The 56,416-nt window shown below is 39.4% G+C and overlaps 4 protein-coding genes across 4 annotated transcripts; 2 read left to right on the forward strand and 2 right to left on the reverse strand.

Moving 5' to 3' along the window:
* Positions 1 to 3,076: 3,076 nt before the first annotated feature.
* Positions 3,077 to 5,236, reverse strand: LOC121244200. The gene is made up of 4 exons (XM_041142223.1): positions 5,163 to 5,236; positions 4,543 to 4,682; positions 3,494 to 4,063; positions 3,077 to 3,410 (listed from the first exon to the last, which is right to left on the reverse strand). Exons 1-4 carry the CDS (start codon positions 5,234 to 5,236, stop codon positions 3,364 to 3,366), a joined length of 831 nt encoding a protein of 276 aa, XP_040998157.1. The 3' UTR covers positions 3,077 to 3,363.
* A 17,650-nt stretch (positions 5,237 to 22,886) lies between these two features.
* On the forward strand, positions 22,887 to 23,351 carry LOC121244201. Its single transcript, XM_041142224.1, has one exon. The coding sequence runs from the start codon at positions 22,887 to 22,889 to the stop codon at positions 23,349 to 23,351; it is 465 nt and encodes a 154-aa protein (XP_040998158.1).
* Positions 23,352 to 28,160: 4,809 nt separating this feature from the next.
* LOC121244202 lies at positions 28,161 to 28,865 on the forward strand. The gene has a single exon (XM_041142225.1). It carries the CDS (start codon positions 28,161 to 28,163, stop codon positions 28,863 to 28,865), a length of 705 nt encoding a protein of 234 aa, XP_040998159.1.
* Positions 28,866 to 45,454: 16,589 nt separating this feature from the next.
* LOC121244058 (glycerophosphodiester phosphodiesterase GDPDL3-like) lies at positions 45,455 to 49,052 on the reverse strand. The gene is made up of 9 exons (XM_041142101.1): positions 48,888 to 49,052; positions 48,263 to 48,559; positions 48,004 to 48,119; positions 47,307 to 47,808; positions 47,194 to 47,232; positions 46,853 to 47,098; positions 46,422 to 46,564; positions 45,831 to 46,305; positions 45,455 to 45,576 (listed from the first exon to the last, which is right to left on the reverse strand). Exons 1-9 carry the CDS (start codon positions 49,024 to 49,026, stop codon positions 45,485 to 45,487), a joined length of 2,049 nt encoding a protein of 682 aa, XP_040998035.1. The 5' UTR covers positions 49,027 to 49,052; the 3' UTR covers positions 45,455 to 45,484.
* Positions 49,053 to 56,416: the final 7,364 nt, after the last annotated feature.

Genomic DNA, 56,416 nt, shown 5'->3' on the forward strand with positions numbered 1-56,416 from the left:
TGTTGCACGTAATGATGTCACACGAAATCCTAGACACAGGGAAGAGGAACCCATGCGTGTGACAGATGCAAACCTATCTGAAACAAGCAAAGAATCCGGTTCGTTACTTGGTACCCCATGCGTGGGAAGAGCAATCATCGCACGTGACAAATGTAGCATCCATATAACACGATTAGCATCTGTAAAGTGTCACGAGAAATTCTTAATTCTCATTGCACGTGTGCGATGGGAATTTTCGGGATACCTGAGGGGGATATTCCCCCCTAGACTGGGTTGGCGCAGCTCCTCCAAAGCCCACTTAACCCACGTGTGGCCTGCCTATTTGTGCCAAGCAAAAAGAGACCCAAGCCCAGCCCGCAGGGTGCACGTCAGAAGGGAAAGGGGTTTGTCACATCACTAACATAACCCAACCCACCCGGATGACAAAGGAGTGCACCGCCTTAAATGACCAGAGGTGGCAGCAAGCAACAAATCTCGACAAGACACTCACCTTTTCCAGGGACTCAGGTAGTGGGTGCAACTTCCCACCTGCCACGAGGGCAGGACGCATAGGGGAGTGTACTGAATTTAATGTAGCGTGATGACGTTCAAAGCAGCAAGTGGTCACCCAACTGCAGGCTTAGCACCCAGTATGACATGTGGACCTCCCATGAACAGAGTATGGGGCCACACCAACTAGCGTATAAAAGCCCACTCCCAGGTTAGAATTGAGGATCTTTTCTTCTTATTGGACAATTCCACTATCCTTTTGGGAGAAGCTGATTTAGGCAATAGAGAGGTTTCACACCACCCGAGCCCTCACCCTTACGTGTCTTGCAGGAACATCAGAGCAAGCCGAGAAAGTTGTACAAGAGTGAAACATGTCATTAACACCTTCTTTGATTATTATATAGTGGTGATGGCTATAAGTGTAAAGGTTTGTTAAGATCTTGAGAAAAGATTGGAGAAGAACTCTCAACTTAAAGTATCGAGAAGGATTTTGCATTATTTTATAATACAGGTTTTACGAAACAATATATTATAATATAAATTATAGATCCCTATGATAATGCTAGACGATATCCCATGTGGCTATACAAGGATACATTGACTAAGTATTGCCAAATTTTTCTAGATCTAGTGCTGGCTGTATCTCCTTATAGCTGGAGGCCTTGGTTGCCTTAACAATAAGAAAAAGGAAGTGACTGGTATAAAGACAGTGATTTGTCCAAACATTAAGTTGGCCCTCCACAACTTGTGAGTAGTTTCCATATGTCGATCCTTCGCTCCCACCTATCTTACTGCTGTTCCTAAAACTCCAAATCAACGTGCTCGCCTATCCAAGTTTGGAGACAGAGACTTTTTTCAACCAAAACAATTGATGCAAAGTAGTGCAACTCCATCTATGGCAGCCTTTCACAGCTATGGTGGAAACCTTGGTAGATCTCTTTAAGGACTGCCAAAAAAAACCACATTTTTGGCTAGTTTTTTTTTGGACCATATTGCAGTCTATTAATCAAAACAATACGAGATCTGGTCTACTCCATTGGTCCCAAGTTCATATCCCTATCTTTTCTTTTTACACTACTTTGATTGTTTAGCACTTAGGTTTGAAATTTTTGGGGCAATCCTAGAGGTTACCAACCCAGCTCACCTATTGTACGTTGGAGCATTGTAATTGAATTATTTGCTTACAATTTTTTTTAAATCTAATTAGTTGGCATTCGAGATTGATATATTTAGATTATGTGCAATCTTCTAAATATATTATTGTAATAAAAAAATAGAGAAAGTTGTTGGTTGTAAAGAACCATATAGAACAAATTAGAAATCTCTAATTAGATATAAGAACAATTGTTGCTTAAATGGTAAAACAAAAACAACCACTTGGCTCGTAGTCTTCATAATCCTCACATGTAGTTAAGACAACCATTTCCAAAAGTTGCCAAGTGGGAGTAGATTGATTTAAGAATGCAATAAGACAAATAAATATGTAATAGATTGATCATTACCAGATGAATGCATTGAATTTAAGAAATTAACTAAATATCTAAGTTTTTCTCACATCAACCCAATTTAATTCTTCAATGTTTCAAAATAATATTCCATCTACCCTAATCTTTTCCCCTTTTTGGGTTACTCTATTCTTTTTCTCTTTCTTTCTCCTACCCTTTTTGCTCTTATTTGGCTTTTCTAGTTTTCAACAAGATAAATATAAAATAATAATATAAAAGAGTAAGGTTGCGTTTAGATGTTGAACTGAGTTGAGTTGAGATGAAAGTTAAAAATTGAATAAAATATTATTAGAATATTATTTTTTAGTATTATTATTTTGAGATTTGAAAAAGTTGAATTATTTATTATATTTTATGTTGGAATTTAAAAAAAAAAAATTGTAATGATTAGATAAGATGGATTGAGATAGATTTGAGATCCAAACGTTTCCTAAAATTAAGTAGACAATAAGTCAAAAGTAACAAGAAATATCAATTAATTAAAATAGTCATTTAAATACTGTCCAAACTCCATTGTCAGTTGTAACAAAGTCAAATCAATTATTGACCAACTTTGATTGAATAACAATGGCAAAAACCTATCGGAATTAGGCATTGGAATTTATCTAATAGATTGGACCAAAATGCACTTGTACAAATTGTATGTTGGATTGACATATAGGCTTTTAGGGGTGCACCCACCCCCTGCGGGGCGGGGTAGCCCCCACCCAGTCCCCCGCCCCCCGCATGGGCATTTTTCAACCCCGCCCCCCACCCTCAAAGTGCGGGGGCGACCCTGTCCTGGATAATGGGGTGCGAGTGGAGGGGGTTCTCCGTTCGCCCCCCCCCCCCCCCCCCAACACCACCCTACTGGGCCAAAGGCCCAGAAGCGATTTCTAGGCCATTTTTAGCGTAGAAACTGCTGAAATGGGCCAAAAAATGGCCCAGAAACAGCTTCTGGGTCATTTTGGGCCCATAAAATAGAAGTTTTTTTTTTTTTTAAAAAAAAAAAAAAGAGTTTAAAAAACAAGTTACATGAATAAAAATAATATATACATACACAATTTTATAGAATTAAGACTCCAATGAAGTACTACTATAGACTACAAGTCTACTACCTAATAAACTAAAAAATAATAATAATAACTATGCTATTACAAAATTAAAATGGAAAGTCTAAACATTTACAAAATTACAAAATCAAAAAGTGTCCAAGGGACATTGTATCAAGATTACAAAATTACAAATCAAATAGATAATACGTACAACTAATTCAAATTTCAATATTCTAATAAATTAATAATCTAAAAAAAGAGGCGAGCTGTTTGGGTCTTTGACTGTGACATTTGGGGCGGCCGGATGGGTTGTCTTTTGAGGCTTGAGCACATATTCATATTGCAGTAGAGGTAGACATCGTCTGAGTCGTCTCATGTGTTTCTACAACAATCAATACTAAAATTAATACTGATGAAATTGAATGAATATAAATAAATCAAAATAATAAAATAAAATAAAATTACCAGATGGTCCAGATCTAGACTGATCACCACCCTCTTCGTCAGTCTCTTTAAAATCTAAAACATCTGGAACATAAATATCTTTTCCCATCGTCCAACTCTGTATGTATATCAATGCCTCTACAGTTGTATGAGACAATGAACTACGGAAAAGATCCAATATGCGCCCTCCAGTACTGAAGGCAGACTCCGAGGCAACGGTGCTAATAGGGATGGCCAATATACAACGGGCAATCTCAGAGAGGATGGGATATTTCTTTGATGTTGCCTTCCACCATCCTAATATGTCAAAATCATCATCATCTTGAATAAGATCCCCTGACAAATAATTATCTAACTCTGAAACTACCTTTGTAGATTGATGGACTAGTGTGAGATTATGTGCGAGGGTCTTAGTCCATGCCAATCTACGCTTCTTTGTTGCCTCGGTGTATAGAGGAGGTGTTGTGGTAGCTGTAAGTGTAGTAGATGCAGTACCACCCTTAATTGCTTTAAACTCGTCATAAAATTTATAAAGGGTATCTCGGGTCATCTCACCAATAAGATTAGTCCATGCCTGATCATGCGCAAATCCTAAACCATATAACATACATGAAATTTTTAGACGGGGATCAAGAATAACAGCCACATATAACAAAATATTTAGTCTAGACAAATCTCCCTAATACATGTCATATTTGACCCTCATGGTCAATGTCATCCCCTCATCCTTAGATTGGAACCCCTACACATGTCGTCTAATTCTTCTTTCACCCTACATATTTGTTGACAAAATTCATGGGATGTAGGGTGTAAAGAAGCAGATAACTTCGACGTGACATTGTAAAAAAGTCCAAGAAAATCAACATAAGTAGCAACTACCTCCCAATCATCATCATTAGGCTTTCCTAAACCCCCATGCTCATCAAAGTATTTGACATATTGAATGTCTTCATCACCCAATAATTGAAAGGCTGCCTTATATTCTTGGGCCGCCTCCAACATCAAGAAAGTTGAGTTTCTTTTGGTAGGAACATCAGTACAAAGATCCTTTTTTGATGTTATGCCCACACTCTTTGCAGCAATCTTGAATTTCTCCAATCTAGAAGGAGAAGACCTCACAAATTTCATAGCCAATCTAACTCGTGCAACCGAGTCATCGACATCTTTCAACCCCTCAGTTACAATTAGATTCAAGATATGTGCAGAATATCTAACATGTAAATATTCACTACCCAAGAATGTCTTATTTGCCTTTCTAGGATAATTTTTCAGATATCCCAAGGCGACGTCATTAGACGAGGCATTGTCAACCGAAACCGTCAAAACCCGTGCCAACCCCTACTCCTTTATTGAACCCTCTAAGGCCTTCCTAATCGTCTCATCCATGTGATAAATTATTTGACAAAACTTAATAATCTTTTTATGAAGAATCTAATCAGAATCAATGAAATGAACAATCAAAAACATAATTAAAATTTTAGATTGAAGTCCAAGTATCGGTAGTGAGGCAAACTACCAAACCCTTCTCAACACATCTTTATTTGTCAAGTACATCTTTTTAATATCCTTTGCCACAGTGTGGTGAGAAGGAAGCGTAAATCTAGGTTCCAATTCTTGGACAAATTCTTAGAACCCTCTCCCATTCACAAACTGAAAAGGTAGCTCATCTATGATAACCATACTAACTAACTTCCTTCTACACTCATCAGCATTATACTTTGTATACCCCTTCAATGTTGGACCCCCACTGCTCCCATCCGTCATTTTTTTCTGTCTAATTTCTCGTCTAGATTGACTGTTCTCCAGTAAGGATCTTAATATTGGACTCTTCTTGCATTGTTCCTCTAGATGGACCTTTAACTAGGATGTACCATGTTTCCTATAGTAACATCCATATATTTTCTCACAATAATTACATTTAGCTTGGGGGTTATTGGGGTCACCACCCTCTAGTTTGGTAAAATGAGACCAAATTAAGGAAACAGGCTTCTTGCTTTGTGTGGGCTTGGGGGCGGGGCAAGGTGTATTCTCACTCCCTGGGGTTTGAGTAGGGTTAGGTGCTAGAGCAGGGGTATTGGTAGGGGTAGGAGAGTTATCAGTGAAATCCCTTTGAGAAGACATTTCTGATTCCACAACGCAATAAAAAATTATAAAATCAATCAACACACGACATAAGAAAATCATAATAATACACCACAAATGAAAAAACAAGGCAAAGTGCAAACTGCAAAGCCAAAAACATTTAGGGGTTTTGGATTGAACCCCTTAATTTTAAATTTAGGGTTTTCGGACGCATGCACAAATTTCTCCACAGCACATAAGTTCACAATTATTCCCATCCTCCATCTCCAATTCAACCCATCCTTCCTCCAATCTCCAATCCAAAACTAAAAAATAAAATGAAAAATCTAAGGTTTCGGATTTCTTACCTTTGAGTGGCGGCAAATGCGAAGTTAAGGGGTTTCAAAATAGGTTCGCACGAGTCAACGAAGGTGGAGTGACTGGACTGTGATCTTGCTTGTGCAATTGTGCGAGACGGAGAGAGAGAATAGATCAAGCGAGAGAGAGAGCGCGAGAGAGATCGAGAGACTGAGAGAGTGGGTCTGAGAGTGAGAGAGAAGACTGAAGAGAGTTCAAGAAGGTGCCTGGACGTGGGGGGAGGGAGGGGAACCTTAACTAAACTCTAAAAGTGAAACGGCACCGTTTCACATACTTATGGTTTTTGTTTTTTATTTATTTATATATATAATTTTAATTTATATATAATATATATAAGCGGGGCGGGGGAAAAGCGGAGCAGAGCTTCGCCCTCTCAGCGGGGCGCGGGGCCCCGCTGCACACCTCGATCGGCCTTGTTATAGATTATGATCTAACCAAAGTGCTTGATCTACTATAGTTCTCGGTTTAAGCTAAAATGCCATGCTAATGTCTAAATAGGTTAAAATATCCTTACAACATATTAAATTAGACAAAAATACCCATGATCCAAATCAAACCAAACAAAAAAATCTTTGCATGAACTACAACCCCGAATCTATGGCCCTGTTTGAATAGTGAAATTATTTCATCTCATTATTATTATAACTTTTTCAAATTTTCACATAAAATATAATAAACAATTCAACTTTTACAAATTTCAAAATAATAATAATATTAAAAAATAATCTTCTATTAATATTTTATTCAACTTTCAACTTTTATCTAAAACTATCTTATCTCATTTCACTATCTAAACTGCACATTAATCTTGATCCCAATCAATCATAAAGTACTAGACACAAATTTATAGTGAAAGGTTTGCGCTGTTAATTTATCCTATGGTAAGACAATTATATTTTGACTTGGTAAATAACTAATCTTGTTTGTACACGAACACAAATGGATTACATAAAACCATAATGAATTATCCTAATAGCAGTTTATCATGTTTCGTTGGATTATTATCACATTTATTTTTAGTAAAGATGAGGTCAGATTACAAACACTCCAATGCCAAGAAAAATAGGGAATCGAACCATTAAATTAGTTGTATCCACTAATTGGATGCATCAATAAACTTCTATTCATCCTAAGTTTTATTATTTTTAATCACACTGGTTGACATGACCCATGTTATATTGCTATCGATTCATTCAAGTTGTTGATATATGAAACTATTTAAAATGTGTCACATCAGCTTGCATGAGGTTTGAAGTTAATAGAGTTTTTGACGTGCCATTGCCCAAATATTTATATTTGTTAGTAATTAATTTTTTTTACCAGATCCGACCGATCGAGCACCTTATGATCGAGGCATGATACGACAAAGGTGCACCATTGATCTATTTTCCCTCATTTCCATATTGATTGAAATTTGAGCAACCAACTTCACATGTTCTAGAAAGGGAGATGCAAGTTGAAGCCAATAAAAGAAAGTGGCATGGTGCATGGGTGCCTAAATGGCTATTATACATGCTTTAGTGCAACTAACTTAAAGGGACATTTGGATAAAAAACACTATATATGGCGAGTCCTATCCATATATATAAAAGGGACATTTGACTAATTGTTTGAGATTTTGTTGCATTCTAATTTTACAGCCGTGGATTATTCTCTAACTAAAACATTAGAGCCATCCCCATCAAACACCTTCGATAGGCTCTTTCTTTGTTTTAGTTTTATCTCTCTTGTAGAAATTATTATGATCGATAGCTAGATTTCATTGAAAAACTATTTCAACAAAGTACTTCAACCATCAAATTGTGCTTCATTATAGTACTTCACCTACAACATCCATCACACTTATTTGAATGCCAACCATCAAATTGTGCTTCATGTTTAAATCTTTATATGTCATGTGAAAATAACATTATTTTTTAAGAAGATTTTCATTTTTCACTCCTCAACTACTATAATTCTCAAATTGCACTCCAAACTATTAAAACTAACAATAAACACTCCACATTACCCCCATTTCTTTAAACTTGCAGTGCCCTTCGTCTGCTTGATCTCTTAAACATGTTGAAATTGATCTTGGTTTACTCACTGCAAGTCATGTATACGAAATAGTGTAGAGAATTCAAATGGAAACCCAGACACAGATTTTTTTATTATTTTGCCTTTCCAACTTAGATGGATGTTGGCATGGCAGTATCTCTTCACACTAAACATCATCCTCTTACCAAAATCAGTAAGTTGTTGCTAATTTGTATACTCATCCACTTAGTTTTTCATTCCTTGTACTTTGAGCAATAGTTTTTTCCTCAATTTACACCCAAAATGCTAGTATCTTAATCTATCAATTTGGAGATTATATTGTGGATGACATGGATGGCTAGATGTCCCAGACGAGCATGCCACTGTGTAATGGAGGCTCTTTGACCCAAGTAGGCAGTAGGATGTAAAGACATAGATGGCAGGTTATGCAGAGATAGAGGCCATTTTTAGTCTTGGCGCTGACGAGGGTAGCTCCCGTGGATGGATCATTCACAAAAAAAAAAAAAAAGAAAAAGAAAAAAAGGACAGATGAAACTCAAACTAGACATTATTGTCTTAGGCAAATTTATAGATTGATAAAATGTTCTTTTTCATTACAAGTGTATGAAGGATATTATTAAGGAAGAGGGGTTTGGAGGAAGAGTATAAAATGGAGGAACCAGTGTAGAGAATTCAAACCTAGCTGACTAGCTACTCGAACATGATCAGGACCAGTATATTCCTGTAACACCCCGTATTTTTTAGTGTATTTTTAATGAAGGAATTATTTTTATTGATTCAAAATTTATTCTCTTGTTTTAAAAAATTATTTTTGAAGTGCTTTCTTTAAATTAATTATTGTTATGTGTTTAAATTTCTTCTCGAATTAAATTAACTTGTTGTTGCATTTAATTATTTATTTTTATTTTAATCACTGCGTTTGAATTATTTTTATTTCACTTGCTGTTTTAAAATCGTTTCCGTTGGATCATTTTCCAAGATGTGAGGATTGGACCTCATTTCTTTCCCTAATTTTTTCTCTTTCTTCTTTTCTTTTCTTCCTTTTTCTTTTTCTTCTTTTCTTTCTTTTCTTTTTTTTTTTTCTTCTCCCCTGGTTTCTTTCCCGCGAGCCGCAACCCCCCCTCCCTCTCTCCATCCGATCCTCCTTCTCACCCCAGCGTCGCCGTGAGCCGGCGGTGGCTGACACCGCCCGGCTCCCCAGCTTCCCCAGCCGCCGGCGATGCCACCCCTCCATTTCCAGCCCCAGCCGCGCCACCGTTAGCCACCACGAGCCAATTGAAGCCGCGGCATTCCTTGCGCCGCTGCGCCGCCGTCGTGCCACCTCCGGCTACCATCTCTTCACCACATCATCATTGACCTCCTAGTAACCCAATAGACCCAACCCCACCTCCGATCTGTCACCGGTGAAGCCACACCATCAATATTTCCATTTTGGGTATTTTAGACTTCGACCGCCCTCTGCGCCGTCACCCATGACCAACCACCACCACCACTACCTTTACCGACATCCCTAAGCCCTACCCTATCAATCTCGGGTCTTCGTTTACTCCCGTTCAAAAGTGGATTTTTGAGACCCACGGCCACAGTGCTTTTGGCACTGTTTTGTTGCTGCGTTGCCGCTTCTAGCACCTCCGTGATCTTTCAAAAATTATATTATAGCATTGTAAGTATTTTTCCCAAAGAACTTTTGAGATTTAAATGTATTTCTGCGCTAATTCATATTTACTGTGAATTTATTGGTTGTGCCGGACTGAGTCCGAGGAGTAAGGGGATCGGTTGGATTGGATGATGGAGTTGTTTGTGTGAGATTGGTTTATGCTAGGAAATTTGTTGGCTGTTTCGGGTTTAAATATTAGTGTTTTGAGTTTGACGTTGTTCATGGTGAATATTGGTGATTTTAGGAAGTGATGATATATTTTTGGATTATTGGTTTAGTGTTTTGGAAATGTTTAGAAGGCTTTGTTGGGCCTTTTAACATCTAGAAGTGTTGAGATATTTTTTTCCTGTTGTGGAGTTGGGAACGGAGAGAGAGTAGTGTGTAGTGTTGTCTTGGTTAAATTGTTGACGATTGCTTGGGAGTATGAGCTGCTGAAATAAGTGTGAGTTAGTGATAACCGGAGTTGATATTGGTTATGATGCTTGTATTGGACAATACTGAGATTGGTATAGAATATTTTGGGTCAAAGTGTGGGCTGTCCAGATTGTTATTTGATTGTTTGAGTTGGATTAAACTTGCTGAATTATGGTCTAGAAATTGGGTCTTAAGTTGTCTAAGACCAATTTTGTGTTGTTGGACTTTAATATTTAGTTTATATTATTTTTATGAATAGGTGACGAGACGGATAGAGACCGTATTCAAGTCATAGATGATGCGCTGCAGGAGTCAGATAAGCGGGGTTCCTATGCTAGGCCTTACACGAATTATTTGAGACTGAGGTTGATTTTCTGAAAACTTTGCATATTTTTGTGGTGAAATGAGAACTTGGGAAAAAAACAAAAACCAACCTCGGTCGTTTATTTGCATACTCATGAAATCTGTACGAAAAAGAGAAAAATATGTTCTGACATGCATTGTGTAGACATGAGCTAAATTCTGTCATGTGATTTCTGAAATCTGAAAAATGAGCGATATTGAGAATATGAAAAGTTGTGCATTTATTTGAAAAGATATTCTGGCTTTTGTGTTCAGTGTGTGTAAACTGTTTGATTATGTTTTGATACTCTGTATTATTTTGATATAACATTTGAAAACCTTTGGCATGGTGTACTGGTTTTCGTATCTGACTCTGTCTCTGCTTTGCTCTGCTCTGCTCTGTTTGGGTTGGTACCAACTTCTCTGTCTCTAAGTGCACCCACTTTGGAAACAAAGTGGTTTTATTGTGGTCTTTCCTGTGTGCACACTCGAGGCTCCGAGAAGAATAAAGGAAAGATTTCACCTCTGTCTCTGCCTGATTTGGCCACCGGGGTTAGCACAACCCTACCACAGGGGTGAAACATGGTCTCTGCTCTATTTGATGCTCTGTTTGGATCTGATGATGATACTCAGTTTATGTTATGCCAAAGTATTATGGGTTTTACTTGTCTTAAAACCATCGCTCTGTTACTTTTGAAAGTATGTTCTGTTCTGCATAATAACTCTGGAAAATATTTTGTTCTGCATGCTATACTTTGTAAATGCTCATGTTTGCACGCTAGCATATGACTTCTGCTTACTGAGTTGTTGATAACTCACCCCCTATCTTCATAATATTTTTCAGATGATGTGGAAAGTCTAACTGAGAACCTGGATTAGATTGGTGAGCATGTTTAAGCTGAGAGAGGATGTTAGAAGAAGGAATTCTGATGTCCTTTAGTTTTAACGTCTTTTAGATTTAATTTTATCTTGGGCTTGGGCTTAATAAGACTTTTGAAGTTATTAGTTTGATTTGTTATGACCACCGGGAGATTTTGGACTCCTTAGTTTATGTTGCTGTAGTAATGACTTTGTAGAGTTTCAATGTGGTTATTTAGAGTACTTGAGATTGAGTTTTGCTAATAAAGTTTTGGAGTTTTATTTTAGTTCATGTTCTTAAGTGACAGGTAATAATTCTCCAGCCCAACCGGGCTTGGGGCGTTACAATTCCTCTATATGCATATCCAGATTCCCAAGTTCGGAGAAGATGTGGTTTGTAGCACCAGTATTTTAACTTAATTGGCATTGGTGACAAGGAGTAGAACTAGTAAGGAGGGTTGAGATTTTGAGTGCTGAGGCTTGCCACAACACTTGAGTCAATTAGAATTGGTAGTTCCTCAACCTGGACTAAAGTTTTGGCGATTGTTGTTATTGGGGCTATGGTTGGGAAATAAAGAATACATAACAAGGTTCACAGATGGTGGGTCACTTTGTTGTTCAAGTTGAAATTCATATGCAAAGAGAGGACCATATAGATCTAGGGACATGGGGTCAACCCTAGTGGTCATAAAAGTGACAAGGGAATTATAGGTTGAGGGTAGGTCAGCTAGAAGGTAGGAGATGGGATTCTCTACGTGGGCATTGCATTGATTTAAATAAAATATACAAAGGTCAACAACTGCCATTTGAAGCTAACCTACAACTATGCATTTGCTATACATGGGATCCTAATATGCTAAAATGGGAAGGTAATAGATACGCAATATGAAGATAATATGTAGGGAAAAAGTCACGAAAGTAATGTTGGGATGCATATTTTATTATTCTCCCTCAAGCTCAAGGTAGGGTTGGATCGACGAAGAACTTGCTACAATTGGGAACAAACATGGGAGCACACAATAAGTTGGTAAAAATGTCAGCCACTTGATCGGGACTCGAGATATGTGTCGAGGAGATAATGCCATGGGCAACTTGCTCTCAAACAAATTGGACATCAATCTCTATATGTTTAGTACGGTGATGAAACATTGAATTTTTAGCCCTGTTGATAGCAGTGAGGTTGTTACAGTACAACATGGGTGAAGAAAGAGGATAGCTAATGCTATTGAGAATATAAATAAACCGCATGAGTTCGAGAGTGGTGGCAGCTAAGACACAATATTCCGCCTCAGTCATGGAACGAGAAATGGTGGCTAGTTTCTTAGCTCCCCAAGATAACAAATTATCACCCATGTAAATAGCAAAACATGTGTTTGAGCGTTTATCATCCTGAGAACCCACCCAGACAGCATCACAATAGCCACCAAGATCTGTGAGAGGGATTTCAACAAAATGAAGCTTGAGAGAGTGCCCTTTAGATGGAAAATTATCTGCTTGAAAGCAATCAAGTGAGAGTCTTGGGGACCTTGCAAGAATTGACAAACAAATTTTACGGCATTGGTGATATCAAGACAAGTCAACGTTAAGGTCATGACCATGCAAAACATGGATCACTTGTACTTTACACAACATGTAATTACTGGAGACTAGTTTAATGGAGATAGTAGGCATGTGAGTGGTGGTAGTAGAGAAATCAAGAGATGCAAACTCAACTACAAGAGGGACTGAAAATGTAGACAAAAAATCCATTGTTGATACCTTGGGGGCCTCTGATACCATGTAACAAAACTAGTCTACCCTTTATATGGCATTGTATTTGTTTAAATAAATTATACAAAGGTCGAAACCTACCATTCATAGCTAACCTACAACTACGCATTTGCTATACATAGGAATCCTAATATGATATATAGAGGAGGTATCGATACACAATACGCAGAGATTACGTAGGAAGGGAGTGACAACAGTAATGCTGGGATGCATATCTTATTACAATGAACATAGGTAGGATTAGGAATTTCAACGGTGTGGGCTCGCAGAAGATAAAGAGATCGACTTAGGGTATAGAAAAATCCATCGATGTAATCAAAAATGTTTTTTCCCCAGAGATAAGGAACAAGTTGCGCTTGCATAAGGAGATAGTTATATTGTGTTAATTTGAGAGTGATGAGATGAGGGAGAGGAGTTGGTGGTTGTGATTTGGTAGTGCAGACAAAGAAATCAATGGAGGAAGAGTTGTTGGAGGCCATAGGATAGGAGACAATGGTCTATTGAGGCTCTTGATACAATAAAAAGACTTGGGCAAACTGTATGTTTTGGAATAGATTTCCTCAGGTAGTATTATTTTGACGAGCTCCAAGTATATTTATATTGATTATACATCAGTGTTTATTACAATGATTCTATCGTTAACTATACGAAGTATACAAGAGATTAGTTTGAGTTTAAATTGCTTTCTTATTTTAAATTATATGCACTATCTTCGATTTTCTACTTCTTATATTGGGGCAAACAGCACACTCTTATATATGTACATATATATATATATATAGTACTAATTAGCTAGCTAGTTGGCCGGTGTTGTTGCATGATCGAGAAGATTACCTGGTCATCAATCACCAATTGCATGCTACGTACCCTTTATTATAACACACTTCATCATCTTAATTCAGGGATGACCACCGAATTCATACAAACTTCCAGGCTTAACAGGCTCCATGTATGAAGGTGTCTTTTTCCCCACACATAAGCACCGATTTCCTGCATTTCATTGAACCACCAATGTATCAAATAGATATATATATCACCATGTATGAGCGTTTGATATATATCGTCAAGATTTTTCCAAGATGGCATGCATGCAAATTAATCAAGCTCTAAATATTCTAAATTTAGCTCATCGGTTGGCATGGGAAAAGGTACGTGTTTTAATCGGATTGGTGAACAGGGATAACAGTTCGATCGGATAATTAGAAGCAATAATTAGTACTTGGACAGCGATAACTAATGATATATAGCATAATTAACGAATTAGAGAACCAAGTCAAGCACATGATCAGAGTAAGAGGAAATCGTTGGTGAATTATATTCTTCTCGGCAAGCTAGGTTGTTGCTTGTCTTGCAATATTAAGACTGTGTTTGTTTGAATGTTTAAATGATCTAAATGATTTCATGAGTTGATCTATAAATATTAATATTTTGTAGATCACATTAAAATGCATTTGAATGTAAATAAGTTGAGATGAATTTACCTTTTTCAATGAAAAATTGAAAAAAATAATAAATCTCATCAATAATTTATTTGAGATGGATTGAGGTAATAACTGAATGATATGGTAAGCCAAGTCATGAATTAAATTAATTTATCCCGGCAGGAATGATGGTGGTTGTCAGGGGAGGCCCATCCCGGAAGGGCCCGAGCCTAGGAAAGCCCAACCACGAAGCCCGGGCCGGAAGAAGGGATCTAAAGACTCTGGGCTACAGAATCAAAGACCGAGTGCGCAACACCTTGCAGAAGGGCCCAAGATACGAAATTACTTGTCCAAGGGAGGAAGTTGGGAGCCCTGGGCGAGAGGATTGGGAAGTGAGCGCAGACCCAATAAGGATTGGCCTGTCTACTCAAGGCTAGGGAGGATCAGGAGGAAAGCTTCGGGGGTCGACGAATTAAAAAGCCTAATCACTAGGCCGGACAAGCACTACAGCGGCATGCACCCGGTCCTAGAGTCACGGACCCAAGGCACGAGCCAACCCAGGTCAGTGTTAGGGAATTCGGCACGAAACGGCAAGTCCCACGAGCCAAGGACGGGTCGCCCACGATTTGACACCTACTCGCATGGTAGGGAAGTGGTGGCTAGACAGATGTAGGACGACTGGCACAACACGATCTCTCGCTAGGTCATAGACTGACACCCACTGAAGCAACAGAGAATGAGTGGTGGCAGGCCTGACGTCTGACACGCCACGATCTCCCTCAACAGAAGAGTCCAAATCAGGTATAAATAAGGGAGAACCCTCCTACGGGAGACTCTCGACTCAATTTGCATAACAATTCAACCTTGTTCTATATTTCCTTTTTCTTCACCAGAGAACTATCCACTGACTTAGGCATCGGAGTGACCTCGGAGGCCACTGGAGCCTCTCTTTCTTCTTAGTTGCAGGCACCAAGGAGCTTGGGCTTTGCGGAACTGTTCGGGCTGCGAAACACGACATCAACAGTGGCGCCGTCTGTGGGATAGATTTTTCCATAAAAACGTACACTTTGTATGCCGGCAGCGACGCGATCCCAGGCTACGAGAAGGGAAGATCACAAGGAAGAAACGATGGAAGCGTGACTCGCAGGCATGGAGGAGACCATCAAGAAACTGATGGAGGAAGCTGGGATGCTCCGCCAGGAGAACGCAGCCCTCATGTTCCGAAAAGAGGAGCTGATGGGAGGGGCGGACCGAAGTGGCAATGAGTAGGAGGGTTCACAAAAGGTTTCGGCGAACACTATGGCTGAAGAAGAAAGGCTTGAAATGTGCCTCAAAATCCGAGAGCTGGGGGACAAATGTGCAGAAGTGGAGAAGAAGATAGACACCCCGTCAACTGTAGACCAGCTGCTAGTTAGCTCCGACCTCCCATACAGTGAAGGAATCTTGGCTACGCCCTTTCCTCCCAAGTTCAAAGTTTTCCAGATGGAAGCTTACGACAGTCTGAAGACCCGTTGGAGCACCTGGAAACATTCAAGGCCCACATGACCTTCATGGCTTCCCGAGAGAGGTCACCTATCGTGCCTTCCCGCTAACTCTAAAAGGAGCAACCCGAAGCTGGTTTGGGGGGTTGTCATTAGGAATGATAGGAAGCTTCGAGGAGCTCGCTCGTCTCTTCATGACACATTTCCCAGCAAGCCGTAAGAGGAGACGCCCCGCGGCCTACCTCCTAATGGTCAAGCAGCGGGACGACGAAAATCTGAAGTTGTACCTCTCACGGTTCAATCGAGAATGTATGACCATGGACGATCAAGATGAGAAGATCATGTTAGCAGCGCTCCTGGAGGGTATTTGGCCACTGAATCTGTTCATGTCTGAAATAGCACGGAAGACCCCCACCATGCTGAGAGAATTTATGGATCGGGTAGATGAGTTCATTAATGCATAAGACACCTTGGAGGCCTTAACGGCCCCTTGATGGTCTGAGCTGGAGCGGGTCGGCGTAAAGGCGTCTTGACAATGTCCCAACCACGACAATCGTGGAGGAAAGAGGGGGTAAGCGGCGGATGTGAAGAGGAAGAGAGAGGCACAAACTTGGACCTAGGGAGCAAGCCGCACCCACGCCAACTTGGCAGTAGAAGGGAACCATCGCGTGGGTCCCAAAGGAGAGCACCCCTAGGAGGTGGAGACCCACCCCTTTTTGTGAGTATCACATGAATAACTGACACAGCATGTATGACTGCTACGCCCTGAAGAAAATTAAAGAAGAAGAATCAGGCGTGTCAGTCGGGGAATGAAACAGTGTGAGACCCAGCTTGCTGCCAGCCCAGGCCCGTGGAAAACGATTCCAAATTTCACGTCGCTCGGGTTCATGCCATATTTCCTCTTTCATGCACGTCCATCCCTTCCTCCTCATTAGGTTTTATCTGCTTTCCACTTATAGCTTATATATATGTTACGCTTTTCTCAACCCTAGACTAAGTGTCACTCGTTCTCCTCTTCACAGAAGGCCAAACCGACATCCACTCTCTATAGTGAACCTCTATCCAGACCTCACCACCATGCCCAGCCACATGGAGCTGCCACCCAACGCCCCGTAGCCTCTGTTGCAAGCCCCGAAATACCCAATTTTAGTTGTCTAAAACAAAGCAGCATCCAAGCCGCTGCAATCACCCTCCACCGAGAGCTCCACGTCGCTGTGCCCCTCAAAAATTGCCAACAAGGACTTCCCAACACCCCAATCCACCGCACGCCGCCTCAATCCCCCAATAAGCTCACGCCACCTTCAGATGTTTTTCTTTTCTCTCCTTCTCAGTCTCTCCCTCATTCTCTCACCGTACATCCCTCTCTCGTTCTCATCGCCCAGCATAGGTATCCCGCCTGTCGTACGCCTCCGTTGCGCTCCAATCGCACCATCGTAGCTCCTCCAGAGAGCCCATCGTACCCTGCCCCACCACGCTACTCTCGGTTTGGTCGTAAGCTCTCGCCGCATACCTAATACAAATGAAATTATTACTGTTATGCCCTTTGATCACGTTTTCAAGTGATGAAAAAATTTCAAAAGCCATTGCATAGTCGGTCTAAAAAATAAATAAAATTACATTATTACCTAAAAGTTACAAGTTTCATTATTGTGTTTTAAACCTTTAATATGTATTTGTAAACTCTAAGTTTTCCATGTTTACAGAAAAGATTTTGGTAAGTTAAATTTATTTTTAAGTAAAGCTTCTTTTAAAAGTAAATGATAATATTGTAATTTTATCATGACCTAATTTGTTAAATAGTCTTTATGCATAACTTAAAAAGAAGTTTTGGTATAATTATGTTGCGCTGTATTAAATCTGATAGTTTGATTTTTCAGTGGTAAATAAGTTAAGGTTTAATACTTTAGTCAGAGTTTTAGTTGGAATTTTGGGAGGTATTAACATTTTAGGATTTCGTGAATTTAGGTTTTTGAGGAATTTAAAGTAAGTTATTTTTGCATCTGAGGCTTCAATATTGCAATACGTGTTCGATTGGAAATTTATAAAAGAAAATTTTTGTGATTGTGTTATAGGTGAAGATTAATATTTGTTCGGCATTTTTTGAGGAAATTTTCAAAAGGCCACGAAGTCCAGTAAGCGGGGTTCCTATGCTAGATTTGTATAAAAATAAATGAACTGAGGTTGGTTTGTAAAAATGTGCATTTTGTTTTAAAAAGAAAATGTGAAAAACAACCTCAGTATATGTTTTGCATGCACTCATGAGATATGTATGAAAGAGAAAAGAAATGCTTTTGACATGAATAGTGTAGACATAAGCAATATTTGACATGTTTCTGAAATGTGCAAAACAGCGAATATGATATCTATGAATTTTTCTACATGTGATATGAAAATGATTTGGATCTATTTTTGATCAAATGGAAATGATATGAATATGTTCAGCGCGTGGTTTGATATGATATGGATATGAAGAGAAAAACCATACTTATCTGTTTCGATTCTAATTTTGGATATGGTTCTGATATGATGATACTAGTTCACGTGATATGGTTGGTACCAACATGATATGATATGATATGATATGATATGAGTGCACCTATTTTGGAAACAAAATGGTCGTTCATGTGTTCTTTCATGTGTGCACACTTGGGGCTCCGAGATTGAAAAATGAGAAGTTTCACAATATGATACTGCCTGGTTTGGCCACTAGGAATTGCACAACCTTACCACGGGGGTTAAACATGGTATATGATATGTTATAATAAGATGAAGACGTGCAGTTATGTTACACCAAAGCGATTTTGATTATGAAAATGGTATTTGAATATGAAAATAGTATTTGAATATGAAAATGGTTTATGAATATGAAAATATTGAAAAGTCATTCAGAATTTCTTTCTAATAATACGTTTTGAGATATGTACATAAAAATGAAATGTTTTGCTCCTGCATACTAAATTTTCTAAAAATGGCTCATGTTTACATATTGGTATATGTTCCATTCTTACTGAATTGTGGATAACTCACCCCTTATCTTCATTATTTTTCAGATGACATTGATTACCCAGCTGGGGGTCAGGATTAGAAATTGAAGCTTGGCTAGATATGGATAGAAGGTCGAGTACCTAAGAGTACCAGTGTTAGTAGAAGGATTTAACTTGAGTATTTGAAGTACTTTGTGATGTTTGGACCTATTGAGATCTAAAGATGTATCATTTTATTTCATTAAGATTATTGGAAAATTGTGGACCCCTCCCTGGATTTATGTTATTTTGAAATGATGACTTATGGAGTTTGCTTTATGGTTATTTGAAAAATATGAGATTGTGTACTATTTATGATGTCCTTGGAGTTTTTGATACTTGGAGAGACTGGTTTGAGAGTGGCAGGTAGTAACCCTATGACCCTTTCGGGTACGGGGCATTACAGTTGGTATCAGAGCTAAGTTTGAGGTTTTGTAGACTATAGTGTGTGAGATTTCGAAGTACATATAGGCTTTAAGAAATCGTTTTCAGATTTGATGTGATAGTGGAGCCGACTATAAGGTATAATATTATAGGTATTCATTGGCTTAAAATTTGCAGCCTTTAGGAATGACTTTGATGTGTAGGATTTTACGGGTCTATGAGTTGAATTCTTGTTGCTTGTGGTTCGGTTTGCTTCCAGAGATTTTTTAAATAGATTAGATGGAGTTAAGTTTTTAGACTTTAGACTTTATAGCGTACTTCTTTCCTCTTTATTGTAGGTACCTTTTTAACTCTAAGGTATTGTATCTATGTTTTGATTTTACGGTTACCACTAATTACTTATGTTTATATGAACGCTATAAATTTTGAAACGAACATTAAAAATCCAAGTTATTTTGTCAGGATGCCACCTCGTAGTCGATAACGAAGGATACCGGACTTGAACGCAAATGAGAACGAAAGGGAAACAAACCTAAGTGCTTCCGAAGTACTACGAGCAGAAGCTCATCAGTTAATAGATGATCTCCAGCAGGATCCCTTCGGTCCCCAACGCAACTATAATGAAGGAGATTGTACCATAGAACAGTTCAATCGAATGCACCCCTTCATTTGATGGGAAAGGCGAACCAATCCTTGCAGAAGATTAGGTTCAAGATATTGAGGAGATATTGTCGGTGCTAACCTGCACATGAACAAAAGGTGGCATATGCAACATTCAAACTGACCGGTGAGACAAAAAAATGGTGGATCTCAGAAAGAACTATCCGAGAAGTAAGGGGACAAAAATAGTCAGTTGGCCACATTTTAAGCAGATTTATCTTGAGCGCTTTTTCCCAAGCTCGGCCCGAGAGGATAAGGCAATTTGCCACTTTGGTGTAAGGAACCATGACGGTGCACCAGTATGCAACTAGATTCATTGAATTATCTCGTTTTGCTGCGTATCTAATTCCTAATGAAGAAAAGAAGTCACGTAAAATCGAATAAGGGCTGAATGAAAAACTTTATGAACGAGTAGTGGGCATCCAGAATTGAAACTTCTCAGAGTTGGTACATAAGGCCACAGTTTTTGAACGAAGCCTTCAAAGGAGCGCTGCATTGCACGATCAGAGGAAGTGAGGTTACATCAACCCATCATATCTGCCATTCAAGTTGGGAAATTATTACGTGATGGTTGTCAGGGTTCTTAACCTGAGTGGTAGAAGCACCAAAAGAGGAGTTGAAGTTAGAGCAAATACCTGTGGTGAGGGAATATCCAGAGGTTTTCCCAAAAGATTTACCTGGACTCCCGTCCGAGCGGGAGGTACAGTTTACTATCGAACTAGTCCCAGGCATGATACCCCTTTCGAAATCACCTTACCGGATGGCACCATCTGAATTAGTGGAACTCAAGGAGCAGTTGCAAAACCTGTTGGATAAGGTTTTTATCAGGCCTAGTGTATCACCTTGGGGAGCTCCAGTCCTCTTTGTGAAGAAGAAGGATAGATCGATGAGAATGTGTATTGACTATAGGGAACTTAATCGGGTGACCATAAAGAATAAGTACCTACTACCCCGTATAGAGGATTTGTTTGATCAGCTCCGGGGTGCTCATGTATTTTAAAATATTGATCTTCGATCGGGTTACCATCAATTGAAGATCACGGCAGAAGACGTAGCTAAAACGGCTTTCAAGACCCATTATGGCCATTATGAGTTTTTGATCATGCCTTTTGGCCTGACTAACGCCCCAGCAGTCTTCATGGATTTGATGAACAGGGTGTTCCATGAATTTTTAGATAAGTTTGTAATTGTGTTTATTGATGATATATTGGTATACTCCAAAAGCAAGATTGAGCATGAGGAACATTTGAAATTGGTACTTGGGACACTCAAAGATAAAAAGTTGTTCGCTAAATTGAAGAAGTGTGAATTTTGGCTTAATTCAATCGCATTTCTGGGGCATGTAGTTTTCAAAGACGGCATTTCAATGGATGCGGGAAAAGTGGAGGTAGTTGTTAATTGGCAGACATCAAAGAATATTCATAAGGTTAGAAGTTTCTTAGGATTGGTGGGTTATTACTGTTGATTTATTTATGGTTTCTCCAGGATAGCAGTTCCTCTCACAGCACTCACCACGAAAAATAATAAGTTTGAATGGACAACAAAGAGTAAAGAAAGCTTTCAGGAATTGAAATAGAGATTAGTGATAGCTCTGGTGTTAATAGTCCCCACTGCTAGAGGTGGATTTGTAGTTTATAGCAATGCATCAAGGCTTGGATTGAGGTGCATACTGATGCAACATGGGAAGGTTATAGCATACGCCTCACACCAACTAAAAGCGTACGAGCAGAATTATCCCACGCATGATCTGGAACTTGCAGCAGTTATTTTTGCACTTAAGATTTGGAGACATTATCTGTATGGGGAAAAGTGCAAAATTTAGAAAAATTACAAGAGTTTGAAATATTTTTTCACCCAAAAGGAATTAAATATGAGGTAGAGGAGATGGCTTGAGTTAATCAAGAATTATGATTGCACCATCAATTATCACCCAGGAAAAGCTAATGTTGTAGCTGATGCCTTAAGTAGGAAGTCAATGGGACCAGCAGTTGCAACCCTTACCACTCAACATAGGTTGTTAATGGACCTAGAAAAAGCCAGTATTGAGGTTATCACTAGTGATATAAGTACTTTCTTGGCCAGTTTAATAGTTCAACCAACCTTAATAGATAGAATCAAAGCTGCTCAGAAAGTGGATTTAGAGTTGGTGAAGCTAGTGGAAGAAGTCGGGAATGGGGGCAAACCTAACTTTAGCGTTTCTGAGAATGGAGTTTTAAGGTTTAGAGGTAGTTGTGTGTGCCATCTAATGAAGAACTGAAAAGGGTAATTCTTGAAGAAGCACATCATTCCTTATACATAGTTCACCATGGGAGTACCAAAATGTATCATGACTTGAGAGAGTCTTTTTGGTGGGAGGGTATGAAAAGAGAAATTGCTAAATTTGTGGAACAATGCCTAACTTGCCAACAGGTGAAGGCCAAGCATCAAAGACCAGCAGGATTATTACAACCACTCCAAATTCTAGAGTGGAAGTGGGAGCATATCTCCATGGACTTTGTGATAGGCCTGCCAAGGACATTGAGTGGACAAGATGATATATGGGTGATCGTTGATCACTTGACGAAAATCGCTCATTTTGTGCCTATTAAAGTTTCTTATAAACTGGAAAAATTAGCTGAGTTGTATGTGTGGGAGATAGTGAGGTTGCATGGGGTATCGATATCCATTGTGTCGGATAGAGATCCTCATTTCACTTCCAAGTTCTGGCGAAGCCTACAGGAGGCAATGGGTACTAAGTTAAGTTCCAGTACTGCATTTCACCCTCAGACGGATGGACAGTCAGAAAGAATTATTCAAATCTTGGAAGACATGTTGAGGGCATGTGTGATGGATTTTAAGGGACTTGGATGCAACATTTACCATTAGTCGAGTTTGCTTATAATAATAGTTTTCAGGCTAGCATTGGAATGGCACCCTACGAGGTTTTGTATGGCAGAAGGTGTAGATCTCCATTGTATTGGGACGAAGAAGGTAACAGGAAACTTTTGGGGATCAGAGATTATTCAGCAGACCACAGAGAAGATATCTATCATTTGGGCTAGAATGAAAGCAGCTCAAAGTCAACAAAAGAGTTATGCAGACGAACGTCGCCGCCAATTAGAGTTTAAGGTTGGAGATAAAATATTTTTGAGAATAGCACCGATGAAAGGAGTTACGAGAATTGGAAAGAATGGCAAGTTGAGCCCAAGATATATTGGGCCATTTGAGATTCTTGACTGGATTGGACCAATTGCTTATAGAGTAGCACTTCCACTGGCACTTGCAAGACTGCATAATTTATTTCATTTTTCCATGTTGAGGAAATATATTCCTGACCCGACGCACATTATTGACTATGAACCACTTCAGATTCAGGAGGATATTACTTATGCGGAAGAACCAGTTCGGATTTAGGAAAAGAAAGAATAAGTGTTACAGACTCGAACTATCCCTTTGGTTAAAGTGCTCTGGAAGAATGATGCTACTAATGAAGCTTTTTGGGAGTTGCAGGAAGGAATGTGAGATAAGTACCCACGACTTTTCGATGGGAGTTTTGAAAATTTATAACAAATTCCGAGGACAGCATTTTTGTAAGGGGGCACGATGTGAGACCCAACCCGCTGCCAGGCCCAGGCCCATGGAAAACGCTTCTAGATTTCACGTCGCTCGGGTTCACGCCATATTTCCTCTTTCATGCATGTCCATCCCTTCCTCGTCATTAGGTTTTATCTGCTTTCCACTTATAGCTTATATATATATGTTAAGCTCTTCTCAACCCTAGACTATGTGTCACTCGTTCTCCTCTTCATAGAAGGCTAAACCGACATCCACTCAACACTGTGAACCTCTGTCCGGACCTCACCACTGTGCCCAGCCACACGGAGTTGCCACGCAATGCCCTATAGCCTCTATTGCAAGCCCCGAAATACCTTGTTTTCGTTGTCTAAAACATAGCAACGTCCAAACCGCTGCAATCACCCTCCACCCAGAGCTCCACTGCGCTGTGCCCCCACAGAAACTGCTAGCGAGGACTTCCCATCACCCCAATCTGCCACACGCCGCCTCAGTACCCCAGAAAGCACACGCCACCTCCAAATCATTTTTTTTCTCCCTCTCAGTCTCTCCCTCATTCTCTCACCGTGCGTCCCTTTCTCACTCTCGCCGCCAAGCATAGGTAGCCCCACCGCCATTAGGGGTGTTCATCCGGGTTTCGTCTCGGGAACCCTGGTATACCCGGACCGGAACCCGGGTTTCAAACACGGACCAACCCAGACCCAGGTGGATCCGGATTTTTGAAACCCTAAAATCCGGATTCTGGGTTGTACCCAATTTTTTTTTTTTTTTTTTAACAAAAACCTATATCATTTAGTTTCTTTCAAGATGCATTTTTTTTTATTATTCTAAGAGCCTATATTCTATTGTAAATTCTTCAAGAAAAAATGTTCATATTCTTTTATATATAAAACTTATTACCTTTATAACTAAATGCATCTAAAAAAGAATAATGCAATCACTAAATATTTCATTATTTGGTATTTCTTCATTACATTACAAAACACAAATTACAATATATAAAATTACATTTCATAAGTGGATTACATAGAGCCACCAATACATAATATGTCTGCTTCATGCAATCAATGCATTCCTCCCCAATTGAGTTTAGTTTCTGATGAATTTTTTGTCTTAGAATAGCCATTGTTGGTCCAAGCATATCAGCAAGATGTATTCAACAGAAAGGTGAAACTGCAACTCTATGGCATTAGTTGAATCTGGGACTACATGACCATTCCTTTATTAAAAAAATAATTAAAACATCTACCCAAAGGAACCGGAAGTGGAAACCAACCACAGGTAAATAATTAAAACAGGCTTAAAGAGACCAGAGAAAGAGGGAGACAGAGACCTGCAACATTTTGCCGACATTGCTAGCACAAAAAACCTTGTGAACAATGGCAAACTTGTGAGGGTCATCAGAAGGGACAATGCGGACTCCATTTGTGTCTTACACTTGTATAGTTATGTCTGTCCGTTACACAACAAACATCATACTTGGTAACCAGAAAATATGTCCATTACACAACAAATGGACATAATGGTAAAATATCAAAAAAACTCATGTTTACACCGATGTTTAACAGCATATACTTTATACCTAAATTTAACAAAATAACATAAAAAAAAAAACCCCAGATCTATCAAAGATTCTTTCATTTAAACATTTTCATCAAAACAGACCCAAATCAATGAAGTAATAAAACGAGAAAATCCTAAAAAACCTGTTGCAGAGAAAGCAAGCCAAGACCAGTACTACTTTTTGCTCCGACGGTGAGTTTTTTTCCCCCTTTTCATTTTCTGTACCACACTCCATTATGTGTCGTTATTCATTTTCTACACAAATATTACAGAGAAATATTGCCTTGGTTCTTCGTTTTCTACACAAATGTTACCCAAATCACAGAGAACAAACCTTGGGGTCAAGAGGATGATGGCAAGTCGGTGACGACGACTAGGTCACGAGGATGACGGGGTTTCTTCAATCAATAGGTTTTCTTCAATCGACACTAAGAGAAGACCTTCGAGCCCTGAAAGAAACAAGAAGAAGAAGATGGAATCACCGAAAGAGACCTTCGATTCACTCTCTTCAATGAGTGACGGAGCTCTGCTGGGCAGAGATGCTACAGTTTTAGAGTGAGCGACGAGAGAGAGAGGGGGGATGGAGACGGATGTGAGATAGAAAGAGATGGATTGGAGTTTGGGAGAGATGAAGGTTGAAGCGGCTAGGGTTTTGTCTCTTCAAATTTATATAAACCCGGGGCGGTACCGGGTGTTTATTATGCAACCCGGGTTTCATACCCGGGTCCAAATCGAATGAAACCGGTTATTAGAATGCAGGTTTCGGCCCAGATCAAATCCGTGTCAAAAACCGTAAACAAAACCCGGTTACTCGAGTTCTAGACCAGGCCAGAAAAAAATTCGGCCTAGATGAATAGTCTTAGCAGCCGTACACCTCCATTGCACTCCAGTCGCACCATCGTAGCTCTTCCAGCCAGCCGGTCGCGCCTTGCCCCTCTACGTATACTCTCGGTTTGGTCGTAAGCTCTCACCGCTGCACTCCTTTCCTCTATTTTTTCTTCATGTTGTTGAGTTAAATAGTTGTATATATACATATATATATATGTTTATATATATAGGTAAGTCTGTAACCTAATAGAAATGAAATTATTACTATTACGCCTTTTGATCACGTTTTCAAGTGATGGAAAAATTTAAAAAGCCATTGCATAGTCGGTCTAACAAATAAATAAAATTACATTATTACCTAGGTGTTATAAGTTTCATTATTGTGTTTTAAACCTTTAATATGTATTTGTAAACTCTAACTATTCCATGTTTACTGAATTGATTTTGGTAAGCTAAACTTATTTTTAAGTAAAGCTTCTTTTAAAAGTAAGTGATAACATTGTAATTTTATCATGACCTAGTTTGTTAAATAGTCTTTATGTATAACTTAGAAAGAAGTTTTCGTATAATTATGTTGCGCTGTATTAAATCTAATAGTTTGATTTTTCAATAGTAAATAAGTTAGGGTATAATACTTTAGTCAGAGTTTTAGTTGAAATTTTGGGAGGTATTAACATTTTAGGATTTCGTGAATTTAGGTTTCTGAGGAATTTAAAGTAAGTTATTTTAGCATCTTCGGCTTAAATAATAGAATATGTGTTCGATTGGAAATTTAAAACAGAAAAATTTCGTGATTGTGTTATAAGTGAAAATTAATATTATTTCGGCATTTTTGAGAAAATTTTCGAAAGGCTACGAAGTCCAGGTAAGTGGAGTTCCTAAGCTAGATTTGTATAAAAAGAAATTAACTGAGGTTGGTTTGTAAATATGTGCATTTTGTTTTAAAAAGAAAAGGTGAAATACAACCTCAGTATATGTTTTGCATTCACTCATGAGATATGTACGAAAGATAAAAGAAATGTTTTTGACATAAATAGTGTAAACATGAGCAATATTTGACATGTTTTTGAAATATGCAAAAGAGCGAATATGATATCTATGAATTTATCTACATGTGATATGAAAATGATTTGGATTTATTTTTTATCAAATGAAATTCATATGAATATGTTCAGCACGTGGTTTGATATGATATGGATATGAAAAAAAAACTTTGGCATACTTATATGTTTCGATTCTGATTCTGGATATGGTTCTGATATGATGATACTGGTTCATGTGATATGGTTGGTACCAATATGATATGATATGATATAAGTGCACCCATTTTGGAAACAAAATGGTCTATCATGTGTTCTTTCCTGTGTGCACACTCGGGGCTCCGATATTGAAAAGGAAAAAGTTTTACAATATGATATTCCCTGATTTGGCCACTGGGGATAGTACAACCCTACCATGGGGGTTAAACATGGTATATGATATGTTATAATAAAATGAAGACGTGCAGTTATGTTACGCCAAAGCGATTTTGAATATGAAAGTGGTATTTGAATATGAAAATGGTATTTGAATATGAAAATAGTATTTGAATATGAAAATGGTTTATGAATATGAAAATATTGAAAAGTCACTCAGAATTTCTTTCTGATTATACGTTTTGAGATGTGTATGTTTTGCTCCTGCGTACTAAATTTTCTAAAAAGGGCTCATGTTTACATAATGGTATATGTTCTCTGCTTACTGAATTATGGATAACTCACCCCTTATCTTCATTATTTTTCAGATGACATTGATTACCCAACTAGGAGTCAGGATTAGAAATTGGAGTTTGGCCAGATATGGATAGAAGGTCAAGTACCTAAGAGTACCAGTGTTAGTAGAAGGATTTAACTTGAGTATTTGAAGTACTTTGTGATGTTTGGACCTATTGAGATCTAAATATGTATCGTTCTATTTTGTTGAGATTATTGGAAAACTGTGGACCCTTCCTTGGGTTTATGTTATTTTGAAATGATGACTTAAGGAGTTTGCTTTATGGTTATTTGGAAAATATGAGATTGTGTACTATTTATGATATTTTTAGAGTTTTTTATGCTTGGAGAGACAGGCTTGAGAGTGACAGGTAGTAACCCTCCGACCCTTACGAGTATGGGGTGTTACAAACGAACCAGTCTAGAGGTAGGAGTCCGAACTTCAAGCTGGAAGAAGTCCCTAGAAGACGAGAGGGGGACGGGAGGCGAATAAGCCGCATAGTGAAGGATGGGCCGCTTAGAGAAATTAGCACTATCACAGGAGGGTATGCTGAAGGTGGAGCCACATCGTCGGCCCAAAGGACACGCTCCCGGAAAGCGCATTACGGAAGTGTTCAGTGCAAAAAGGGATGTAAGCAGACTGCAACGACGTGTTGGAGGCGTTGCAATAACCTTTGACCAAAGAGATGAAGAAGACATCCTCCACCCGCATGATGATGCATTGGTGGTAACGATGCAAGTGGTGAACTTCAGGACCCAGAGGATCCTGATCGATAATGGCAGTTCAGCTGATATCCTATTTTGGGACACTTTTATCAAAATGGGCATTAACCCAGATCGGCTACACCCGGCGCCAATGCCCCATGAGGACTTCACTGGGGACGTCGTTCATCCAGTGAGGGTCATTACTCTCTCAATCTTGGCAGGAAGGGCGCCCAGAACCGCAACCACTATGAGCGATTTCTTGGTTGTCAAGGCCCCATCTTCATACAATGTCATACTAGGACGCCTCACCCTAAACAGCTTGAAGGCAATGACGTCTACCTTTCACCTTAAAGTGAAGTTTCCCACCAACTCGGGAGTCGGCGAAATCCATGACAAACAGGTCTTGCCACAAGAATGCTATGACAAGGAAATGAGACATGAGGCAAGAGTCGTGGCGGCCACTGAAGTACCAGAAGAAAGCTCGAGCCCGGATCAACCCCAGTCTTGACCGAATGGGACGAGGAAGTCCGTGATGAACGGGCCCTCCAATAGGCTGTGCCCAACGAACCCCTGGAACTCATGATAGTGGACTAGCAGGAGCCCAAAAGGCAAGTCCGGATCGGCACTACGCTGGACCCAGATATGAGAGCAGCGTTGATATCTCTCCTTATCGAACATCGAGATGTGTTCACCTAAAGCCAAGAAGACATGCCCGGGATTGACAACTCCATTATTAAGCACCGGCTTTGCGTCGACCCAATGGCACAGAAAGTCAAGCAGAAAAGACGCAGCTTCAACGCTGAAAAGTACGGGGTGATAGCCGAAGAAGTGGATCAACTCCTTGTTACGGGGTTCATCCAAGAAGTCCAATACCAAGAATGGCTCTCAAATGTAGTTTTGGTGAAAAAGCCTAGTGGCAAGTGGCGAATGTGTGTAGACTTCACCGACCTGAACAAGGCATGTCCAAAAGATAGCTTCCCTCTACCTTGCATCGACCTGATAGTGGATTCAACAGCGGGACATTCCCTCCTCAGGTTTATGGACAGTTATTCTAGGTACAACCAGATAAGGATGAATCTAGACGACGAAAAAAAACGGCGTTAATTACCGATCGAGGGCTCTACTGCTACAAAGCAATTCCTTTCGGACTAAAAAATACGAGGGCCACCTACCAATGGTTGGTCAACCAAATGTTTAAACAGTAGATTGGCCGCAACATGGAAGTGTACGTGGAAGACCTGTTAGTAAAGAGCAAAGAAACCCAAAAGCATTTAGCAAACCTACGAGAAGCGTTCTCCATCCTCCGAGAGCACCGAATGAAGCTTAACCCAATGAAATGTGCGTTCGGGGTGGAGACAGGTAAATTTTGGGATACATGGTCTTGGAGAGAGGGATCAAAGTGAATCCTGAAAAGATAGAAGCAGTAATGACAATGCCTTCCCCACGTAGTGTCCATGAGATCCAGAAACTAGCCAGGAGGGTGGCAGCCCTAAACCGGTTCATCACCTAATCCACCAACCGATGCATACCTTTCTTCAAGGTCCTGAGAAAGGCACAAAGCTGGGATGAGGCATGTGAGAAGGCCTTCACCGATCTAAAGTCGTACCTTAGCCACCCCCCGCTGCTGAGCTAGACAAGACCAGGAGAGACCTTGACAATGTACTTGGCATTGTCCCCACACGCAGTGGCGCTGGTTCGTGAAACGGGAGAAGGACAGTGTCTCGTGTATTATATGAGCCGAGCCTTCCAGGGCGTAAAAGCAGGATACCCCCGAACGGAGATGCTGATATTCGCCCTTATTGTTGAGGCCTGGAGACGAAGGTCATACTTCCAAGCACACCCGATCAGAGTGCTTACTGACCACCCCTTCAAGCAAGTACTTCAAAAACCAAACACCTCGGGGCGGCTCGCCAAATGGGAAATCAAGCTCATCGAGTTCGACATGGAGTACCAGCCCAGAACCACGACTAAAGGATAAGTATTGGAGGATTTTGTCACCGAATTCACCAACTTCCTAAAAGAGGTGTCAGTCACACCCCAAGGAAAACCTTGGCATGTCTACTTTGATGGCTCGTTCTGCCGGGCTGGCAAGGGATCAGGGGTGCATGACTATGCAATCAGGATGGCCTTCAAAGTAACGAATAATGAGGCCGAATATGAGGCGCTGCTGACAGGGATGACGATCGCGCAATTACTTGGAGCAGAGGAGATAGAAGTAAGAGCAGATTCTCAGGTCGTGGTCAGCTAGGTTCTAGGAAAGTTTGCTACAAAGGCGGGAAAGGTTGAAAAAATACCTCCAATTGGTCTGCAACGAGCGGGATCGTTTTTGCTACTTTAACCTACAGTAGGTTCCGAGGACGGATAATCAGAAGACAGACCGTCTGGCTAGGGCCACGTCTGGGCAGGAGGAACTTCAACTTCTAGAACACACCATGACTAGGACGGTCAAAGCCCCTTCCATATGAAAGGAAGTATCTATTACGACCCCAGCCCCCCGCCCCTCAAATGGGCAACGGACATCCAGAGGTTCCTGTAGGATGGGCAACTGCCCAGCAACTCAAAGGAAGTGCGAAAGGTCAAGAACAGGGCGACCCAATTCACACTACTTGAAGGGGAACTGTACAAAAGGGAATTCTCCAAGCCGTTCCTTAGATGTATCTCACCAGACGAAGCCTAGTATGTATTGGTCGAAATCCACGAAAGAATCTGTGGAAGCCATTCGGGAGGGAGGGTGTTAGCTGCAAGAGTAACCTGAGCCAGATAGAACTGGCGCCGTACCCTCAGAGATGCAGAGGAATTCGCCAGAAAATGTATAAAGTGTCAGGAACACGGACCTGTCCCCCATGGCCCGGCAGAGGAACTGACCTCAATTATGGCCTCGTGGCCTTTCACCCAATGGGGGCTGGACCTGATTGGCCCCTTTCCAGTTGCAAGAGGGGGTAGATTTGTCATGGTCACGGTTGACTGCTTCACCAAATGGGTATAGATGGAAGCGCTCGTAAGCATAACCTCCCGAACCATAATGAAGTTCCTATCGAAGTCGGTAGTCTGTCGATTTGGCATACTGCAGAGCTTTGTTTCAGACAACAGGAAACAGTTTGATTTTGAACACTACCGAGAATGGTGTACAAAACTTAGGATTAAGGTAAAGTACTCCTTGTCGGGCCACCCCAAGGCCAACGGGCAGGCCGAGGCAACCAACAAGACTCTCCTCTCCACCCTCAAGAAAATGATCGGGGCACACAAAGGAGCGTGGGCTGAAGAGCTCCCAAGTGTGTTATGGGTGTAATGAACTACCATTCGAACCCCCACCGGCGAAACACCCTTCGCTCTCACTTATGGGAGTGAAGTTGTAATTCCTGTGGAAGTCAGAATGCCCATCTTCCATATCCAACACTTTGACCGAGACACGAACAACAAGAGGCTAGCTGAGAACCTGGATGCCCTAGAAGAGAGAAGAGAGGAAGCAGTCATCTGAACGGTGAATAACAAGCAAAAGGCAGAGCAATATTTCAACAAACGAGTGAGGCCACGATCCTTTAGAGTGGACGACATGGTGTTACGAGAAGCGGGAGTAACCACCCCGGAAGAAGGAAAGTTGGGGGCACGATGGGAGGGGCCTTATGTGGTCACCGCAAGCAACAGACCTAGCTCCTACCGCCTCAAGGATAGCCAAGGGTGCAAACTACCTCACCCCTAGAACGTTGAACACTTAAAAAAGTTCTATGTATAGAGATGAATGGGAGAGACTTTACACGCTCCATGTATGGCAACAGAATGTATGAGCAATTATGAATGAATGAGAACGTCGGGACGTTTCTTTTACAGATCTCCTATTGTACAGACAAAACTAAGTCGATTCCCTTGACTCGCAAGGGGATGGGTCCCTTGACCCATTGCAGGGTTAGTTCCTAGTCCCAGGACTTGGAACTGACCCCTGACCCAACTAAGTCGAGTCCCTACACTCGCAAGAAGACAGGTCCCTTGACTCGATAAAACTCGAGTCCCTACACTCGCAAGAAGACGACCTAGTTTTGACCCCCTGCTCAAAAACTGCAAAGGTTGCCCTCAAGCCACAATACCCCGTGTGTGACAAGGAATTCCATAGTGGTCAAGTCAGGGTATTCCTCAGCTCGTGCCCCCAGTACCATGCGATAGACCACACAATACGAGATCAAAATCTGACAAGCATTGGGCGAGGTTGAGTATGGGTAAGCCGAAGGTAGTCCAGGACATTGCGAATGGGCCATAAGAAAGGAAACCACAACCTAATTGTGAACATCGACGGGTATAAGACAACCCTATTGGTGAAGCCTTTTGAGTCTACTGCCCCAGAATGGGCCCCAAGAACCTCTAGAACCACGGAATCAGGAATGTTGTAAGATCCCCTCACTGAACGGAGGTACGCAGAAAAGGTAGTCGAGGACCAATGGTACCCCTCAATGTACTGCAAACCCCCATGAACCTTGAGAAGAACAAAACCCTCAACCTCTCCAGAAGGTCCCTTAGAGCGGATAGAACGTGACCCCTATGTCTAGGACATGTAGCATTCTTAGAAGCCATCGACAAGTTGGAGGTGCGCGGAGGAAGGAACTAGAATAGTTGAGCGATGGAAGATGGAAATGGCAGAGTAACTAAAAGATTGACCAACAAGCAGAAGGGCTTGAGAAGGAAGCAGAAGAAATGGAGGGAAGAAGGGGGAATTGGGGCTTAAATAAGGAGGTCACGCCGGTTGGATTGCCCAAATCTTGGAAATGACAAGTACCCTAAGATCCTTGTTGCACGTAATGATGTCACACGAAATCCTAGACACAGGGAAGAGGAACCCACGCATGTGATAGACGCAGACCGATCCAAAACAAGCAATGAATCTGGTCGGTTACTTGGTACCCCACGTGCAGGAAGAGCAATCATCGCACGTGACAATGTAGCATCCATATCACACAGTTAGCATCCGTAAAGTATCATGAGAAATTCTTAATTCTCATTGCATGTGTGCAATGGGAATTTTCGGGATGCCTGAGGGGAATATTCCCCCTAGACCGGGCCGACGCGACTCCTCCAAAGCCCACTTAACCAATGGGTGGCCCGCCTATCTGTGCCAAGCAAAAAGAGACCCAAGTCCAGCCCGTGGGGTGTGCGTTATAAGGGAAAGGGGTTTGTCACATCATTGCCACAACCCAACCCACCCGGATGACAAAGGAGTGCACCTCCTTAAATGACCAGAGGTGGCAGCAAGCAACAAATCTCGGCAAGACACTCACCTTTTCCAGGGACTCAGGTAATGGGTATAGCTTCCCACTTGCCACGAGGACAAGACGCATAGGGGAGTGTACTGAATTTAATACAGCATCATGACATCCAAAGCAGCAAGTGGTCACCCAACTACAGGCCTAGCATCCAATATGACACGTGGACCTCCCATGGACAGAGTATGGGGCCACACCAACTAGGGTATAAAAGTCCACTCCCAGGTTAGAATTGAGAATCTTTTCTTCTTACTGGACAATTCCATTATCCTTTTGGGAGAAGTTGATTATGGAGAGGTTTCACACCACCCAAGCCTCCACCCTTACGTGTCTTGCAGGAACATTGGAGCAAGCCGAGAAAGTTTTACAAGAGTGAAACATGCCATTAACACCTCCTTTGATTATTATATAATGGTGATGGTTATAAGTGTAAAGGTTTGTTAAGATCTTGAGAAAAGATTGGAGAAGAACTCTCAACTTAAAGTGTCGAGAATGATTTTGCATTATTTTATAATAACAGGTTTTATGAAACAATATATTATAATATAAATTATAGATCCCTGTGATAATGCTAGACAATATACCATGTGGCTATATTGGGAAACATTGACTAAGTATTGCCAAATTTTTCTAGATCTAGTGTTGGTTGTATCTCCTTATAGCTTGAGGCCTTAGTTGCCTTAACAATAAGAAAAAGGAAGTGACTAGTATAAAGACATTGATTTGTCCAAACATTAAACCTCATTTGTTTCCAGACAATATCTTATCTCATTTCATCTCATCTAATCATTACAACTTTCCCAACTTCCAATATAAAATAAAATAAACAATTCAACTTTTTCAAATCTCAAAACAAAAATAATATTAAAAAATATACTTTAATAATATTTTATTCAACCTTTTAACTTTAATATCAACTCATCTCATCTCATTTGCGAAAACAAACAATCCAGGTTGGCCCTCCACAACTTGTGAGTGGTTTCCATATGTCGATCCTTCGCTCCCACCTATCTTACTGCTTTTCCTAAAACTCCAAATCAACATGCTCGTCTATCCAAGTCTGGAGACAGAGACTTTCTTCAACCACAACAATGGATGCAGAACTAGTGCAACTCCATCTATGGCAGCCTTTCACAGCTATAGTGGAAACCTTGGTAGATCTCTTTAAGTACTGCCAATAAAAACCACCTTTTTGGCTGATCTTCTTTTGGACCACATTGCAGTCTATTAGTCAAAACAATATGAGATCTGAATTTAAGAAATTAACTAAATATGCAGATGAATGCTTTGAATTTAAGAAATTAACTAAATATCTAAGTTTTTCCTCACATCAACCCAATTTAATTCTTCAATGTTTCAAAATAATATTCCATCTACCTCTAAACTTTTCCCCTTTTTTAGTTACTTTATTCTTCTTCTCTTTCTTTTTCCTACCATTTTTGCTCTTATTTGGCTTTTCTATTCTTCAACAAGATAAATATAAAATAATAATATAAAGAGTAAGGTTGCATTTGGATGTTGAACTGAGTTGAGTTGAGTTGAGTTGAGTTGAGATGAAAGTTAAAAATTGAATAAAATATTGTTAGAATATTATTTTTTAATATTATTATTATTTTGAGATTTGAAAAAGTTGAATTGTTTATTATATTTTGTGTTAGAATTTAAAAAAAATTGTAATGATTTGATAAGATGAGTTGAGTTAGATATAGGATCCAAACATACCCTAAAATTAAGTAGACAATAAATCAAAAGTAATAAGAAATATCAGTTAATTAAAATAGTCATTTCAGCGCTGTCAAAACTCCATTAATTAAAAACATAATGAATTATCCTAATAGCAATTTATCATTTTTTGTTGGATTATTATCACATTTATTTTTAGTAAAGATGAGGTCACATTACAAACACTCTAATGCCAAGAAAATTAGGGAATTGAACCAATAAATTAGTTGTATCCACTAATTGGATGCATCAATTAACTTCTAGTCATCCTGAGTTTTATTATTTTTAATCACACTGGTTGATCTTACCCATGTTATGTTGCTATCGATTCATTCAAGTTGTTGATATATGAAACTATTTAAAATATGTCACATAAGCTTGCATAAGGTTTGAAGTTAATAGAGTTTATGACGTGTCATTGCTCAAATATTTATATTTGTTAGTAATTAAATTTTTTTACTAGATCCGACCAATCAATCACCCTATGATCGAGGCATGATACGACAAAGGTGCACCATTGATATGTTTTCCCTTATTTTCATATTGATTGAAATTTGAGCAACCAACTTCACATGTTCTAGAAAGGGAGATGCAATGTAACATACTAGTTTTGGTTTTAAGGTACATCAGTAAATTTTCTAGAAATTTTTTATTTTATTGTAGTTTTATCAGAATTTATATTTACTTTATTTTTTATAATTAATTTTATGATTTTATTTAAAATTGCTAGAGTTTTGTTTTTAATAATGATTTTCTATATTGCATCAGATTTACGTTCACTAGGTTTGGTTTGAAATTTAAAGTTTATTTTTTCTATCTCCACCGAACCTTATCTCTTGTTTTTAGCCTCTTTGTTAAACACTTTAAATCTCAAACCCGTATGTTTCTCAGTGTCTGTTTCTAACGTTTTAGTGGAAAACAGACTCTGTTGATGAGTAACGATTTCCACTTCGCACGTCGCCACTCTCATTTCTCATGCACGTCTCTACTCCTGTAGGTTTTCCTCTTATTTCTCTATCTTCTACCAATATTAAATAGTGCTTACCTCATACGAGAGGAGTAACTCGTGAGCCACCCACTCCTTTTCGCAGCAACTCCACGCTGCTCAGAGGCGCCGAACTCCCTCTCCGGCGTCACAAAAGGTGCCGACCAGCCCAGCCCCAGCTCATCCACTCCTTTTCGATAAGCCGACCGCCGCCAACCTCATCTTTTTCCCTCTCTTTTGTTTCGGTCCTGCAGTTTCTCTCTCTAAACTCTCTCTCTCTGTCCCTCACTTCGTGCCGCACCACCATAGGAACTCCCAGTCGCATCGCCTGTCTCTCCCAGCCACCTGGAGTCGCCGTCGCACTTAGACCTCTCTCGGTGAGTCTTCCAATCGCAGAACTCCTCTCTCTCAAACTCTCTGCTTTCCTTTTGGTTTAGCCGTGTTCTTTGTTTCTAGAAGGAAACCGTGGGCTTTTGATGGTGTGGCGCCCCCAATCCCCCTTATATAAATACACAGGGATCGAGACGCCAGGATGGTGACAACACGGTCACACATCCCAACGAAGTGCCAGTGTGTGTGTACATGCAACAGTGTACAAATAAAATAATACAGCGGATAGTCAACTAAGTACCAGAATTTATTTACAATCAAACATCAATAAAAATTTAAATAGCATTTATACAGTCATCCATAAAATAATTTTACAATAGTTTTGAAATAAACAAACGAGTGATCCCAGATCACTCCTCAGGCGGAGCCGTCTCCTCAGGCTCGCCCTCCTCCTCCTCATCTGCATCAAAATCTGCGTTACCACAAAATGGTATCGCAGGTAAGTATGACCTCAAATAACAACGTAATATAAAATGTATTAAATGCAACTAACATGCATGCACATGATGAAATATGCATTTTTCCACAAAACATCATTTTCCCCGAAAATGATAATTTTCCAACACACGCCAAAATCTCATTTTGGCCCAAAATATCCGTAAAACATTTTCCCAGAAAATGATTTACCCAAAAACCAACTCGCACTATTTTCCCAGAAAATAGTGCATTAATTCCAAATGCACCATGCATTATTTCCATATGCACCATGGCCTCCCCTATGGACCATCCGCACGTCCTGGCTTCGTAGCGGTGCTCAGTTCTGCGCCCAGCGCGTACATGGCCAAGCACCCACACTACGCAACGAGCGATGCCCAGTTCCGCGCCCAGCGCATACGTGGCCAGACATCCTCTAGTCCCCGCCAGCAGAAGGACCACGGAGTCGGCACGAGACCATCTCGTCCGATCCCATTGTCGCCCGGCGACAATCCAGGGGACGTTACTCAGTATATTCCGCTCCCGAGTAACCAGAGGAGCTCTACCAAGTTAATGCCCCATCTCGGCTTGGGGTCGTGATACACACGCACCAAAAATATTATCACATAAAATCATAGCCTTTCAAATCACATGAACATGAATGCAATACACGAAAACCCAGTTTTCTTTTACAAACATGATCATGCATGAAATAATGAAATGCACATGTACCAACACAATATCCAAACCAACAATTACCAATCCAATCAAATCCAACCAAACAACTCCAATCACAAATCCATCCGACCTCCGAACTCCTCGGACTCAGTCCGGCATGCCAAAAATACAGTGAAATGGGTTAGTGCAAAAATACATTTAAATTACGAAAGTTCTTTGGAGAAATACTTACAGTGTAATATAACAATTTTCGAAGGATCACGAAGTTGAAAAATGCGACGTTTGAGCAACACCACAGTGTAAAATACACTGTGGCCGTGGGTCACAATACCAACTTTCAAACGGAGGCAAACGAAGACCCAAGATTGATAGGGTAGGGCCTAGGGAGGTCGGTGAAGCTAGTGGTGGTGAAGGTTGGCCGTGGGTGGCGGCATGGGCGGCGGTAGAAGACCAAAAAGCCCAAAACGGAAATGGAGTTAGATGTGCTTCACCGGTGACAGATCGGAGGTGGGGTTGGGTCCAATGGGTTGCTAAGAGGTCGAGGATGATGTGGTAGGAAGATGGTGGCCAATGGTGGCGCGACGGCGGCGCAGCGGCGGAAAGAGTGCCGCGGCTTCCAGCCGTGCGTAGAGGCTCACGGCAGCTCGAGGGAAGCTGGAATTGATGGGGGTTGGTCGCCAGCGGCAGGGGGAGCGAAGGAGCCGGGCGATGTCGACTACCGCCGGCGCACGGCAGCGGGCTGGGGAAGAGACCAACGCACGGCGAGAGAGAGAGAGAGAGAAGAACTCGCGCGCGAGAGAAGGAAAACTTGGAGGAAAAAAAAGAAAAGAAGAAAAGAAAAAGAAAAGGAAAAGAAAAATAGAGGGAAAAGAAATGAGGTCCAATCCTCATAACTTGGGTCACGAAAATGATCCAACGGAAACGATTTTAAAACCACAAGTTAAATAAAATAATTTAAACGTAGTGGTAAATTCAAATTGAAATAATTAAATCCCACAGTAATTAATTAAATATGAAAAACAATTTAAATGCACAACAATAAATAAATATTAAGAAAGCAAATAAAAATTAATTTTCACCAATTAAAATCATAGAAATAAACTCATTAAAAATTCAACCAATTTTAAAATACGAGAATAAAATTTTAAATAAATAAAAATAATCCTTTAGTAAAAATACACTAAAATGCGGGGTGTTACAGATGGGCCTTGGGCCCTTGGCCTTGCGCGGGTGTTTGAGCTCATTTTCGTTTGGCTCATTTAGTTCAGTATTATATGTTATTGGGCCAGGTTATATGCTTTTACATAAACTATTTTAGTTATGTTTAAATGAGCTTGTATTTTAAATTGGGCTTGATATTATTTTATTTCAACAACAGTTTTAATAAATTATATTGGGCTTAATATCTTAAAAGTCAGTTTTCTTAAATAAATATATTAATCAAATACTATTTTTATAAGGATGTTTTGTAAATATTTTGTTAATATTCCTTTGTCTATTTAGTAGAATTTAATAAAATTATTATGTTAAGAATTTAATAAAATTATGATGTTAAGAATATTTAATAGAATTTATCAGGTTTCTTATAAGATTTAATAATTTTGTTAAGAAATAAAACTTAGTTTAAGAATTTAAGTTTATGAATTATTTTAAAATAGTTTGAGTATTCATCTAAATTATGAATAAGTATTTTAAGTAATTTAGATACTAGGATTTATTGATATGTTTAACACTATCTTTTAGATTGTGGATTTAATTAAGTAAGATATTAGTATTTATGTGTTTCCAAACCAATTTAGTGATAGTTATTATTTCATATAGGTCTCAAGTTACGAAGTGTTATTCAAGAAGACACGCAGCTAGGTAAATAATTTGATCACAAGTTTAGGATCATCACAGTTCAGTTTATAGATAATTAGTATTCAAGCCAGTTCATTTCCAGCCAATTATTTATGCACCATTCATGTCATATGCAAACATGTCATCCAGCATAACATACTATTTTGTCATTCCGCATCATCTGTAAACTCAGAAATTATGATTATGTATGTAATATGTCATGCATCTCATGTGTATAAGACACGTAAGCCATCTTAATATCAAGTGAAAGATAAGATAAGATCAATTAATAAGATGGTCATTTAGATGCATGGTACCAATGCAGTTCAGTTTCAGGGTGGATGTGTAAGCCACGAACTCAGTCGTGGTCCACCATAGTATGCCAGAATACTATCAGCGGCTCCCCTTGCGGCAGCGGAATGTGGGGCAGGTGCACAACCTCGCACAAAAGGTTAAGTGTGTTGGCCAGTCAGATAAATCAGATCAGTCAGTTAATTCAGTTAAACAGTCATGCATAGCACAAGCATCAGTATGAATAGTCATGAATTTTAAACTCTCAGCATAAAAGTTTTATGAAAACCTTATGTTTAGTATATTTACGTTGTGATGGATTCCTTGCTGAATCTTCGACTCATTTTTGTTTATTTTCATGTTTTAAACCACCCAGGTGATGATGATGATTACGAGCAGGCAGGCCAGGAGTAAAAGGAGCATTAAATTTTTGTTCAGACTTTCTAAAATAAAACATGTTTTTATGACATGAGTTTTGTTCAGTTTATTTCATTTAATGTTTTTGGAAGACTTTTTATTAGACCTTTTCTACAAAATAAATTACTGATTTTATTTATGAAATTTGAGATTTCTTGCCGGATTTTATTTTTATGAAAAGTACGTGACACTCCTAGCCTACGGGAAGGGGGTGTTACATGCAAGTTGAAGCCAATAAAAGAAAGTGGCATGGTGCATGGGTGCCTAAACAACTGTTATACATGCTTTAGTGCAACTAACTTAAAGGGACATTTGGATAACGAGTCCTATCCATATATATAAAAGGGACATTTGATCAGTTGCTCAAGATTTTGTTGCATTCTAATTTTACAACCATGGATTATTCTCCAACTTAAACATCAAAACCATCCCCGTCAAACACCTTCGACACGCTCTTTCTTAGTTATAGTTTTATCTCTCTTGTAGAAATTATTATGATCGATAGTTAGATTTCATTGAAAAATTGTTTCAACAAAGTACTTCAACCATCAAATTGTGCTTCATTATAGTACTTCACCTACAACATCCATCACTTATTTGAATGCCAACCATCAAATTGTGCTTCATGTTTAAATCTTTCTATGTCATGTGAAAATAATATTATTTTTTAAGAGGGATTTTCATTTTTCACTCCTCAACTGCTATAATTCTCAAATTGCACTCCAAACTATTAAAACTAACAATAAACACTCTACACTACCCCCATTTCTTTCAACTTGCAATGTCCTTCGTCTACTTGATCTCCTAAACATGTCGAAATTGATCTTGGCTTACTCACTGCAAGTCATTTATACGAAATAGTGTGGAGAATTTGAATGGAAACTCAGACACTGTTTTTTTTTATTGTTTCGCCTTTCCAACTTAGATGGATGTTGGCAAGGTAGTATCTCTTCAAACTAAACATCATCCTCTTACCAAAATCAGTAAGTTGTTGCTAATTTAATACTCATCCACTTAGTTTTTCATTCCTTATACTTTGAGCAACAATTTTTTCCTCAATTTACACACAAAATGCTAGTATCTTAATCTATCAATTTGGAGATTATATTGTGGATGACATGGATGGCTAGATGTCCTAGACGAGCATGCCACTGTGTAATGGAGGCTCTTTGACCCAAGTAGGAAGTAGGATTTAAAGACATAGATGACAGGTTATGCAGAGACATAGAGGCCATTTTTACTCTTGGTGCTGATGCGGATCATTAACACAAAAAAAAAAAAAAAGGACATGTGAAACACAAACTACACATTATTGTCTTAGGCAAATTTATAGACTGATAAAAGGTTCTTTTTCATTACAAGTGCATGAAGGTTATTATTAAGGAAGAGGGGTTCGGAGGAAGAGTATAAAATAGAGGAACCAGTGTGAAGAATTCAAACCTAGCCCATTACCTACTCGAACCTAATCAGGACCTGTATATTCCTCTATATGCATATTCAGATTCCCAAGTTCGGAGATGATGTGGTTTGTAGCAGCAGTATTTTAACTTAATTGACATTGGGGATAGGGAGTAGAACTAGTAAAGGAGGGTTGAGATTTTGAGTGCTGAGGTTTGCCACAACACCTACCTTTGAGTCAATCAGAATTGGTAGTTCCTCAACCTATACTAAAGTTTTGGCGATTGTTGTTATTGGTGCTATGGTTGGGAAATAAAGAATGCATAATAAGGTTCGTAGATGGTGGGTCACTTTGTTGTTCAATTCGAAATTCATATGTAAAGAGAGGACCAAATAGATCTTCTAGGGACATGGGGTCAACCCTAGTGGTGACAAAAGTGACAAGGAAATCATGGGTTGAGGGTTGGCCAGCTAGAAGGTAGGAGATGGGATCCTCTACATGGGCATTGTATTGATTTAAATAATAATATACAAAGGTCAACAACTGCCATTTGGAGCTAACCTATAGCTATGCATTTGCTATACATAGGATCCTAATATGCTAAAACGGGAACGTAATAGATACGCAATATGGAGATAATATGTAGGGAAAAAGTCACGACAGTAATGTTGGCATGCATATTTTATCATTCTCCCTCAAGTTCAAGGAAGTGTTGGATTGACGAAGAACTTGCTACAGTTGGGAATAAACTTAGGAGCGCACAATGATTTGGTAAAAATGTCAACCACTTGATCGAAACTCGAGATATGTTCCAAGGAGATAATGCCATGGGCAACTTGCTCCTGAACAAACTGGACATCAATCTCCATATGTTTGGTGCGGTGATGAAACATTGAACTTTTAGCCCTGTTGATAGCAGTGAGGTTGTTACAGTACAACGTGGGTGAAGAAAGAGGATAGCCAATGCTTTTGAGAATATAAATAAACCACATGAGTTCAAGAGTGGTGGCAGCTAAGGCGCAATATTCCGCCTCAGTCGTGGAACGAGAAATGGTGGCTAGTTTCTTAGCTTCCCTTGATAACAAATTATCACTCATGTAAATAGCAAAACATGTGGTTCAGCGTTGATCATCCTGAGAACCCACCCAGTCAGGCATCACAGTAGCCACCAAGATCTGTGAGAGGGATTTCAAGAAAATGTAGCTTGAGATGGCAAAATATCTGCTTGGTAGCAATCAAGTGTTAGCCTTGGGGACTTTGCAAGAATTGACAAACAAATTTTACGGCATAGGCTTTATCATGACAAGTCAACGTTAAGTATTAAAGAGAACCAACCAGTTGCCAAGAAAGGTTGGGTCAAATAAGATAGTCGTACCATCATCAGATGTAGACAATTGAACACCTAAGCCAGGTGGTGGAGACAGTAGCACCATCCAATCCAAGTTTTTGTAGTTGAGAGAGCAAGTAACATGTTTGAGTAATGGAAGACTCATCACAAGTAACCTGAATACCCAAGGAGTAGTGCACGTCACCGAGGTCCTTCAAATGGAAAGCAAAGGACAAATGTAAAATAAACTTTGGTAATGTGTGAAGAAGAGCTCCCGATATTAATGATGTCATTGACATAAATAAGTAGCTCAAGAATGCCAGGCCCATTGTGCCAATAAAAAAAAAGGCCCATCATAAGGACACTATTGAAATCTATTAGTTGGTGTCGAGAGCAGTGACGAAGTTTGCTTTCTGTGCAGCAAGAAATCCCATTTTAAAGTCAAAAATTTTGTTAATAACACCTTCAAGCAAAGGAAAAGTGCCACGAGCATTAAGTGCAGCCAAAATGGCTAGTTGAAGTTTAGAGCCCATGCCTCAAAGAATACATGTTTGCCAAGGATTTGGCTTTGTCCAAATAAGCGTCTAGTGAGGATGCACCCTTTGTGAGTGACTGAAGCTCACCCTTCATCTATTCGATACAATATTCTCTATAATTCTAAACGGTGTGATCATCAAATGGTGTACCCATTGAAATGACAACCTCTTCATGGTTATGGTTCCCATAGGAGGAAATGATTAAGGGCCAAAAGACGCAACCTTTTGATTTATTCAAAAGGTTGCGTCACTTCTTACCAATGGTTGTGTCATTTAACAATTGGTGCATGATGGCCTATAAATACGGGTCATTGGTATACAATTGCACTCATTCAGTTCTCTTTGTCCATCACCAACTTTTGGGACAAATACTCTCACGGGAGTGTCATCATATTGCTAAATTTCATTTCTCTTTGTTCTTCATAATACTACGATCTCATATATGGCTACCATACAAACTTCCCAATACAGTCCAAGCATCATGAGAAGTTTTGATATTGATGAGCAGAGATAGAGGGGCATCAGAAAATGAGTTATTAAGCCAATTGAGATCAACTAATCAATGTGCAACCTAAAAGCCATCATTGGGTTGGAATGCAATGCACCATCCTCGCTGATGATCATTGCTGATGGATATAGGACTTCATTCTTCACATAGCGAATAAGGTCATGACCACGCAAAACATGGACCAGTACTTGTACTTCCACAACAAGTAATTACTGGAGACTAGTTTAATGGAGATATTAGGCATGTGGGTGGTGGTAGTAGAGAAATCAAGAGATGCAAACACAACTACAAGAGGGACTGAAAATGTAGACAAAAAATCCATTGTTGATACCTTAGGGGCGTCTAATACCACGTAACGAAACTAGTCTACCCTTTACGTGGCATTGTATTTATTTAAATAAATTATACAAAGGTCAAAAACTACCATTCACAGCCAACCTACAACTATGCATTTGCTATACATAGGATTCCTAATATGCTATACAGAGAAGGTATAGATACCCAATACGCAGAGATTACCTAGGAGAAAAATCCATTGAGGTAACCAAAAATGTTTTTTCCCCATAGAGAAGGAACAAGTTGCGCTTACATAAGGAGATAGTTATATCGTGTTAATTTAAGAGTGATGAGATGAGGGAAAGGAGTTGTGGTTATGATTTGGTAGTGCAGACAAGGAAATCAATGGGGGAAGAGTTGTTGGAGGCCATAGAATAGGAGACGATGGTCTATTGGGGCTCTTGATACAATAAAGAGACTTGGCAAACTGTATGTTTTGGAAGAGATTTCCTCAAGTAGGACTATTTTGAGGAGCTCCAAGTATATTTATATTGATTATACATCAGAGTTTATTAATTTAAAGGAAATGGTTCGGTACCTTGATTAATTTTTCTTTTAAAAGTTCTTCAAAAGATTTTCCTTCGTGATCAAAACTTTATGTTTTTGTTTTATATATATATGTGATTTCCCATATATATTTATCTGATTTGTCAATTAATTTTCCGTTGCACTCGTTTTTCACATAAAAATTTCATAATTGATCCCACAAATTTTGTGTATATTGTCACTTTATTAATTCTCATAATTGCCTCATCAATTACTTTAGTGAGTGTACAAGTAAAAAATTAAAAAATAAATAAATAAAATAAAAAAAACTCTAGTTCATAATTGATAATACCATGCATTCAATTCGTATTATAGAAGTGATAATTGGGGCAAACAGCACACTCTTATATATGTACATATATTATATATATATATAGTACTAATTAGCTAGCTAGCAGGCCGGTGTCGTTGCATGATCGAGAAGACCTGGTCATCGATCACCAATTGCATGCTACGTACCCTTTAATATAACACACTTCATCATCTTAATTCAGGGATGACCACCGAATTCATACAAACTTCCAGGCTTAACAGGCTCCATGTATGAAGGTGTCTTTTTCCCCACACCTAAGCACAGATTTCCTGCATTTCATTGAACCACCAATGTATCAAATAGATATATATCATCAAAGAAACATAGCAACTTCTGATGATCAAAGAATCATGATATGGAGCGTTTGGTATTTTATGTACGAGAGAATGTTTATCTCTTTATCTCATCAATTTAATTTTTTTTTTTTTTTTTTTTGGAAAAATAGGGATTTCAGTTTCAACATTTACATTTATAAGCATCACATGAATGAATATAGGTTGAGTATGAGTAAAAATCCACTTACTTTTGTATCTGGCAGCTGTATTAGGGAAATCGGTGATTATACCATCAACTTTTGCCACCTGGACAAATGTGTTGATCTCCACAGTTGCATCTGAGAGGAAGTCCCATGATTGAGTCACAAACTCATTGCTGAATGTCTCTACATAAACAGAGAGCTTCTCTGCTTGAAGCTTGGGCACAATATCGGTAGTATTAGTGATAAATGCTTCAAGTTCAGGGAAGATGAAGTCCTTGCTGACAACCACAGAATCCGCAAATGTCTTTATGTTCTTAATGGCTGAGTCAGCGTCGGGGCCATCAACAATATTCCCATCAGCCTTGTATACAAGCTCGTATTTATTGCTTTTGCCCTTGAACTTCATTAGAACTGAGCTATTACTGGACTGGATCATAACTTTTAAGGATGTCTGTGTATCAAAACCAGCTTTGATCAAGGCTTCGTTGACTGCATCGGCTACACTCACTCCCTGTGCATTCTGAAAGGAACATATGATCAACAGAATCAAACGGGGATGATCAAGAAATATATTCAAATCATGTGTTTCAGCATCAAAAAGACAGTAATTAAGCAGCAGAGCATGCAAATACTCACCTCTATGTTGATCAGGACACCAGTAAGAGATTTCGCGTTCTTTGACAAGGCCAAGAAATCGGACAATGTTACAAACTTTCCAGCATTTTGGGACTTCGGGTTCCGGAACATTTTATACTTGGCGGAGGGGTTTGCTATTGCCGCTGCCGGAATTTATGCAAAATATATACAAGCACATATATAAGTAGATAATAACGGAAATCCTCATTTAATGAAGAGAATTAATTAAAACCGAAGTACTAAAGTTCAATCACGCTAGTTATGATCTCTCAGTCTCGACAGAGGCTTTTAAACAAATTAAAGGGGATGAATTTTTCCAAAGCATGAAAGCTTTCAGTAAATGTTTGCTGTCGGGTTGGGAAGCTGGAGGGGTTGTGGTTTAAAGGGTATCACTGCAGAGAGTATGTAAAGGAGAACCCAATTCGACTTACGTTTCAAGGTTTGAATCTGATTCCATGCCAGGTTAAAGGAAAATATTCCAGCCACAGCCTTTGGATCAACTATTGCGCTTTCTGTCAAATTTTCTGAGCTCAGGCAAAATGGTGTCCCATCCTTGGCCAGTTGAACTGGGCAGTCAATTACTTCTGCGCCATCTGCAATAGCTTTCTCATATGCCAAGTCTGTGCAACCTGGGTAATCTCCACTTGCTCCATATTTAGAGATAATCAATGGTTTCGCTGCATAATGAGCAAGGTGAAGGAGTGTCAATAATTATACATCGAGAATAGTGTTGTATATTAAGCATTTGCGACAGTGGTATATATATATATACCTTGTGATGAAGCTCGTCTGCCAAGATGAGCAAAGCAAGCTGCAGTAGGTGAAGAGAAAAATTCAGGATTGTAAAGAGTAAATATCTATCTAGTAGAAGAAAAAAAAACTTACCTATAGCTTCCGATGGAGTAATTGGGAAATCGCTCAGCACTCCATCAACAGAGAAGTCAGCATTGTTAACGAAAGACAAGTACTCAGATATGGGATCATGACTGTAATTGTAGCTAAGGGGAACGTCATTTACAAAATCCGAGGCGAAAACTTCAAGCCCTGCTTTATGAGCATCCGCGACAACAGAGGTACGAGGTTGTAGATAAAGAGTTGCATCTACAGGCCATATGTAGTCCTTGGGAACAAGGATTCCGGAGGCAAATGTCTTGACAAAAGTAAGATTCTTCAACAGAGAGCCATATGTCTGGCTCGTTGAAGGCTCAATCTCATCTCGTCCTAGAAACCGGAAGACCAGTTTTGTCGTTGTAGGTTGAAATCCAGAGGCAATACGTGTTAGGAAAGCCACCTCTGGTGATGAAATGTAATCAACTTTCACTCTTCTCGAAACAGAAAGCACAAATCTTGTCATACTCAAATTGTGTTGCGTGAAGAATGCATCGTACTGCAAATCAAGTGTTCGGTGTTGGAGCAAAAGGGTTAGTTGATGATCAGAATGCATGGCAGCTGATCGAGAAGCGAAGCCAGATCCAACATTATCAGAGGAAAATTAAAACAACAAACGATCAAGGAGACCAATTCCATGTTAAGGCACACAGACACAGCAATTAAAGTTCATAATAATCTTTCGTTTAATTACCTGAACGTTCAACCATAAGCCTGGTGGTTTTATTGTTTTAGCCAAATGATCAACGGTGATAATTGCGAAGCCATGGCTATCAAACCGGTTAGTTCGAGAATAGACTCCTTGATTTACTGATAATTAGAAACAGAGAAATTCGCATCAGCTGGCGATGGAAAATCTCATATCAAATAAGCAGAAACCTTGACTGATAGAAACCATAAACAGATCGAGTACGTAAAGAAGATAAGGTTTGCGAGCGAAAAGAAAGACATACGGGAGACATTATTTGCTAGCTCTTTGTAGGTAAAATCCAGAGAAAACCATCCTCGGGTAGGGACCTTATTAACTTGGTAAACCCTACTTCTGTTTTTGTAAATAGTAGCAATGTCAGTAGCATTCTCCAACTTGACACTCGGCGCACAAATCCCAGCTCCATCCTTTGTTAATTGCACGTCACACCATAAGTGGACGTTAGGTAGACTAACTGCCCGTGCCAGATCATAGGCAATTGAACTAGAATCTGGAAAAAGCCCTGAAAACCCTCCTCGTGCAATCACTAGAGGCGGTTTACCTAGTACAAAATATTAATTCCAGTCATATATATATATATATATCAGTTTATAATTTGCATGCGATATATGTAAAACTCAAGTAGAAACAACATGAATGAATGAATCAATTACAACATTGTTGTGTAGGAATATATATTTGTGACGTCGTACGTGTAATGTTTCACAATGATATCGAAGGTACGTACGTAAATCCGGCGTACGTAAGAACAATATTCTCATTGCGTTTTTCATTTTTCAAGATCGAAAGCAGAAAACTTTTTCGTTTTGTTCCAACTTTATGGCAGTACAGGTACTAGCTAGCTAGAGGCTTGGAGGCAAAACACAAACCGGAAAGCGTAGGCCAGCGAGCGCTAGGTTCCTGAGCAGATACCAGAGTTAATACCGCGGAGCAGTAATGAAGCAGGAGAAGAAAGAACGCCCGACCGCGTGGGTTGCACGTTGCCGGAAAAGCTTGCTGGCAAACCATTGAAGCTGAGAACGTACGACGTAACTTCCGACGATAAGGTTTTGTCGCAGGAGATATAATTTGTGATATGAGACACACACAGACACACACATATATATGTATATATATATATATATATATAGAGAGAGAGAGAGAGAGAGAGAGAGAGAGAGAGGGGTAGAGCGCTCAATTTGCATGCGAACGAGCGATGAGGGGATCGCTTACCGCGCAATTCCTGCATGTTTGACGTCGTCAAGATTTTTCCAAGATGGCATACATGCAAATTAATTTACAAAAAATCTACAGAACCTCGTACTATTCACACAATCTCTACACATTATACTTTTTTAAATTTTTATTTTTTTCTTTTATCAAATATTTAATATATGAATAATGAATAGAAAAATTAAATTAGTTTAAAAAGAATAAATTTAAAAAAAAATTTAAAAAGAAATATTAAAAAATTTTAAAATTTTAAAAAAATTTAGTGTGTGAGGGTTGGAAGGTTGTGTAGGATTGCTCATTAAGCTAGCTCTAAATATTCTAAATTTAGCTCATCGGTTGGCATGGGAAAAGGTACGTGTTTTAATCGGATTGGTGAACAGGGATAACAGCTCGATTGGATAATTAGAAGCAATAATTAGTACTTGGACAGCGATAACTAATGATATATAGCATAATTAACGAATTAGAGAACCAAGTCAAGCACATGATCAGAGTAAGAGGAAATCGTTGGTGAATTATATTCTTATCGGCTAGCTAGGTTGTAGCTTGTCTCGCAATATTAAGATTGTGTTTGTTTGAATGTTGAAATGATCTAAATGATTTCACGAGGTGATCTATAAATATTAATATTTTGTAGATCACATTAAAATGCATTTGAATGTAAATAAGTTGAGATGAAGTTACTTTTTTTCTTGAAAAATTGAAAAAAATAATAAACCTCATCAATAATTTATTTGAGATGGATTGAGGTAATAATGAATGATATGATAAACCAAGTCATGAATTAAATTAATTTATCCCGGCAGGAATGATGGTGGTTGTGAGGGGAGGCCCATCCCGGAAGGGCCCGAGCCTAGGAAAGCCCAACCACGAAGGCCGGGCCTGAAGAGGGGACCTAAAGACTCTGGACTGTAGAATCAAAGACCGAGTGTGCAACACCTTGCTGAAAGGCCCAAGATACGAATTTACCTGTCCAAGGCAGGAAGTTGGGAGCCCAGGGTGAGAAAATCGGGAAGTGAGCGCAGACCCAATTAGGATTGGCCTATCGACTCAAGGCTCGGGAGGATCAGGTAGAACGCTTCGGGGGTCGACGAATTAACAAGCCTAATAAACAGGCCGGACGAGCACTACAGTGACATGCACCAGGTCCCAGAGTGTGACGCCCCGACTCCCACGTACAAAAAAAAAAAAAGGGAATCGTAACGTCGGGATGATGACAACACAGGTCACGCATCCCAACGGTAGTGCCAAGTGTGTGCAACATGCAAAAGTGCACAGTAAAAATCGCAGCGGATAATATAAATAAGCCAACTAAGTACTAGAATTTTAAATACAAATATTTATAATAAATTATCCTTAAAAAGTTATACAGTCATCCCAAAATATATTACAAGACAAATAAATAAATAACTAATAAAAATAAATTTCGATAAACAGGAGCAATCCCAGATCACTCCGCCAACGGAGCCAAGCTTAAGGCTCGTCATCCTCATCTGCATCAAAATCTGCAATACCATAAAATGGTACTACAGGTAAGTATAAACCAAACAACCACGAGATAAAAACATATTGATGCAACCAACATGCATGCATATGATAAAATATGCATCAAATCTAAAATATCATTTTCCCCGAAAATGGATATTTTCCAATACAAGCCAAAATCTCATTTTGGCCCAAAAACAATAATCTGTCATTTTTCCAGAAAATGACCCAAGTCAATAAAACATCATTTTCCCAGAAAATGAATCACATAAAATCCTTTTATTCAACACACGCTATTTTTCCAGAAAATAGCCCATTAATCCATTAACCAATGCACCATGATCTCCCATAGGGATCATCCGCACGTCCTGGCTTCGTAGCGATGCTCAGTTCCGCGCCCAGCGCGTTCGTGGCCAAGCACCCACTACGCAACGAGCGATACCTAGTTCCGTGCCCAGCGCGTTCGTGGCCAAGCATCCTCTAGCCCCCGCTAGCAGAGGGGCCACGGAGTCAGCACGAGACCATCTCATCCGATCCCGTTGTCACCCAGCGACAACCCAGGGGACGTCACTCAGTATATTCCGCTCCCGAGTGACTAGAAGAGCTCCACCGAGATAATACCCCATCTCGGCTTGAGGTTGTGATACACACGCACCCAAAATCCTTTAACACATGAAAACTCAGTTTTCATGAAACACATGAACATCAATGCATGTACACGAAAGCCCAGTTTCCTTTACAAACATGATCATGCGTGCAATATGCCATGTACATGAACAACACCATACCAACAACCAACATTTCACAATACCAACCAAACACACAACTCCATCCACAATCAATCCGACCCCCGAACTCCTTGGACTCAGTCCGGCATGTCCAACCAGATCACAATAATATGAGTTAGTGCAAAAATATATTTAAATCACGGTAGTTCTTTGGAAAAATACTTACAGTGCTATATAGTAATTTTCGAAGGATCATGGAGATGCAAGAAGTGGTGGCTCAGCAACGAAACAGTGTAAAATACATTGTGGTCGTGGGTCTCAAAAACTCACTTTTCAACGGAGACAATCCAAGACCCGAAATTGATAGGGTAGGGCTTAAAGAGGTCGGTGAAGCTAGTGGCTGTGGTGGTTGGCCGTGGGTGGCGGCGCAAAGGGTGGTTGAAGACCAAAAATACTCAAATCGGAAATGAGGTTGGTTGTGCTTCACCGGTGACGGATCAGAGCTGGGGTTAGGTCTATTGGGTTGCTAGGAGGTCGAGGATGAAGTGGTGAAAAAATGGTGGCCGGAGGTGGTGCGACGGCGACGCTGGAGCTCAAGATGCGCCACGGCTTGGAGGGGCTCGTGGGGGCAAACGGCGGCGAGATAGGGCCTTGGTTTGGTGGGGGATGATGGCCAGCGGGAGGGGAAGCTGGAGGGGTGGGCGGTGCCGACCACGGCGGCGCGGCGGTGGCTGGGCTGGGAGAAGAGAGAAACGGGCGGGGTGAGAGGGGAGTGAGGCCGTGCGGGGAGAGAAACGGAAAGGGAAGAAAAAAAAAAGAAGAAAAATAAAAGAAAGAAGAAAAGTAAGAGAGGAAAGAGAAAATGGAGGGAAAGAAATGAGGTCCAGTCCTCACATCTTGGGTCACAAAAATGATCCAACGAAAATTATTTTAAAACAGAAAATCCATTAAAATAAATTAAACGTAATGATACAATGAAAATAAAATAATTAAATCTCACAATCAATTAATTTAAAAAGAACAATTTAAATGCATCACAATAATAAATATTAAGAAAACATAATAAATTAATTTTCACAATTTAAAGATCATAAAATAAACCATTTAAAATATCCGATAATTTTAAAACAAGAGAATAGATTTTTGAATTAATAAAAATAATCATTCAATAAAAATACACTAAAATACGGGATGTTACATTCTCCCCCCCTTAAAAAAAATTTCGTCCTCAAAATTTGTAGGGCCATACATTACGCTAAAACAGGATACAGAATACAACCAGAACACGCTTGAGACAACATACCATCACCAACGCCCAAAAGCGTAAGTAATGCTCTCTCAAGTCTACTCCCATAGGCAATTCCATCATACTCACATTAGACTTCCAATGGCATCTCACGTCCAGTATTCCTAAGATGGCTATGTTATCCAAAATCTCATTTCCTCAAAAATCTTAATACAGCATCCAATAAATTTCAATGATTAATAGCTCCATACAATAATCCATGCTAACCTCAATCAACTCATATGCTACAACTTCTAAACCTCCATTGAATTCTACATTTGGTAACCTAATGGCCACTTCCAAGGTCAACCATCAATAACAAATTTTGCACAATCAAATGATTAATCTCTAACTACAAGCATCATCTAAAAAAATTCAAGTCACCACTAATTCCTCAAGATCAGCACAAAATCCGAACTCCTAACTACAACCACAAATATCACGTTTCTGCTGCGCACTCTAATAATTCGCCACATGCATAAAATTTATGTCCTCATAAAACTAACATCATTGAGTACAAGGTGGCTCCATACCTACTAACCAGAAAACTCTTACCACCTTTTGGTAGAAAATATTCACTTTCCCAAAACCACGAGTTATCACTCATAATCCTCAATTAACTTTCACTGCCTTGATCAAAATCAATATTCCGCAAAATACATCCACTATCACTGGTAGAAAACCAATATCAATCAACCTCAACATCCCAAATTGAAAATAAGTAACATTACCCCAAAATACGCCCATCTCATCTAAGATAAGGAGCATACCTTAAAAGGCTCGATTCCAACCCAGTCAACCAATAAGAGCGCCTATAAGCTCCTACCCGACAACCTAAATCCAAAAACTCACCACCTACATTCTTAATAACATCTAATCTAGCGGTGACTAAACTAATTACGAACCATCATTGATTTCACCAAAACATTATCAATACCTCCTTGATAACTCACCCACCTATTTCTACTCCTATAAGCTAGTATTAACACAACTAGTTCCTTCAATAGCACATCACTATTAAATCTCAATGCAAGCCATACTGCTCAAATCTTCAATCCACCAAAAGCCATTGCAAAGCACCCATGGATCCTAATGATATAATAACTCACATACTTGATCATATTATCTATCGCTGATGCCTAAGCTTCAACTTTCAAGATCTTATCATACACTATACATGACAACCCATCAATCTCTCTTCAAGTTAAATAACAATATCCTTAATTCAACCAACTGGATGCTCAATCTCCAAAGAAAATATAATCTCAAAATTTAAATTCCTAGGTAACCTCAAGTCACAATTAATTCCTGAAGATAATCGCAATAACTATTGTCAACCATGATTCCATTGAATAACCTGCTTCGACTGCACACTCCATTCGACTCACTAGAAAAACTCCAAATCAAAATCTCTTGAATTTAATACTATTGTATTTATTCATCTTCAACACCTACCCAAGACACTTCTTCCAAGCCAGAAAGGAGACAAAGACCCCTGTACTCTCCGAAATGCATATACACTCACCACTACTACGCATCGATCTCATGCACCCATAGTCAAAACCAAAAAGCCTTCAAACATGCAAGTGATCCGTCACTACCATTTCCATCATCTGGACCTACATCCTCGAAATCAACAAGAATCATTTCCTAAATTCGCACCATCTATTATCCTTAAAATTGATATGGATTAAATCCTCAACCTGTCACTAACCTCTAGCTAAAAACAATCATTTTCTGAACTAGATCAACATCTTCAATCCTCAGAAAATACACAAATTAGATCATTAGCTGCCATCTCCAAAGAAGTTCTCTTTTGAAAAATTCTCATATCAGTAACTCAACTCTGATCAATCTCATTTTAATGGTTACCAACTAATCAATTGCTAGAATAGACCAAGCTAGCATACCCAGTCTACAAAACTAAAAACTCAAATCCTATTATAATTCAACCCTTCAACTCTGTAATTCTAAAACCATAAACCAGATGAGAATCATTTCCCGAAATCCTCAAGATCAATGACCTTAAATCTAAAACATTCACCTTATAAAGCTTGAAAATCCTCAAGTCCCAAATGTTAACAAGCTGCTTATCAAAGTCGGCAAAATCGAAAACTTCTAATCTAAGTAATCCTTCAAATGCTTGTTGAACCTATCACCTTAAATCCAATAAACTTATTCCCTAAAAACTATAGGACCTCAAACCTTAGATGAACTTCTCATAAATCTAACCTTGAAGTTCGTTGAACTTACAACCTCCTATTCTAAAGCCTCCTGTCATCTCCACAAAATCTAAAACCTCAATTATCCTATTCCCCAGATATCATCCAGACCATGTCGTTCCCTTCAAGTCTCGATATTAAGAACAAACCAATCGCCAAGAGTTCAAGCCTACTACACTAAATGTTCAAGCCTAACAATACCATTTTCAATCGTATCATCTTCCTGTCATAGCATAACCCTTAACCTCACTTTCAACTCAAGCAAATTAAAATACAACTGTAGCAAAATAAATTAAAATACGACAATACAACAAAAATAAAATAGAATAAAACCAACAATAAAATATCATAAGACAAAATGAAGAAAACAATGAAGAAGTACACAATAAAATAATAGAGACAACTAAAATAGCCAACCATAAAATAACATAGTTAAACAAAATAAAGTAACATAAAATAAAATAAACAAACAAACAAAGTAACAATAAAATAAAATAAATAAAGCAATTAAAATAATATACTTTAAATTAAATAATTTAACTTACAACTTTAAAAATAAAAATTTCTGGTACTCCACTTAAGGGACATGTGGGTTTACCCAGAGCCAAACTGCTCTGATACCACCTGTGACGCCCTGACTCCCACATACAAAAAAAAAACACGGTAATCGTGACGTCGGGATGATGACAACACGGGTCACGCATCCCAACGATAGTGCCAAGTGTGTGCAACATGCAAAAGTGCACAGTAAAAGTCACAGCGGATAATATAAATAAGCCAACTAAGTACTAGAATTTTAAATACAAATATTTATAACAAATTATCCTTAAAAAGTTATACAGTCATCCCAAAATATATTACAAGACAAATACATAAATAACTGATAAAAATAAATCTTGATAAACAGGAGTAATCCCAGATCACTCCGCCAATGGAGCCAAGCTTAAGGCTCGTCATCCTCATCTGCATCAAAATCTGCGATACCATAAAATGGTACCACAGGTAAGTATAAACCAAACAACCACGAGATAAAAACATATTGATGCAACCAACATGCATGCATATGATGAAATATGCATCAAATCTAAAATATCATTTTCCTTGAAAATGGATATTTTCCAACACACGCCAAAATCTCATTTTGGCCCAAAAACAATAATCTGTCATTTTTTCAGAAAATGACCCAAGTCAATAAAACATCATTTTCCCAGAAAATGAATCACATAAAATCCTTTTATTCAACACACGCTATTTTCCCAAAAAACAGCCCATTAATCCATTAACCAATGCACCATGATCTCCCCTAGGGATCATCCACACGTCCTGGCTTCGTAGCGATGCTCAGTTCTGCGCCCAGCGCGTTCGTGGCCAAGCACCCACTACGCAATGAACGATGCCCAATTCCGCGCCCAGCGCGTTCGTGGCCATGCATCCTCTAGCCCCAGTCAGCAGAGGGGCCACGGAGT

Source organism: Juglans microcarpa x Juglans regia, chromosome 8S (assembly GCF_004785595.1).
Source record: "Juglans microcarpa x Juglans regia isolate MS1-56 chromosome 8S, Jm3101_v1.0, whole genome shotgun sequence".
Lineage (NCBI taxonomy): Eukaryota > Viridiplantae > Streptophyta > Magnoliopsida > Fagales > Juglandaceae > Juglans > Juglans microcarpa x Juglans regia.

What these genes read in the sequence shown, in the direction of transcription:
- LOC121244200 (XM_041142223.1), bottom strand. Translation starts at nt 5,236, where the DNA reads ATGACGGATGGGAGCAGTGGGGGTCCAACATTGAAGGGGTATACAAAG. An exon ending in GCTGATGAGTGTAGAAGGAA is followed by an intron (nt 4,683 to 5,162) that starts GTTAGTTAGTAT and finishes TTTACATGTTAG; the next exon opens with ATATTCTGCACATATCTTGA. An exon ending in GTCTAGATCTGGACCATCTG is followed by an intron (nt 3,411 to 3,493) that starts GTAATTTTATTT and finishes TGATTGTTGTAG; the next exon opens with AAACACATGAGACGACTCAG.
- LOC121244201 (XM_041142224.1), top strand. Translation starts at nt 22,887, where the DNA reads ATGGCAGAAGGTGTAGATCTCCATTGTATTGGGACGAAGAAGGTAACA.
- LOC121244202 (XM_041142225.1), top strand. Translation starts at nt 28,161, where the DNA reads ATGGGCCGCTTAGAGAAATTAGCACTATCACAGGAGGGTATGCTGAAG.
- LOC121244058 (XM_041142101.1), bottom strand. Translation starts at nt 49,026, where the DNA reads ATGGTTTGCCAGCAAGCTTTTCCGGCAACGTGCAACCCACGCGGTCGG. An exon ending in TACTCCATCGGAAGCTATAG is followed by an intron (nt 47,233 to 47,306) that starts GTAAGTTTTTTT and finishes CACCTACTGCAG; the next exon opens with CTTGCTTTGCTCATCTTGGC. An exon ending in TCAGATTCAAACCTTGAAAC is followed by an intron (nt 46,565 to 46,852) that starts GTAAGTCGAATT and finishes AAATTCCGGCAG; the next exon opens with CGGCAATAGCAAACCCCTCC.